This window comes from Xenopus laevis, chromosome 1S (assembly GCF_017654675.1).
Source record: "Xenopus laevis strain J_2021 chromosome 1S, Xenopus_laevis_v10.1, whole genome shotgun sequence".
NCBI lineage: Eukaryota > Metazoa > Chordata > Amphibia > Anura > Pipidae > Xenopus > Xenopus laevis.
The window spans coordinates 192,785,502-192,844,112 of record NC_054372.1 but is presented as its reverse complement, the minus strand read 5'-3'; the positions used below and the strand labels follow the sequence as shown (position 1 = coordinate 192,844,112).

General features: G+C 41.3%; 2 protein-coding genes across 2 annotated transcripts in view; both read left to right on the top strand.

Moving 5' to 3' along the window:
- The window catches only part of LOC121399542 (tubulin monoglycylase TTLL3-like), a 26,446-nt gene extending 14,034 nt beyond the window's left edge, over positions 1 to 12,412 (top strand). Inside the window, exons 7-20 of the mRNA XM_041580632.1 lie at positions 965 to 1,057; positions 1,621 to 1,714; positions 2,225 to 2,307; positions 3,582 to 3,653; positions 4,175 to 4,265; positions 4,758 to 4,807; positions 6,089 to 6,211; positions 6,987 to 7,077; positions 7,393 to 7,470; positions 7,850 to 8,021; positions 8,604 to 8,752; positions 10,071 to 10,314; positions 10,440 to 10,875; positions 12,077 to 12,412. Coding sequence (XP_041436566.1) covers positions 965 to 1,057; positions 1,621 to 1,714; positions 2,225 to 2,307; positions 3,582 to 3,653; positions 4,175 to 4,265; positions 4,758 to 4,807; positions 6,089 to 6,211; positions 6,987 to 7,077; positions 7,393 to 7,470; positions 7,850 to 8,021; positions 8,604 to 8,752; positions 10,071 to 10,314; positions 10,440 to 10,875; positions 12,077 to 12,139 — 1,839 coding nt within the window. The 3' untranslated portion in view covers positions 12,140 to 12,412. The remainder of the gene's footprint in view (positions 1 to 964; positions 1,058 to 1,620; positions 1,715 to 2,224; positions 2,308 to 3,581; positions 3,654 to 4,174; positions 4,266 to 4,757; positions 4,808 to 6,088; positions 6,212 to 6,986; positions 7,078 to 7,392; positions 7,471 to 7,849; positions 8,022 to 8,603; positions 8,753 to 10,070; positions 10,315 to 10,439; positions 10,876 to 12,076) is intronic.
- A 14,533-nt stretch (positions 12,413 to 26,945) lies between these two features.
- mex3c.S (mex-3 RNA binding family member C S homeolog) lies at positions 26,946 to 40,131 on the top strand. The gene is given in 2 exon segments (NM_001097101.1): positions 26,946 to 27,380; positions 37,337 to 40,131. Coding segments are annotated over 2 exon segments (1,482 nt in total). The 5' UTR covers positions 26,946 to 27,091; the 3' UTR covers positions 38,530 to 40,131.
- Positions 40,132 to 58,611: the final 18,480 nt, after the last annotated feature.

Here is a 58,611-nt window from a genome sequence, read left to right as displayed (position 1 = left end):
GCAGAATCTCTGGGTTTCATTACAGGCAGCTGTTAGAATTGATACAATAGTTGCTAATACTCCAGAGATGCTGCTGAGAAATGTATCAACTAAGGGGTTATTTACTAAACATCCGAATGCAAAAATCACAGAAAATTTGTGACTTTTTTTTTTTTTAATAAAATCTGACTTTGGAAAAATCACGAATTTTTCAGAATTTATTAAACCCAGAGGATGGAAAAGTCAAAATCAGAAAATCTGGCATCTCAGACCTGTCCAGTTTGCATATAAGTTAATGGGAGAAGTCCCATTGATGTGCGCTGGGTTTCGAGAAATACCCTGAAGTTTTTGGAGTTTTCAGGTGAAAATTACGAAAAGATTGTAAAAATCAGATGAAAAAGTCTGAAAAATATGTGAAAATCTGATTTTTTTTTTCCCGCAAAGGAAATGTTCAGGAAAATGTAATAATAAATAAACGTTAAAAAAACCTGAGCGGATTTGATTGGAGTTTATAGCAGAAATTATTGAGATAAATTCAGACTCTGATAATGAACCCCCTATATGTTCCAAAATTGTAACAGTTTAGACTCTGCGCCTGTATTACTGAGCTGACAGACTCAAACACCAGAGACAGGAATATTCAACTTTAATCTTAGATTTTGGAAAAACAGTAAAAAATAAATAATGGAAAGTAATTGAAAAAAGTCTTTATTTCTGGGGAACAATCTAAAAACAACTGAATTGAAAAATGTGTTTGGAAGGTGAACAACCCCTTTAACACGTTAATTATAATGCTATAACATACTTACACTAGATTTCTTTTTATTTAACCACATTACTATGGAAGATAATAGTGATTACATCTCCCAGGTAAGATGAAATAAACTGCAATGTACAAAACAAAGATTTAAAACAATTTTTAAGTACTGCTCTACTTAAAATGAAAAAAATGATTAGAGTATTTCTCTCTCTCTCTCTTGAAAAGCAACAAGAAGCACAGAAGACCTGTGAAAGCAACGACCAGGTAAAGGGAATAGAAGCTGTGGAGATGCCAGAGAAACCTGTTGAGATAATCCAGGTAAGCAGGAGAGAAGTGTAAAGCATGAGGTCACTGGTGTATAGAGGCCGGTTCTATTGACATTGGGAAATTGAGCTCTACTGGCACCAAATGTCCAAAAATACCTTTGCATTGTAGGTGATGGGAATCACTGCATCAAAGAGTTTGATTGACATGAAAATGCTCCAACATCTTCATGTGATTCAAATGCTTTGAACATGACCTTCCTGACCTATATATAGTATATCTGTTTGGAGGGTCTATAGATCAATTAAAAAATGTTTTTTAAGGGATAAACATCACATCTGACCACTGATGCTCTCCTCTCCCATCTTACCTACATAGGGCCCTTTGATCATGTCTATGCCCAGGCCCTGGGATCAGCCAAATTTTGCTCAACACCTTATTGGTCAAGTCGGGCACAAATCTACTGTTTTTTAACTTCCTAATTACATTCAAGACTAATTCAGCCTTTTTCTTATAACCGTATAACACCATGACCTCCATGCTAACTATTGAAGATTCATTTCAAAAACTAATATTATACAGATTAATTAACTCATGTGTCTCTTCTCTAAAACCAGGAAACAAATATACCAAGCGCTGAATACCCTGACCCTGCTATCATGGAAAGATTGGCGACAATGGATATTCAGGAGATAATATCCTATTATTTAGGTAAGCTTGTATAAAAAACACTTCAAGAAAAGGTACCAATGGCATGGAGGTTGCCTCCAGCTGTACATAACTCCCAATGGCATAAACACAGTGTATTCTATGATTAATTAGGTTATTTACTAAACTTCGAATGCAAAAAAAAAAAAATTTGTGACTTTTACAAAAGCACAAATTTTTCAGAATTTATTAAAGCCCGAGGATGGAAAAATCCCAATCTTGAAATCCAACATCTCAGATCTGTCAAGGGTAAAAATTTTAAAGAGACAGTACATGATAAATTTAGAAATTATAATTTTCAAATTCTTTTCAAATTCGAATCGAATTTGGACTATTCCCTATTTGAATAATACAAAAATTAGCTTGAAAATTAGAATTTTTTAAATAAGAATTTTAACTTCAACCTTTGATAAATCTGCCCCTAAGCATACACTGTCAGAAATTGCCATTATAATGTTTCCATGCAATGTATTTAACCTCTGGATTCATTTTGTGCCATTTTTTCCCCAATAGAAGATGCCTTCTCCAAGGAAACTACAGACAGTAAAAGAATCATTGATATAAACAGTGACACAGACAGTGATACCGATACTCAGGTAACAGCGAATGCTCTCTGAGGTTATACAATTGATCTACAGTATATTTATCATGCAATTTTAAATGTCTGTAACAAGTCTAGGTTTTATTTCTTCTGTTTCTCTAATCAATTCACTAATCTATCCTAGTACTTTTATTGAGTTTTTCTATATTGTATATTGCCATTGTTCCTATTGGCCATACTGTGACCTGATAGTGGTAGGACAGAAGGAACCCTATGTGGGAGGCTATTTATAAGATAGGTCTTCTACATCTTGACCTGCCAGAGCCACGCCTCCAAAAAGAGTCCATTTGTATTGTTAGATAGATCTTCTACATCTTGACCTATCACATCCACTCTTCCAAAAAGAGTCAATTTATATTATTAAATAGGCCTTCTACATCTTGACCTGCCAAATCCACGCCTCCAAAAAGAGCCCATTTCTATTGTTACATAGGTCTTCTACATCTTGGCCTGCCAGATCCATTTCTCCAAAAATAGCCCATTTCTATTATTAGATAGGTCTTCTACATCTTGACCTTCCAGAGCCACTCCTCCAAAAAAAGTCCATTTCTATTGTTAGATAGGTCTTCTAAACCTTGACCTGTCACATCCACTCTTCCAAAAAGAGTCAATTTATATTATTAGATAGGTCTTCTACATCTTAACCTGCCAGATCCACTCCTCCAAAAAGAGTTCATTTCTATTTTTAGATAGGTCTTCTACATCTTAACCTACCAGATTTACTCTTTCAAAAAGAGTCAATTTCTATTACTAGGTAGTCTTGTATATCTTGACCTACCAGAGCCACTCCTCCAAAAGCGTCTATTTCTATTTTAATAAAAGTCCCATTTAAAAGAGAATAGAGATCATTAAATACCAACCAATGTGGCCAGGATATTAATAAGATAATAATATTCATTTATCCAAACAAATGAATAATCACAGTTGAGTCATTTATGCTAGACCATTTTCAATCCATGAGCCCCGTGATAATCACAGTTAGGAGTAAATTTTTTGCTAGAAAAACCTATGCAAATGAATGAGACAGCAACAAAAAACCAAAGATAAAAAGAAAATGTGTGTGGATTATCTTTCTGGGGACACACTGTGTGTGCCTGTTATTATCATGCAATTTTGAGTGTCTGGAACAATGTTCTAAGTTTACTTTTTTCTGTTTCCAAAGTCTATCCTAGAATTGATATTGTTTTTCCTGTTTTGTGCCATTATTAAATAAATCAAACAGGTGCCACGTGCAATAACTTACCCAAAATCTGTTTTGTGCATCCACAGTTTCGACATATGCCACTGATACTAGCAGAGCGACACATATATTTTAAAGCCCAGTTGGAAAAAGCAATTCGGGTAAGTGATATATTATTACTCTCAATTGGTTGTTTCAGATCCCAGCCTATTGGGAGTAGCAGTTTAACAAAGGCTAAATAAATGCTGATATTGAGCTGGCCTTCAATCCTGCTCTCCATTACGTTATATCAGGGGTCTCAAACTTTCTTTTACCAGTGAGAAACATTTAAATGAAATAAACAAGTTGGGGAGCAATACAAGCATGATAAAAGTTCCTAGGGGTTCCCAATAAGGGCTGTCATTGGTTTATTTGCCTCTATGTGGACTGGCAGACTACAGATGGGTCTGTTTGGTCTTTATGCCTCCAAAAGTTGCTTCCAAGTCAGAAATCCAAAAATGAGCAGCTGATTTTAGGCCACTGGGAGCAACATCAAGGGGCTTGAAAAGCAACATGTCGCTAGATCACTGGTTGAGGATCACTGCATTACATTCTGGGTGATTACTTGACTCCCAACAGAGTGAGGGTTTTTCATGTCTGTTTATAAAAATTAATTCATGTTTTTCTCTTTTAAACCTACCAGGAAAAGAAAATCTTCTGGCTGCTACATTCTCAACACATCGATGAAAGCATGCGTAGGAGAGGATGGATACAGAAAATATCTTTTACATTTGGTAAGTCTGTGTAAGAAGCAGCGGTGATTGAAAACTGGGCATTTCAGGTTTCAAACAATATTATTTCTTTAGTGATATAGTTAATTGCAGCAGTTCCCACTGATACTTACGGCACAGTACCAGTGGCATGAAAGGTGCCTCCAACTGTATCATCAGCCGCTGTTACATACGATAGACTCTCACAAACACACCTTTCAAGTCATCTCGCCTAATGTGATAAATATCAGTCTCTATTGAAGAAACAAGTATTCTGTGTCTCTATGAAGGGGTTTCTTCTTCCTGGTTGCAGTGTACAATGCCCAGTAAGACATACGTTTAAGCAACTGAGCTTGCCGAGTCATCTTAAAAGTGAAACCTTTTGTTTATTGAAGAGACTGTATGATATTCCCTAACACATAGAAGATACATTGTCAGAAGCGGGCGTCATTAGAAAATTCTGTATATTCTATTTAGCCGCTCCATCAATACTGATCTCATTTTTCCCCCTAACAGATGCAGAAGCGAGGGATAGTAGATATCTTGATCCAGACAGCGGATTGGAGGTAAATCCAAAGCTCAATAACTACAAGACAAAGAGCAGAGCAAGCTATAAATGTTTTATTTTATATTGTCAGCCCATTGGTGGATAGTGATACAACACTCAGGGGCAGATTAATCAAGGGTCAAATTTAGACTTCATGGGAGTTTTTAAAAACCCACATAAACTCCCATGAAATTCAGTTTCTGCAATTTGGGTGAATGGGATCGACCCGCAAACTCAAATTCGAATTGAAATCGATTAGAGTTATTTCTGCAAATGACTCCATTTGCTGCAAATTGATTCCAGGACATCCCCCAACTTGAATTCATCCAGTACATGATAAATTTCAAAATTGTAAATTTTTTAAAAACTCGCAAATTTCACTTGAAAATTTTAATTTTCACTTCAACCCTTGATGAATCTTCCTCTCAGTCATTTATAAACTGTAGGACTGTAAATTTTTGTGGGGGGATCTGAAAATAATTTTGTCAACAATCAGGCTAAATTTATGTGCAAAACCATTATAGGAGAATTCAACCCTAATGTTAAAAAAACCCTACCCTACATAGCCCCCCATTCTCCACACAGCCTAAGGGTTACCCCGGGCAAATGCCCCTAAATCTTTACTTACCCCTCGGTGCAGATTCAGGCATCGGCGTTCACGTGTGCCATCTTCTTCTCTTTGGAAATCTTTGGAATGAGACCGGCGGCGTGGTGGCACATGCGCAGTTGGAGCATGCGCATGCGCCAAAACTCACAAAAATTGCAGAAGTGCCGGTCTCATTATGAAGATTACTGAATCGGCTGAAGATGGTGCCAATGAACTTTAAATGCCTGAATCTACACAGAGGGTAAGTAAAGACATAGGGGCATTTGCACAGGGTAACATTTAGGCTCAGGGAATGAGGGAGGGGTCTATGTAGGGCAGGGGCGTAGGGTTTTTTTAATTTTAGGGTTGAGTTCTCCATTAAGCCTGTACAGAGCACTGCCCCTGTTTGCAGGGGTGTAACTAGAGAGGAAGCAGACTCTGCGGCTGCTGGGGGGCCCCAGGAGGTATAGGGGCTCCATTAGGCCCTAATTTGTATACAATTTCAATAAATATTGGTAGTGTTGAGGGTCCAGACAAACATGCTAACAATATGTTTCCAATGTATAGAATATAGCAGCAACAACTAGACCTACTTTTATTACCTGGGGAAAAGAAACAAGTCCTATGACTAAAGAAAAGATTAATATTTTTTAACAAATTTGCTGCGTTTACCTTCTATAAATAATTTTGTGCATTTATGTTTCTGTTTTTCAGCTGAAGCTTTCTTATTCTGTAAAGCCCTCACTGATCTGGTCATACCGCCATTATCCCTACTCTATTGTGGAACAAGATCAGATGATGAACAGCTATACAAACACAGACTGCTTTACAACCAAGGTGAGTACGGGCTGCTCAGGATCACTGCAACGCTCATATCATTATTAGCAATGCATGGATTTTATGGTGATACTGGGTATTGTAATTGCTTGTTATTACTGACGATTTTAATACTATACTCGACAATGGAAAAACATCCATAAAATCTCAATGTAGGGTATAAATTACAGTATGAAATTCAGGGCAGGGGATGAAGCCTATTTCTAGGCTATAAGGTCCCATATATTCTTTGGAGTTTGCCCTCCTACCTACCTACAGTCACATGCAAGTTGATTATGATAAAACTCGGAGAAGTTTATTATTTGTGTCATGGAAAATATGCCACTAAGGGGCTGATTTATAAAGGGTTTGAATTGAAAATTCTAATTTTCTTTTATTGCCAAAACACTCAAACAACAAAATTTGAATTGTGAATTATCCAAACTGGATTTAAGTTTTAGAATTTTGAGATTTATCATACTCTGACCCATTAAGAAGTCGAATTTGACCATTCGCCACCTAAAACCAGCCGAGTTCATGTATAAGTCAATGGGAGACATCCAGGGACCAATTTGGACATGTTAGTAGCCTTCCTGATATTCGAGTTTTTTTGGAGAAAAAAACTTGAATCGAGCTAGTCTAATTCGATGCGATGTCGTCCAAGTTTTAGATATTCGATTTGTTTTTATAAATAACCCCCCAGTTGAATGATGAGTATATTCGAATTTAATTGAGTTTTAAAAACTCACATGAATTTGAAATTTGACTTTTAATAAATGTGCTTTCTCTTTTCTAGTTTGGACTGTGCGTGAATTTAAAGAATGCGGACACATTCTTCCCACGTTGCTATGACCTGTCAGATGAAACAGGGAGAATGTTATTCACTGGTAAGAGCACATTAACATGCACTCAATATTCAGAATGTATATTCCCATTATCTATGGAACCTGGCTTTCTTTGATCCCCAATCACAACCACAAACATCTTTGAGAGTCACTGATAATTTTCGGGGCATTTTCCCAAAGGAACTAGATTCCTATTGCAATTGGCAGTTTCATTTGTCTGACCATGCTCTCTAAAGCAATTATTCCATAAAGTTTTATATCTGATTATAAAGCAAAACATACAGTAGCTGAATTGGTGAGTTATTAGCCCTATTAGAAATAAGAGATGACATTCTTTGTTTCTTTCTCTTTATTTAGATGACTTCATGAAAACTGCAGCGTATAGTATCATAAAATGGGTTGTAAGAAGAAACAGTTCGCCTGTTCAAGCAGAAGGTAAGAAGCTCTGCCTAATTCCTGTGCTGAGCTGCCCATACACCTGGTTCATAATTCTGAAATTACAATTAGTGATGGGCGAATAAATTCGCCTGGCATGAATTCGCTGTGAATTTTCACATTTTGTCATCAATTTCCGATTTTCAAGCTTTTTCGTGAAAATGTCAGATTTTCAAGATTTTTTCGTGAACATGTCAGATTTCCCTATTTTTCCACAAATTTTTTGCAGTTTTGCGAATTTTGCAAATTTTGTGGAAAATTCGAGAATTTTTTTCGGCGAAGCGAAACAGGAGAAATTAGCCCATCACTAATTACAATATAATTTGCTTCCACTTTTTCTCTAACCACCTCTGCTTTTTGTTATCTTTTTTTTTTCTAGAAACTACAAGGAACGGCTGTGTTGCACCTATTTCAGTCAATTTAATTTTAATGGCCTTTAAGGTCTGCAAAATGTTCATGATTCCCTCAGTAAATAAGGACATAGACAAGAAAATTGAAGACATGGATCCCGATTGGACAGAATATTTAGAGGGATACTATCAGCTCATACAGTAAGTTGTGCCAGAATCAACCAATGGAAATGTACACTAGATATGATTGGAAGACGGGTTTTTTATCTATATAATATACAGAAAACAATGACAGTGGGAAAGCATTTTCCTGTTTATTTTTCTATTTTTATTTCTTATAAATCCTGTTGTCCATAAAGACAAGTGCTGTAATCACATTATTGCACCTTTTGGGCCCAGCACTGAACAAACCTGCTCAATCTCAACATTGTGCCGCTTCTTTGTCTGGTGCAAAGTGCAGAGTATAGTCAGGTACATGGGAGATCACTACCTGCTGCTTTGACTTGACTGAATAAGCGAGTCTGCACCAATCAACCCTTCCCACTGAGTGTCTGTTTTTATACGTTCTGACCATTGCCTGTGATCTAATTAATGAGCCCTATTACCTTGATACAGTACAGTGTTTTTAGAACTCCCAGACTGAGACAAGCTATACGGACTCTACCGTTGATCAGTTCTAGATAATAGGTTCATTCCTTCATACTATAGATCAAAACTGTCATGTATAAGGTGGCAGTGATTAAACTCAAACTCACACTAAATGGCAACCATGTATTGTTACAGCGCCGGCGCAGAGATTAAGAATTCCGCCACGTATGCTGAACCTTGCCGCCACGTTTTAGATCAAATTCAGGCAAAACTCCCACAGCTGGATATCGACACAGGAAGAAATATCTGGATCCTGAAACCAGCCGCTCTCTCCAGAGGAAGATGTAAGAAAATATAGTGACTGTGTAATCTTACGGGACAGAAAATAAGTTATTCTTAAGGGTTCCTACTAGGGATTCACCGAATCCAGGATTCAGTTGGGGATACGGCCAGGATTCAGTCTTTTTCAGATGATCCTTGTGCCTGGCCAATCTGAATCGTAATCTGTATATGCAAATTAGGGTGGGGGAAAGGAAATCAAGTGACTTTTTGTCACAAAACATTCCTTTCCCGTACCTAATTTGCATATATTGAAATTAGGATTCAGATTCGGTTCAGTATTTATCCTAATCTTTCACAAAGGATTCAGCCGAATCCCAAATAGTAGATTCAGTCCATTCCTAGTTACTACTTTTACCATTAGTGTTCTTTGGGTCAGACATGATTTATATATTCATTTATGTTATGAACAAGGTCCTGCTCTGTTTTCCTCCCTTTGTTGCACCAGAAAAATGACTTTTTTTGCCTTTTGGGTTATGTAATATCAGGAGCAATGTTTGCTTCCCTTCTTATCACCCATAGCAACCAATCAGCATTTCCTGGTCACCTGTTTAAAAGAAAGCATCTTATTGGTTGCTATTGGTTACTGCTCATTTGCATTGTGTTTTTTATTACATATGGGGGATAGTGATATATTATGGCTTGTGCTTACAGAAGATTGGCTAGCTGTGCATTGTAACCAGTTTACTGTAACAAACAAGATTTCTGTCTATGAAATAAAATGATTGGTAGTGATAGGCGACTTTGTCCCGTTCACTGCAAAATTTTTGAAACAGCAAAAAATTTGCGAGCCACATTGAAGTCAATGGGAGTCAAAATTATTTTGATAGGCATCAATTTTGACTATTCTGACTTTATTTTTGACATGCGGATTTTTTGCTGGCAAATTTTTGCCGTAGTTTATTCGCTGGTCGCAAAACCTTGTAAATGTGCCTCAAATTTGCTCCTGGTGAATTTATTGGCCCATCACTAATGATTGGCCCAGTTTAGCAGGGGAGGTCTTAGTTACAGGAAGGGTTGGCACTTCACTACTGTAATTTGTACAGATATGAAAAATACATTCTCCATATCAAAGTATCTAGTATTTCTGATGCCTAAGTAGACTGTACTTTCTTTCGTGCAGCCATACTAAATGGTAAGAAATGTAGTTGATATTTGCTGTGGTAGACTTGGAATCTCTATATTTCCGCAGTTGTCTTTCTAATGGCTGCTACTTTTTGTAGATGTTTTTTCCTGTTTAATAGAAATATTTGCTAAAAATTACATTGGAACTGACTTACAGAAAGACTGACTCTGACTATACATGTGTTGTTTTTTTTGCAGTTATAATTTGCATTGATCATGTGGACGATATAGTCAAGTTTGTTGAAAGTCATGACAGAGTTTTTGCAGCAAAGCAGTGGGTGATACAGAAGTACATAGAGAGGCCATTTCTCATTTACAACACTAAGTTTGATATGCGCCAGTTTTTCTTAGTAACGGCCTGGAACCCCCTGACAATCTGGTACTATAAGGAAAATTACATTCGTATGTCATCACAACCTTTCAACTTGGAGAATCTGGACAAGTAAGTAGCTGTTGGAATGTCTTTCGCTATTTAGAGAACTCATTGGACAGCAAAGTTAAATTATACCAAGTTAAATTATTTTACAAGCACAAAATATGACAGTTGTGTTGTCTTTGTTGTTGCAGCTCCATACACCTGTGCAACAGAGCCGTCCAGATGCAGTTTAAAAACTGCCCAACCCGACACCCTGAGCTGCCTGAAGACAATGTATGGTCTAATAGAAAACTGCAGGAATACCTATGCATGATTGGAGCAGAAAACGTCTGGGAGGACGTGATGGTGCCAGGGATTAAGAAAATCATATATCAAACTATGCAAGTTTCTCAGAACAAAGTAACGCACAGAAAGAACAGTTTTGATATTTATGGTGCTGATTTCATGTTCAGCGAGAACTTCAATCCGTGGCTCATTGAGATCAATTCCAGGCCAGATATGAGTTCACCCACAGCAGTGACTGGTGTGATCTTTGAAAGTATTTTAGAGGACACCATAAAAGTCATCATTGATCGTAAGAAGGACCCTAACTGCGACATCGGAGCATATGAGCTGATACAGAAACAGGTACATTATTATCAAGGGGTGAATGATAAAAGGTATTCATTATGGGAATATATAATCATAGGGATATATATAAAATGATAATGCGGTCTGTGAAGTGGGCAGTATATTTTATAAATACAATAAATTGCCAGGGGAAGGCCAGCTCAAGGTTACAGTTTAATTTAGTACTTGTTACTGCATGCTACCCTTCTCCTAGGAAGATCCTGCAGATTGGGCTCTATAGAAGCAAAGTTAAGCCACTAGTTATCTCACCCAATCACAATTATTCTTCTGCCTCTGCAGTATCTCCAATACTTTTAACCAGATATGCTGAATACAATATCAGATAAGTCCCATTGAGTCTCAGAATTTGGCTGTCATTTCTCTGTTGAGCTCTGCACTGAATTAAAGCCAAGATAGAACAAACAGTGCCTCATGTGCATCAAATTAAGACTGTAGAACACAGTATGCATTCAGTATTGATATATTATAAGATAAAAAGGGTAAACATACTGGTGAATATTGACTCTGTACATTGTAGCCTTTTGCATTATATCACTATGGACAGGGGTTGTCATTTTTTGTACTCGGCTGGAACTTTCATTTAAATTAATACTTCTTGTTCTTTTGTTTGTAGCCTTAAAATGAATACCTCAGTATTCTGATACTAACAGTGCAAGGAGCTTCAACACCAAATCCTCTCTAATGTATCAATACATATATATTTTTCTATATATATATATATATATATATATATATATATATATATAAAAAAATCTATATATATATCAATCCAGTAAGATCAACTTTGGCATCTCCCAACCAATAATTAGCTTAATGCCGTATTTAGAACATTTGCCTGTTGAAGGTGATTTGGGAACTGAGTTGGGCGGCCAGTGGGAGAAAAGCTCCAGAGCCCAATGCAGTGATATTGCTGGCAGCAGGGAGGGTGGGAGGAGGGCACCCTATGAAGCAGGCTCTTAATAGTAAGGCCTCCAGCATAGGGAAAAAAGCTCTGGCTGCCAGCAATTGCTGAAAGGAGAACTAAACCCCCACTTTAGCCAAAACTCCCCACTGTCCAAAATCACAAAAAATATCCCATAACTCTGTAGTATATTAAAAAAAATATTTTTATTCAAATAACATGTTAAAAAGTTAGGCAAGTGGTATTCCTCTGAATACCATGTATGGTCTGCATATGTTTTTAATATGATTTTTGAAGCTTGAAGGGGGCTTGGTGGTGCAACACTTTTTGGATTTGCCAATTAGACCCAAAAGGCACTGAAAAGACCAGAAGCTGCTGGAAGGACCCGAAGCCGCCGAAAAGACTGGCAGAAAGACCCAAAGCCACCAGAAGAAGCCAAAGCAGCCGAAAAGACCCGAAGCTGGTGAAAAGACCTGAAGCCGCCGGAAGGACCCGAAGCCATGGAGAAGGACAACGATGCACACACATTGGCTGGGCACTTACAAACCTGCACCTGGTCCCCTCTGAGCTGTACCTACACAGTCAGCAGAGGAGAAGTCTTTGATTGGTTTATCCTGACTAAACAGAAATAAAGATCCTTTCAAGCAAAGATGTTGTGTGCTTATTTATGGCCTCAGACCTCTCATAGTCTGTTGGAAGACGTGGGAGGAATGCACACAGTTTTGTGCATCAGGAAAATGGACTCTAATAAGCAGCGGGTGTAGGGTCTCATTATTTATGTAAAGCGTGAGCCAATCTGTGGTCCTTCTGTTGTTAATCTACAACTCTCATGACTCTATTCGACAGCCTTTTTTTGCCATTGGCACTGGCAATGGTTGCCCCAGCTCAGTAGTCTTTAACCTAGCAGTTAAGGGACTATGGTATAAACAGCCCACATTGGGCTCCAGTAAAATTATTTTGGGGGCACCTTTGCACCAAAAGTGTCATGCACCCTTTAAACATAAATTGTGGGGGTGGGGTCTGCCTACCAATGGTAATTGTTTTCACTGTTTTAGCTCAGATGAATATATGACTTTTTTACTGTGGTGTGGGGTGGGCAGGATCTGGGGTGGGTGGGACTTTGGGTCGTACCAGGGGGCCCAGAAAATTATTTGTATTGGGCCCTGTAATTTCTTAAGGTGGCCCTGGCTGTATTCAGCATGACTGTGCCACATACAGCTTCCAGTGTCACATAATAAAATAGCATTGTCAACTCTTTTCTTAAACATCATTGAAAAGCACATTAAATGTACATAGTCATAGGCATTTTACATTGGGTTCCAAAGATAACTAGTACAGTCCACTCCATCATTAGGGGGAGTCTCACAGTTGCGGGGATTCAGGTAGTGCCACATCTGGATTGGCTTCCAGCAATGGCAGCCAGATATTTTCAAACTTCCCTGTGGAATCTCTGGTGATATAATTAAGCTTAATCAGTGAGAGCCTTTTGTTTATTTATTCTTTCCACGGAGGCTACTGTTGGTGGGTTGGAGCTCATCCATCTCATTATTACCATTTTTTCCCTGTAGACTAGTACTGCTCTCATTAAATCTTTGGCTTCATTTACAGTGATCCCCAACCAGTAGCTCGTGAGCAACATGTTACTCACCAACCCCTTGGATGTTGCTCCCAGTGGCCTCAAAGCAGGTGCTTATTTTTGAGTTCCAGGCTTGGAGTCAAATTTTTGGTTGTATAAAAACCAGGTGCACTGCCAAACAGAGCTTCAATGTAGGTTGACAATCTACATAGGGGTTACCAAAGGCCAACTCCCCAACTCCTTTTACTTCTGAATGCGTCTTTTCTGTACAGCAGATGAATAATCAGGGAAAAGCACCAGCTTAGCCCCGTTCCGTGCTGCTCCACACATCTTGTCAGCAAGCAGGATAGATTCTAATAACAATACATAATAATAAAAAAATATATATTTTTGATATTTTGGCTGCTCTAGCTAGCAGAATATCAGTCCCTGGCCAGTGATGGCAGAAGGTCTAGTCTAAAGGCAAGTTTTGAGAAGAATGTTTATTTGCAATTGAGCTAGTTACATAGTTAAGTTGGGTTGAAAAAAGACCAAAGTCCATCAAATTCAACCTCTACAAATGAAACCCAGCACACATACTCACTGAACTATAAATACTGTACCAATATCTATATTTATTGTAGGTTTAAGTATCACTATAGTCTTGGATAACAAGCTCGTCTAAGAAATCATCCAAGCCCCTGTTAAAGGCATTAACAGAATCAGCATCACAACATCATCCAGCAGGGCATTCCCCAACCTCACTGCCCTCACTGTGAAGAACCACCTACTCTGCTTCAAAAAAAAGTTATTTTCTTCTAGTCTGAAGGGGGAGCTCTGGTCCAATGATCTATTTCATGGAAAAATAAATCTCCCACTAGCTGTCTACAATGTCCTCTAATGTAGATATAAAGATTGATCATGTCCCCCTTCAACCTTCTTTTCTCCAGAAAGAACAAACCCAACCTTGACAATCTACCCTAATAAATTAAATCTTAACCAGTTTAGTTGCACTTAGTCTCTGCACTCTCTCCAGCTCATTTATATCCCTCTTAAGGACTGTAGTTCAAAACTGCCCCCATACTCCAGATGAGGCCTCACCAGGGACCTATAAAGAGGCATAATTATGTTTTCATCCCTTGATTTAATGCCCTTTTTTATGCAAGACAGAACTTTATTTGCTTTAGTAGCCACAGAATGACACTGCCCAGAATTAGACAACTTGTTATCTACAAAGACCCCAAGATCCTTCTCATGTAAGGAAACTCCCAACACATTGCCATTTAGTGTATAACTTGCATTTTTATTATTTTTGCCAAAGTGCATAACCTGCATTTATCAACATTGAACCTCATTTTCCAGTTTGCTTCCCAGTTTTCCAGTTTAGACAGATCACTGTGCAAAGTGGCAGCATCCTGCATGGGACCTATAGTTCTGCACAATTTAGTATCATCTGCAAAAATAGAAACAGTACTTTCAATGCCCACCTCCAGGTCATTAATAAACAAGTTAAAAAGCAAGGGACCTAGTACAAAGCCCTGCAGAACTCCACTAACAACACTGGTCCAATTAGAAAATGTCCCTTGGGCTGAAGGCTGAGGGCAGAGTTAGCATGACTGACGGCTGAAAATGGAGGGAGGTGATATGGCTATTCTTATTGTAGTAACCTGCTTGTGTGGCCATTTTGGTTAAGGGCATTCCTCCTGTTTGGCCATTGTCTTATGATTCACTCCTGTTCCTGTTTCCCTCTTCCTGTCTAAGCTGAGAGCAATAATGGGGCAGGTCACACCTACCTGCCATGTTGTAATAAATGTACCAGAAGCAGGGGGGTAACTACAGACGAAGCAGACCTTGTAGCTGCAGGGGGGCAGGAGGTATAGGGACCCCATGAGGCCCTAATTCATATACAGTTTCAATAAATATTGGTAAAACAGGTCAACCTCTAGACATTTTGGGGGCCTGAAAAATAATTTGCTATGGGGCCCAGTAATATCTAGTTACACCACTGAGTCCAGAAGTCCCTGTGCTTGTCTGGATGCTTTGCCTGAACTAACACAACAGAATCATTTAATCCACTACCAGTAGGCCCGAACTGGCAATCTGTGGGTTCTGGCAAATGCCAGAGGGGCTGCTATAAGGTGCCATAGAAAGTCAGTATTTAGTGGGCTGGTGGGGACTGGGTGGGCCTCTATGTGCCTGAAATGCCAGGGCCTATTTTATTTCTCAATCTGGACCTGACTACCAGCCAGTTTATAACACATCAACTTGCAGCCTAACCCATCATGATAATGGGTCTAATATCCCTTCAATGATGTCTGACAAACTCTCAGAGTCAGTTTTGTATATGATTGTTAGGCTCCAACATCTCCTCCTAGCTGTAATCTTGCACCAGTTAGCTCTTAGCAGTCTCTTAATAATGTGCTTAGCTATAATTCAACTATTACATAATAGGTTTTAGCCAGAGACATGGGACCGATCAAGGGTTGACACCCGGCCGGTATTTTACCGACCTAGCCGGTATTACAAATTTACTGGCAATGTAGCTGCCGGTAATTTGTAATACCCTTTACAAAAGCCTTTGCCCTCCAGTAAAAACGTACATTTCCTTTGGCTTCTGCGATGTGGATCCGCCCATTTTTGTGTCGCTGAACGCCGGCCCCACCCCCCTTTGCGTCACGGCCCGCCCCTTTATTATCCACCCCCACCACTGGCCAGTGTTTTGTTTTTTTAAAAGGTGGCAACCCTAGACAGTATGATGTGTAGGTTATATGAGCAGTCACTCCTAAGTACTGTGTGCAAACAAAGGGGTCATTTAGGCAGGGGCAATTTTAGGGGAACATCATTTATTTATATAGAAGCAACAAGCTGCACAATGCTTTACATTTATTTATAACAGGGGTCTTATGATGCCGTCCCCCATACCTGCCCAGTGCTTAACCCTTTCACATGAGAGCGGGGGCACAACACTAGTGCAGAGAGCACAACTGTTCACATGTCACACGCATGTCACATCAGTAATGACGACACCCAGAATTAGAAAAGAGCAATTGGGTCTGATTAGTGTCAGAGCACAAATATAATTGTGCAAATTGTAATGCATTGGAAGCAGTTGTGTCAGACATCTCACCTACATTCTGCATTGTGGTTAAACAAACATGGCAACGGTAGTCATACTGTATGTAGTAAAGTCTATGTAGTATAATGTGTAGCCTTGGTGATTAGGGATAGTGATGGGCGAATAAATTCACCAGACACGAATTCGCTGCACAAGCACATTAATTAGCCGGCAAAAAAATTGTCGCGTGCATAAAAATTATTGAGTGTCAAAATTATTCAGACGCCCATAGACTTTAATGAATTTGGACCAAATAGTTGCACATATAAAAATTGTAGCTCGGTCAAAATTGACACGTATCAAAAAAATTTTTTCGCCGTTTCAAGAATTTGCGCCACAGATTCACCCATCACTAATAAGGGACATTGTATAATTAATACTGTCAAATCTGCGCAGTTTCTTGCCCAGCAGCAATCCAGGTGCATGTCATACAATAATATAATTAGAAAAATAGTGTTTTCCTTAGCGTGAGTTCAGAGTTTTTCAACAAGACTGAGCTGCTGAACTCCATCCACCAGTGGTTCATTCAGCTGTTTTACTGAGCCACATATACCAGATTAATCCATATGGGAAAACTTCACCCATGAGTAGTCTCTGCTCACTCACAAACTGTTACACTGCTTTTGACAAAGCTGCCATAGTGATGAAATGGAAGTTATGTAAACCAAGAAACAGCTTATGAGGTCTACCCATCATACTATACAGACTGTGTGTGAGTCCCCATTGTCTGGAGTGGAGATGTTGCCAAATGAGCAGATCTTGCCCCAGTATGGCCACTGGGTGATGTTCATCTGATCCGATCGTATGTCCACCTTTATTCAGCCACTCCAGACCCTGGTGACTCACACACAGTCTGTATAGTACAATGTGTGGGCCTTATAAGCAGTTTCTTGGTCACATAGTTAGCTATAGTTTAACTTCTACATAACTTCAATTTTATCACTATGGCAGCTTTGTCAAAAGCAGTGTAACAGTTTGTGAGTTAGCAGAGCATATCCATGTGTGAATGTTTCCCATATGGATTAATCTGGTATATGTGGCTCAGTAAAGCAGCTGAGTGACCGACTGGTGGATGGAGTTCAGCAGCAGTCTTGTTGCAAAAATCTGCACTCACACTAAGGAAAATACTATATATGTATTATGAGTGGCTGTTAATAAGACCCAATCATTATACTATACAGAATATATGTGCATATGATCAGTCTAGAGTTGCCCCTTTTTTTCGGCAGAAATGGACAGGGGGCAGGTTGGTGCAGGTGACATCAGGGGCATGACTGATTATGTGGCAATCAGTGATTGTCATTTACTTCAGTGTCCTGTTCGGACTTCCTAATTTAGAAATCTGGACTTTTCACCCGGCAGCTCTTCCAAAAACCGGGATGTCTGGGTGAAATCAGGACAGGTGGCAACCCTAGATCAGTCCCACATCTCTGGCTAAACCACCTTGTAGTAGTTGAACTATAGCTAAGCACATTATTAAGAGACTGCTAAAAGCTAACTGATGCAAGATTACAGCTAGGAGGAGATGATCAAATAGGAACGACCCAAAAATATGAATCGAATTGGAATAGAATTAGAAGGAACTTGAATCGAGTTATTTTCCGGAAAAAAACCTTGAAAGTCAGGAAGCCCATTAACATCTTCAAATGGGTCAACTGACCTCTGCCATTGACTTCTACATGAACTCAGCAAGTTTTAGGTGGCGTACTATCAAATTCGAGTTGTTATCAGGGTCTAGGTATGATAAATCTGGAAGTCAAGTTTGGATTATTCCCAAATTGAATTTGTGAGTTTTGACCAAAAATCCAACTCAAAAATTCAAATTCGAATTTACCATTCGAACCTTAGTAAATCTGCCCCTTAAGCTGGCCAGAGACGCAAAGATCCGATCGTACGAATCAACGTTGCAGACCTTCTTAAATGTGAATAAATTGAATCCCAGCCAATGTCATCTCTGGTGGCCAACTATATAGTCTTTAAACTCATCAACATCTTATTGTTTCTCTCTATCTCTTCCCTCGTTGCACATGTGGCTTGGGTTAAATACCTAAGACAATGCTGCTGGAGGCTATTGAGGGGGGTTCCCCCAGGGATGTTGTTCCTCCTGTTGAGTGTCATTTGTTGCACAATCTCATGCTACCTCTCATGCATCAGCTCAGGTTCCTAGGACTAACCTAAATCCTTTATTCTGTATTCCCTTTCTTAACCACAGGGGCTCCACCCCACACTAGGGTTGCCACCTTTGCTGGTGGCTAAACCTGAACAAACGGGGTGGGGCAGATAGCATTGGGGGTGGAGCAGTGATGTTGGGGTGGGCATGGTGACATCAGAGCCAGGCACAATGATGTTGTGGAGTTATGATCCTGGGTCAGGGTTATTGCATCACTTATATCTAACTGGCTGGATTTCTCTCCAGTTTTAGAAATGTTTTAAATGGGACAGAAACCCTACCTCTATCTATTCTGCCCGACGAGTAAGACTAATCCTTTAACTACAGGTATGGGATCTATTATACATAAATCAGTTATTCAGAAAGCTCTTAAACACAGCAATGCTCATTTAGAAAAAAATATTTCTTATTTTTTAATTGATTTGCTTATTTATGTTTCTGTAATAACAAGAAATTATCTGCAATTGATAATAACTAAGCCATGTCGAGGTGAGTATCTTGGTGTTTAGTTGGTTTTCATTTATTGGCCAGATTATTGTTCGGGTTTCACAAGGCTGAAGGTTAAGAACAGAAAGTTAAGATCCGAACAGGCCTTAGAAAAACTGAACTCTTCTGGTATAAAAACAGGTGGCAACCCTAGCCCACACTCACCTCCTCACCTGGGGCCACAGCTGCCTTCTGAGCTGAGCTATTAAAGGGCCCTTCTGTCTTCAACAAGCCCTACACAATAGTCGTCCTTACATTGCAGAGCCTGGGCTTGAAAAATAACTTCTACAGGCTTCTCAAATGTTCACTCAATGCCAAAAAGGCTTTTCCACCCTCTCTACACACTAATAAGGCCTCAGACCTCCTCCATATTATACACTTCCCAGGGGGAATACCAGTATGTGGCCAAACTGAGGGGTTGCTGCCATCTACTGACTAAATGATAAATTAAACTTCATCATTACTGTGTCTACAAAATACTGTATCTTTCACTGCTTTACAAACACGTAATATAAATTTCTGGCTGCAGTACACAAGGAAAACCGCCACTATGTCAACAATGGAACACAGTGACAAGTAATATATAAATAAACATCTAGGAAGCAAGATTTACCTATAATAAAATATACATTTCCACAAAATGAGTGGCAGTTAGCTATTTAATAATCATGGGCAGATTTCACATTATTGAAAAGACACGTTTTCCACATAATCTTCTTCAGTAGTTGCTGAAGACAATGAAGTTCATGAATTTAAATGAGCTGGACGCAAAGAAGAAGATGTAATAACCCTTATTCAGTCATTAATCACTTCATTATATACGATAAAAATAAAAAACTGTACAATAACACCTCTCCAGAATGAATGCTCACAGCATGCTTCTAATATTGTGAACAGAACCATCTGCTTGTGTGTGTGTATAGGGGATCCGTTATCCAGAAATTATGGGAAGGCCTTCTCTCCTAGACCTCATTTTATTCAAATAAGCCAAATTCTAAAACAGTAGCTTATATTTGATCCCAACTAAGATATAATTAATCCTTATTGGAAGCAAAACCAGCCTATTGGGTTTATTTAATGTTTACATGATTTTCTAGTAGACATAAGGTATGAAGATCCAAATTATGGAAAGATTCATTATCCAGAAAGACCCAGGTCCCGCTCATTCTGGATAACAGGTTCCATAACTCCTTCTTTCTGGGGTAAGACTGAAGCTGGCCTTTTTCGTCCAAAATGACAACCATCTGGACATGTATGTCACCACTGGGGACATTTTTAAAAGACTAACCTGCGACCCTATCAAATCAAATTGCTGATGCAATTTACTGCAAGGGGGGGCATATGGACACGGCCAATGTAGGGGCTGAGTGAGCCAGAATGGGGACAAGCAACAGGGGGATGTTTGATTTTAGAAAAGGAAGGGGCACACGGTGTAGAAAAGAGAGGGACACCATGCCACAGCTTAGAAATGTTGTCCTTCCTGAGATTACCCAGCCAACTTTCAGCACTGTGGGAGCAATGTTCTCTAGGTAGTCCAGGGCCAGAAGGAGACATTCTGGATGTCAAAATGTTTAATAGGACACTGGACACCAAAGTCCTCATGGGCATCCAGTATCAGAACCAAACTCTCAGAGTCCATCATACTCTCTAGGGCAGGGGTCCCCAACCTTTTTTTACTCGTGAGCCACATTTGAATGTAAAAAAGAGTTGGAGAGCAACACAAGCATGAAAAATTCCATGGGGATGTCAATTAAGGGTTGTTGTTGGCTGTTTGGTAGTCCCTTCATGGACTGGTAGCCTACAGGAGGCTCTATTTGGCAGAACACCTGGTTTCTATGCAACCAAAACTTGCCTTGAAGCTGGGAATTCAAAAATAAGCACCTGCTTTGAGGCCACTGGGAGCAACATCCAAGGGGTCGGTGAGCAACATGTTGCTCGCGAGCTACTGGTTGGGGACCACTGCTCTAGGGAGTCCATTCCCTATCATGGAGAACCCTCTTCATGGATCTCTGCAGTTACAAAAAATGCCGGACCTTTCCCCTGCACATACTAATGTACCACTTATGATTACTGGTCTATATGAGATCCCCTCCTAAAAAGCCAATTAGGCTGACAGTAAAACTGTGATCTTTTACAGATGATCAGCTATAGTGGGAAAGCAAGTCTGACCTATGGCATGCATATACATATGAGGCCACCGACCACCTGGATTAGTATAGGGGCACATTACAATGAATCCACCTGCAGGCCAGTCAGTTATAGAAGTGTTAAGACATTAGATCAGACATCAGATCAGTATGTGGCCAGTCATTCATGGCCAGCTTACATTCTGAGAAGTGAGGCTTGCTCATCAGGTTTCAGAAAATGAATTCTCCTATAGAGATACTAAACATTGTTACATTTCACTGTTTTTTTCATTGGTGAAACACTGAGCTCCTAATGTACACAACTACACGTGAAACAGTTCAGCATGTAGTCCACAACACTGACAATCTGCTTATAGACATAAGTGCTTAGAGGTTTCTATATTACCCACATCTTTTATGCCTTTTGCCAGCATTGGTCTGGGGCTTCCACATCAGAGGGGCACCACAACCCCATCCCCAGGGCTTCTGCCCAAGCCACAAGCCTTACCTTCACTCATTGCGGTTGCAATAGAGGCCGGGAGGAGATTACTAGGCAGGCAGGTAGCCGGTCTGGGTCTGCTAGGCTTTTTCCCGGTGTCTCGATGGCCCAGTCCGAGTCTGCCTTGTGAATTCCTTAGTGGTTCCCAGTATCTACATACAGTATAAGGGTGTCTGAATATGTGGATACATATTCAGGGTTACCCTCTCTAGTGCCCAAGAGGTGCTCTAAAAATAAAGGCAGAAGGGTTTGTTGTTTTGTGGGTATTAGGGAAATGTTACTCAGAACATTATTTGTTCCATCTGGCTAAGAGTGCAAGCAGAATGCAGAATGAATGCTCATATACATCCCTCAATATACAAATCCTTATTTAACCTTGTGCCCCCCTCCATCCTGCACTGGCATGTCCCACTAACCAACCTGATCAGTCTGCTGCTTGTTGCCATATTTTAGTCAGTTCTGCAGTTTGTTTCTTTCAAGATCACCCCCCTGTGATTCAGCCAGACGTACTTTTTTCAAGCTGTCTCTTTGTTGCATATTAAGCCCCTTCTGGCTGCTTGTCATTTTCATCAAGTTTATTTATAACGAGCTCCATTGCTCATTAAGACTCGCGCATTCTGTACGGCTTGTTATTCCTACCTTGCGCTAATGGAATGCTGTTTACAAGAGTCTTACTTGTTTAACTTATGTCTTTGTCATCTTTTTTTAATTTGTATGTCAGTCTTTCTCCTGCGTACCCTAAATACAACATAAACCTGTTTAAAAGCTTTCATTTAAATGTGTCCCTGTTTACACTTCTACATTTAACTCTGTCTGTACTTCTTTATACATTATCTAAATTTTCATCCAACAACAAAAACCCTATCGACATGCAAATAACTTCTACAAAACGAGATGCCCCAAAACACCAAATATGAAGTGCAACCCCCTAGGATCAGTGGTGGTTTTGCCTTTTGCTACCACTGAGATGCAAGGCTCAGCCCAATCCTTTCAATACTTTACACCTACTTTTGACCGACCCTGCTGTAAGAACAGGCCTCTTGTGCATTCATTCACGACTACAAATGTGAAGTGGGGTAGAAATTTGGGCAAATAATGGAGGCCAAATGTTAGGATCTTTCCTCGATATGCCCACCTTGAGGTGGACAATATTATGCTGATCACAAGGAAGGGGATACAGGCCTTCGAGGTGAGGACCCCATCAACAAGCCAATACAGTCATCACCCCAAGAAATTTTTTTAAACATGCCTTATCGATTTTGGACAATTATTAGGCTGATATGGATCGGGTAGGCCCATTTCAACACTCATACATGGGAAGCTAAAATATGCACGTGTATGACCACCTTAAGTGTACAGCCATACCCCATGTGCCACTAGACTCTATGGGGTAGATTTACTAAAGGGCGAAGTGGCCGTCACTAGTGAAAATTCGCTAGAAATTCCATCCGCAGGCACATCGGCAATTTACTAACAGGCGTAAAGGATAAATTGCTAGCAAAAGAGACTGTCGCTTGCGCAGTTTTACACCCTATCTCCAGGCGGAATTTCGCTCAAGTAAATGATTGTTACTCCGTAAATCCATGAAAGTGTGAATTTTACCTCTTTCCCCAGAGTTTACTTTGCCATCTTAGACCTGGCAAACTGATAAGATGAAGCTAATTATCAAAAATTTTTGTTTTAACCATTTGAGAGGCATGCCACACTTGTTTTAGGGTGGGCTTGTGTCTATTTATTTTGCTTCCTTGGACATGTGTAATAATAAGTGGCCACTTCAAGCATTTGCACCAACATCTCTAATAAAGATATATATATTCAAATTGACCTAAGAGTAAGAGTACTAACGAAGTTTCGCTATGCAGAAATGAAAATGAAATGCTTGCGCTGAAGAATTTACACTAGTGAAACTTCGCCAGCGTTCTGCTGCAGAGACGCAACTTCGCATTTTAGTGAATTAGAGTAGTGGTAGCAAATTAGCTGATGAAGTGGCATGAAATGTGGCGAAGCCTTCGCAGGTGAAAATTCGCCCATTAGTGAATTTGCCCCATAGTCAGTATTGCCTTTTCTGCAAACTAAACTGACTTTCTCAATCCTCCAATAGTAGCAATTTCAATTATGGATCCGCACACACCAATTTTCTGCAGTTTTCTTTAATTTTTATTCACCACCAATATCAACGTTTCGGGGGGTACAACCTCCCTTCGTCAGGATATCCCCCGAAACGTTGATATTGGTGGTGAATAAAAATTAAAGAAAACTGCAGAAAATTGGTGTGTGCGGATCCATAATTGAAATTGCTTCTATTGGAGGGCCTCGTCAGGCCGGAGGATAACCAGCACCGCTTAAGCAGAAAAAGTGAGTAAAGTTCCAGGTGTGCGGTGTAACCACTTCAATACTATTGACTTTCTCAATCCTCCCCCAAAAATTATAGCCTGTAAATCTGAATTATAAAAATCCAGTAGAACAGGCAAGTACATGATACCCACAAAACTGTTTAAAATCTCAGAGGTTTAAACTGTCAGTTTCAATTGTAAGGAATGTAATCAGGAAATGGAAGGCCACAGGCACAGTTGCTGTAAAACCCAGGTCTGGCAGGCCAAGAAGAATACAGGAGCGGCATATGCGGAGGATTGTGAAACAACCCAAAGATCACCTCCAAAGACCTGATCTTGCTGCAGATGGTGTATCTGTACATCATTCTAAAATTCAGTGCAATTTGAACAGAGAACATCTGTATGGCAGGGTGATGAGAAAGAAGCCCCTTCTGCACTCACACAAACACAGTCGCCGTTGTATGCAAAAGCTCATTTAGACAAGCCACAGTCATTTTGGAACAAAGTGCTTGGACTGATGAGACAAAAATTAGTAAGAACACCGCATTCCAAGAAAAACACCTGCTACCTACTGTCACATTTGGTAGAGGTCCCATCATGCTGTGGGGCTGTGTGGCTAGTTCAGGGACTACTGGGCCCTTGTTAATGTCAATGGTCAAATGAATTCAACCCAATATCAACAAATTCTTCACCATAATGTTCAAGCATCAGTCACAAAGTTGAAGTTACGCAGGGGTAGGGACGCAGAGACAATGACCCCTGAACACACTTGGAAATCTACAAAGACATTTATGCAGAGGGACAAGTACAATATTCTGGAATGGCTGTCACAGTCCCCCGACTTGAATATCATGGATGATTTGAAGCAGACTGTCCATGCTCGGCAGCCATCAAATTTAACTGAACTGGAGAGATTTTGTATGGCCAAATGGTCAGAAACAGCCTCTATAGGAGGCGTCTAGAGGCCAGGCACGTTTCAGGGGCTGCTGCCGCCTGAGGCAGCAGCCCCAATGCCGCCCCCTCCTCCTGCTCCGCTCTTCTAACTACCAGCGTCGGAGCGGGTGGAGGAGGGGCCGCATCGCTAGTGCAGTGAGCGCTATTGCGCTCGCTGCGCTAGAAGAGCCGAATTTCCGTTTTAAAAAATGGAAATTCGGCTCTTAAAGTTACCAGAGGCGGCTTTTTGCCGCCCCTGGTAACTGGCCGCTCCGTGCCGCCTGAGGCAAGATTCTCACCTTGCCTCATGGCCGGAGCGGCCCTGCTAGAGGCTGTTACATTTGCAAAAGGAGCTCAACAAAGTATTGATGTAATATCTCTGTTGGGGTGCCCACATTTATGCACCTGTCTAATTTTGTTATGATGCATATTGCATATTTCATGTTAATCCAATAAACTTTATGTCACTGCTGAAATACTACTGTTTCCATAAGCCATGTTATATATAAGAAGGATGTTGCTACTTTGAAAGCTCAGCCAATGATAAACACAATTATAAAGAATTAAAAGGGGTTCCCAAACTTTTTCATATGACTGTATTTCTGGTGAACTATCTGAAACCAACTGAACTGGAAAAAGTGTTTGAAGGTGAACAACCGTGCCATAGGGGCCATGTTCCTATGGGTTCCTACACTTCATTAGCTGAAAAATAACATATCACCCCCCCCTCCCCCCAGCAGCCTAACAACAAGACAATGGGAAGTTAACAGGATAATTCACATTTTTTTCAAATTCGAATCAAAGTACACAAAAAATAGCTCGAAATTGGATTTTTTTTTTCATTCGAAAATTCACTTCTGCCCCTAAATGTCCGCTCCACCCAGGGTTGCCAGGTTGGCGGATTTCCAGCCAAATTGGGCTACTAATTTAAAGTCCAGGTGGGTTTTGAAAGTACACACTAGCCAATGTACGGATTTGGGCCTTTGGCTTGTTTTTACTTTGGAAACCAGTCAAAGGTTTTTCTTGCCCTAATGGGCCACACCTACGTCTCCCAGTGCAAGTTGGGTAATGTAGTTTTGGTTTAACAATTTGCTAAGTTTACTGTAAGACTACAACACCCAGCATGCAATGGGACTGACTTGTGTAGAATACGGGAGTTACCAGATTTTGGGCTCAGTATTCTCGCATTTTCCAGTGACTTTCCTTAAATTTCGGACAATTTTGGGGCACAAATCTGCTGGCCACCAAAATGTCTAGAGGTGGAATTGTTTTACCAGTTATTTATTGAAATGGTATTTGTATTCAGGCCTCATGGGGCCCCTATACCTCCTGAGCCCCCCTCTGTAGTTATTATGCTCCTTGTGAAGGGGGTGAAGCTTTGCCACTTTGCTTCACGGAAAAATGTGCAAATTGAAAAAGTCGTATTTTCACATATTTTCATTTATTTTTTTAAGACTCTTTTTTTTTCACTGCACACGTCGTGTTATATTGGGCTACTTGTGAAGTGCCTCTTGGCTAGTTTGGGGCTGGTTTTGTAGTTGACTTTGGTTGGTTTAGAAAATTAGACCTGACAACCCTGGGCTCCACCTATAACACTGGTAATGCTTGTCGGTAATAAAGTTATTAATCGCGAGACTCGTTATCCCCTCACGCTGCCCAGAGGAAGAATGAGCTCACTTTTCCCGCCCATATCCTCTTTAGTTATAGCACGGTGACGTCACTCGGCCCCGCCCATTAAATCCCAGACTTCCTCTTCCCAGGCTAGGTGTGCGCCTTCTTTCCTCATAGCCATCTGCTAGCGAAACCAATCTTATTAACAACCAATCAGGGAACGACATTATCCGTTCGCTCATTGCGCCAGCCAATCCTGTGCTTCCTTAGTCTCTGGGCCGGGAAATAGGGGTGTGGCCGCTCGAGTCGGAGGAAACAAAGAGAGTAATAAGGAGAGGAAAAAAAAGGCGAACGGCCGGGCCCTGTGTGTCAGACATTAACGAGGACTTGTGAGTAGCGGGGCTGCGGCAGGATGAGGTTGTGTGTCCGGGGGAAGAGGCGCCACTGACCGGCCGCGCCTCCCTCAGCTCTTTGTGCCGCCACCATGCCGGGAGGAGCCTCCTGGAGAGCCGGGGCTGAGCTGCTGCTGCTGGAGCCCGAGGAGATGAGGCTGAGTCTGGCCGCGCTGAGCCTGGAGGAGGAGGAGGACGAGGAAAGGCCCGGGGAGGAGGTTGCGGAGGAGGCAGCGGCTCTGCTGATGGGCGGTGCGGGGTGTCAGGCCGGGTTCCCCCCGGGGAGTGCGGAGCAGTCGGGCCGCAGGAAGAGCGTCAATACCAATGAACTAGTGCCCGTGCCCAGCTCTGAGCATGTGGCGGAGATTGTGGGGCGGCAGGGTGAGTATGTGAGGAGACAGGGGCTGAATACACATGGCTGCTGCTCTTCTCTCCAATAGGGAGCCGGGAAAGCTGACCAGGCCTTTAAGCCCCGCCCTCCAATGGGCTCCGCATGGGCTGCTAATGGCTGGGGGGCTGTGAGGTACTGGGGGGCTCACACTGGGACTGGTGGCTACTTATAGGGGTGGATAGTGATAAGGGGGTTCCATTAGTGATGGGCGAATACATTCACCAGCCACCAATTCGCTGTGAACTGCCGCGAATAAATCCTCGGCACTGTGATGAAAATTTGCCGCAAAAAATCCGCCCAGTTATTATTCAGATGCCCATTGACTTTAATGCATTTGGACAAAATAGGCGCGCGTAGAAAAATTGGCGCAGGCCCCCTAATTGACGCTCATCAAAATCATTTTGACTCCCATTGACTTTCGCAAATTCTTCACCATTTCGAGGGAAAATCGCGAATTCTTCAGCGAAGCGGGACACATTCGCCCATCACTAGTGTCCCTGGGTTTCCCTGGGGGAGTCGCATGCAAAACTGCCAACTTGAGCGGACTCCAAAGCCTTATCCATATTCCGCCAGTTTCCTAGGATGGCAGTCAGGTCTAATTCTGAAAACTCGTAGAGAGCTTTGGAATCCCAGTAGCAACACTGAATGTTTCTCTTAATTCTGAAAACCAGCCAAAGTCGGCTACAAAACACGCCCAAAACTAGCCAAGAGGCACTTCAAAAGTAGCCCAAAAATAGCGCAATATGTGCAGAGAAAAAAATTCTAAGGAAATTAATGAATTGATGTGAAAATAAGCCTTTTTGAATTTTTTACTGTTTAACTAATTTTCCCATGAAGCAAAATAGGACAGATTCGCCCGTCACCAGGGACGTAACTACAGAGGGGGCCCAGGAGGTATAGGGGCCCAATAAGGCCCTAATTCATATACGTCTATAAATATTGGTAAAAGTGGTCAACCTCTACACATTATTTCTTTAAAGGTTTTTATTTTTCGTTTTGCAACAATAACAAACAAACAATAAACATTGATGGTTCCTTGTACATGTCTAGTCATCTCAGCGTAGTTTATACACAGTTGGAGGTTTCCGTACACGTTGAGTCTTAAATCCCCAGGTAATTCCTTAGTTTCCTTCAGTGGCCTGGGCTCTGAACCTATTGTCCAAATGAATTCTAGTGATACGGGTTTCTACACCCTGTTCGTCCAGCATCCCTGGGGGTAAGAGGTCCTCCGTAGCGTTCAGCCAGTCTCACCACACCATACCAAGTTATATTTTTAGGGGCAACCCCTGTCAGCATAAGTAATTTGTATTACTGGGAGTGTTGAATTGAGTGTAGGGGGCTGGGGGGACATCCCGTTCAGAAGGATACATTTCCTGGCATAAAACAGCAGGGTGCTAAAGAGAATTCTCATGGCGGCCCTTGGTGTAACCTCCTCAACTACACCCAGGAGACATACCTTAGGAGTTATTACTTTAGCAATGACATTTTTTCCTGGGTGTATGTGAGAACTTGAGACCAGAACTCTTGGATTCGCGGGCAGGACCAGATAAGATGTAGGTAATTTGCCTCTGGGGCATTACACTTGGGACATTGAGGTGAGTCCCGTCTGTTCATAGGAAACTATTGAAGTAGGGCTAGGTGGAGTCTCTGTAGCAGCTTGAATTGGATCAGTCTGTCTCAGGTGGAGACTAAGTAGTCATAGGCCCAATCTGTTGCCTCTTCCCAGTCATCTTCTTCCAGATCTCTGGAGATGTCTTTACACCAGGTTACGCATGCAGCGTTAAATGGGGGGTTTATAGTGGGTAGGTGGGAGTAAAGTGTGGTAACCAGCTTCTTGGTGGAGGTGGCTCTAAGGGTTGATTCTATACTACTAGTTGTGAGTGTTATGTTTCCTTGGAATTGAGTTCTTACTGCCTGCCTCAGTTGGAAGTGTGAGAACCAGGGGAGAACCTCTTGGGTGTGAATATGTTTTATTTAGTTCCTGGGAATTTGACTTCTTTCTTTAAGCAGGTCTCCCAGCGTTCGTAAACCCCATTGAGGCCAGATTTAGTAGTCTATGATGTGTTGTAGGTGTGGGAGAAAGGACCCCCCCCCCCCATAATAGTAGGTACATTGTTTTTATATTGCAAATTTTGAGTTCCGTCACCCATGCTTTTTACGGTGAACCTCAAGACATTTTGGTGGCCAGCAGATTTTTGCCCCAAAATTGTCCGAAATTAAGGAAAGTCACCGGAAAGAGAGACGGGGGTATAGTGCCCAAAATCTGGTAACTCCCATCTTCTACACAAGTCGGCCCAATTGCATGCTGGATATTGCAGTCTTACATTAAAGTTGGCAAGTTGATAAACAAAAACTACATTACCCAACATGCATTGGGAGACGCAGGCTTGGTACATCAGGGTAAGAAAAAACTTTGGCTGGTTTCCTAATTACAAACCAGCTAAAGGCCCAAAAAGTAGCGCAAATCCGTACCTTGGCTAGTTCGTACTTTCAAAACACGCCTGGGCTTTAAATTAGTAGGCCAATTTGGATGGATGGAGTGCATACAACCGCCCGCAAGGAGACCGTCATATTATGGGTGTGAGGTGCTAATAATGAGTTAAATGCACAATACTCCCCTCATATCCCTGGAAGTTATAGGGAGCTGCTATTCCTAATGAAAAAAAGGCTCTGCTACTGTAAGTGGCACCTACCCTCTTGGTTATGCCTGAGGCCGGCAGCACTGTGCCCCAGTAGTTCGTTTCCAGGTTGACTAGTGGCAGATGATGGTCCCTGGGTGCAAATCTGGGGGATAAGGGCATAAAACAACCCCTGGCCACCCACATGCACTCACAACTACTAATGGAGACAGAGAAAGTTAAACTGCCCACGTTTAATTGATGTTGACCATAGACAGCAGCTCCTTTTCACTTCCTAAAGTTCTGATTGTTCTGGCTCTCAGTCCAGAGAAACAGAACAAGCCAATGTGGCCTTACACCTGTATTGCCGCTTGTACGGTATCGCCTTTAAATTAAAGGGATCCTGTAATCGGAAAACATGTTTATTTCAAAACGCATCAGTTATTAGTGCTACTCCAGCAGAATTTTGCACTGTCATCCATTTCTCAAAAGAGCAAACAGATTTTTTTATATTCAATTTTGAAATCTGACATGGGGCTAGACATTTTGTCAATTTCCCAGCTGCCCCTGGTCATGTGACTTGTGCCTGCACTTTAGGAGAGAGAGGCTTTCTGGCAGGCTGCTGTTTTTCCTTTCCTCAATGTAACTGAATGTGTCTCAGTGGGACATGGGTTTTTACTATTGAGTGTTGTTCTTAGATCTACCAGGCAGCTGTTATCTTGTGTTAGGGAGCTGCTATCTGGTTACCTTCCTATTGTTCTTTTGTTGGGCTGCTGGGGTGGGGGGTAGGGAGGGGGTGATATCACTCCAACTTGCAGTACAGCAGTAAAGAGTGACTAAAGTTTAGCAGAGCACAAGTCACATGACTGGGGGCAGCTGGGAAACTGACAATATGTCTAGCCCCATGTCAGATTTCAAAATTGAATCTAAAAAAATCTGTTTGCTCTTTTGAGAAATTGATTTCAGTGCAGAATTCTGCTGGAGCAGCATTATTCACTGATTCATTTTAAAAAAATGTTTTTTCCCATGACCGTATCCCTTTAACTTTTAGTTTGATATAGAGAGGGATACTCTGAGACAACTTGCAATTGGTTTTCATTATTTTTCAGTTATTTCGCTTTTTATTCAGCAGCTTTCCAGTTTCCAATTTCAGTAGTCTGGTTGCTAAGGTGCAAATTCCTCTAGCAACCATACACTGATTTGGATAAGAGCCTGGAATATAAATTGGAGAGGCCTGAATAGATAGTCCAGTACTAAAAAGTAACAATAACAATGCATTTGCAGTTTTACAGAGCAAATGTTTTTTTAAATGTGGTCAGTGACCCCCATTGGAAAGCTGGAAAGAGTCAGAAGAAAAAGACAAATAAAAATTATAAAAAAATAAATAATTAGGGATGCACCGAATCCAATATTTTGGATTTGGCCGAACGCCCGAATCTTTCGATCGGACCGAACCGAATCCTAATTTGCATATGCAAATTAGGGGTGGGAAGGGGAAAACATTTTTTACTTCCTTGTTTTGTGACAAACAGTCACGCGATTTCCCTCCCGCCCCTAATTCGCATATGTAAATTAGGATTTGTTTTGGCCAGCCAGAAGGATCTGGCCGAATCCCGAACCAAATCCTGGATTCAGTGCATCCCTATAAATAATGAAGGCCAATTGAAATGTTGCTTAGAATTGGCCATTCTATAACATACTAACCACCCCTTTAAGCCTGCAGCTCCGTTGGTCACACATTGGGCAGTATATGGCGTCTTCACAGTGGGAAAGGCCTTTATATTTCCTACTAGGTGGAGTGAGCAGACAGAAAAGGCTAAATATGTTACATTTGTGAGAGGAACCTAGCAGAATAATCCATAGGGTTCATATGTATATATCCGTATTTAAGAATAATCGAACCCCCTTTTGTTTTTACAAACTACAGCTGCCGTATTCCCCCCATAAATTTAGAAGCACAGGTTGCAAATTGCTAGTTCACAGGAAAAGATTGCGTAAAGTAAAAGACTTTGCTATAACGTTGTGTGGGTGGTTCGAAAAACAATTTGGGTCTCTCTGGACTAAAAGTGGCAATACACGGGCAGAAAATTAAAACTGCTGATATGGGTCCTTTAGACCAATTCGGCATCTTATCTGCCTGTGTATGGGGGCTTCCCATGGGTTTCCCGATCAATCCGTGGCCAAAAATCAGCGAGATATTGATCAGGGAGGTTTGCTTTTTTCTATGTAATAGAGGACTGAATCGGCTAGTTGATGCGGTCCTTGTCCTGTCGTTGCCCATTTCCTTCGTTATAATCCAATTGTTTGCCCCTAGGGCCGACTGATCGGATTAACCCGTTATCGCCCCGCCTTTAGGGGAAAAGATCCGCTCGTTTGGTAGCTTGTACTTGATCCCAACTAAGATATAACGAATCCTTATTGGAAGCAAAACCAGCCTATTGGGTTTATTTCATGATTTTCTAGTAGACTTAAGGCATGATCCAAATTACGGAAAGATCCGGAAAGCCCCAGGTCCTGAGCATTCTGCATAACAGGTCCCATACCTTTACTAACGGTGCTCGGAGTAAGGCCTGAAGTGAGCGGTGCCACCATAAACAATAGTGGCCCCCTGCACAATGTACTAAACAAACGAGCGAGTCCCTGTCTGTACAAAATGTGCACAAAGTAGAGAGGTTGTGGGTCGGCGAATGCCTCTAGCACTGACTTTGATAATCGGCCACAAACGAGCCCCTAGAGAGACTAAACAACACTAACGCCTGAAGTGAGAGCACCCCCCCCCCCCTTTTGGCCACGTGAGCGGGCTACTTACACGGCACGTTGTTTCCTGCATTCATTTTGTTAATGACCTTAGAAATCAACTCGCTTGTGTTTGGGGAAATATCAAGATCTTAAAATCCCATGCATAATGCATGCTGGAGTGAGATGTGTTGCACGTGATGCGATCTGTCACCAACGGGAAACCAAATATGCAGCAGCGCATTGATTTCTTTCCCAAGTATGTGCAATAATAAGATAATGGTGCAAAGGTGGCTGGGTATAAATGCAGAGCTGACAAAACAAAGGCTTGTCGTTTCCACTCAGGTTTGTAATGGAGAAGGCGACAATGGCCTTTATAGACCTTTATGCCTCTTTTGTTATTTATTTCAAAAGGTTTTGCCCTGTTACACCCACACTGTGATGCCTTGGCCTCTGGGAGGGGTTGGAATCGCTTCACTTTGGCCCATTGTGTACAGAGTGAAGTTGTTCACATGTAATCAGTCCTTTGTTTTTTTTATTTTTAGTTTTTATTTCTCTGTCCGACATGAGCCACCATAGACTTCTAATGGAATTGGCCTTTATTTACAGGTATGGGATCCATTATCCGGAAACCCATTATCCAGAAGGTTTCAGATTACTGAGAGGGTCTCCCATAGACTCCATTACATTTAAATAATTACGATTTTTTTTTTAAAAAAGTGTACATTTTTCTCTCTAATAATAAAACAGTAGCTTGTAATTGATTCCAACTAAGAAATAATTAATCCTTATTGGAAGCAAAACCAGCCTATTGGGTTTATTTAATGTTTACACGATTTTCTAGTAGACTTAAAAGACCAGTAACATCAATTATATTTAAAAAAAAAGTTGAAAAATAAACACAAGGACAAATTAAACGTTGAAATCGCTTAGTCTCTATTAAGAAATAACTTGCCAAAACTCCGCTTGCGCTCCACTTCAGAAAAGGCAATCCAACGTGCGGGGCTAGATTTCTCCTCCCTGTTTTCCTTATAGGAGATAGCCAGGGAGGAGAAATCAAGCGCCGTATAATGGATCATCGCCGTGTCACCTTTTCTGAAGAGGAGCGCAAGCTGAGTTTCGGTAAGTTATTTCTTAATCAAGACTTAGCATTTAAAAGTTTAATATGTCTTTGTGGGTTTTTTTCGTTCTATACTAACAAAAAAAATTTTTTTATACAAAAAAAATTTGTTACTGATCCTTTAAGGTATGAAGATACAAATTACAGAATGATCCGTTAACCAGAAAACCCCATGTTCTGAGCATTCTGGATAACCGTTAACCTGTATATACCATAATGGGGTAACTATTGCGGATGAAACTAATCCATAATTCGGTTTGGTATTGGGCCTTTTACAGCAGAATTTGGAATTGCCGAATCCGAGTGTGTCGCCGTACTGAATCCTTAACATCAGGTGACATTTCATCACACAAACCAGGCAGTTGAGTGGTTTTTTTACCCCCTTTAGGCCCATTCTAACCCTAATGTGCATAGGTTATTATTATTGATTAGATTTTAGAGTCTCGAGTCCTTCATAAAAGATTTTGTGCATCATTTTATCTATACTGACTCCGTTTTGGGTTTTTGTCTTTGTTTTGTTTTTAGCTCACTATTTTAAAGAACCTGCAAAAGTTCTGTTTTTTATTTTCTGTTTTTAGTTTTAAAAATTGTTCATTCTTTGTATGTTTTAGGAATGTGCCAAACCTACCATCTTCTTCGCTAAATCGCTTACAGGCAGTGGAGTAAATAGAAGAATCATGCCTTGATACTTGGTAAACAAGTAAAACCTCAGCCATAAAGTGGGGGAAGGAATGAGAGATACACAAGTGTGAGAGCACTAAATAGAACAGAATTGCCCCCACCCCTTGGAGCTCATTCAAGAAGCAGTCGTACCTGTAGTTAATACTGTATTGATTTAGGCACAAAGCATGACAACAGGACATCACTTACTTGTAGAGTTGCCACCCGGCCTAGCCGGTAAAATACCTGCCAAGGCTGGGGCCGGTATTACAAATTTACCGGCAATGTAACTGCCGGTAAATTTGTAATACCCTTAAAAAGACCCCCTCGGCCCGCCCCCAATCCCCTGTAAACGTACCTTTTCTTTTGCCTCTTCTTGCGTCCGTGGCGTGGCCCGCCCCTTTTGACGTCACGTCCCACCCCTTTTGACGCCACGTCCCGCCCCTTTGAGGCCCCGCCCCCCGCCAGCCAGTAATTTTTTTTTATAAAAGGTGGCAACCCTACTTACCTACTTACTTGATGTTATCAGAGCTGCTGTGGAACCAATTGTAAAGTGCAAAGCTACACTACTTTGTACAATATTACACATTAGTATCTCTCCACTCTCGAGTGGATTGTTTTTTAGGACCTGGTGTAGGAATGCACCATGCAAGTGGGCAGGAAAAGGGGTTCTGTTTTTTTCCTTGGGTTGAGAGTAATTGCAATTTATAGACCATGTAATTCACACCATAGAAAGCAATGAAATCTATTTTTGATGGGTTATGGTGGCCATAGACTTAACAATTGCGGCCTTTCTTGTGACCATTGTTTGTTTTCAGTACAGACACTTAAGGTGGCCATACACTATAAGATCTGCTCATTTGGTGAGGGAGCCAAACGAGCGGATCTTTCCCCGATATGCCCATTAACGGCAGGGCGATAATAGGTTAATCCAAACGATCGGATTACACTGAAGAGTATGGGCGTCGACGGGTAGAAGGACTGCATCAACTATCTCATGCGGTCCTTGATTGCGGGAAAAATCGAAACTGCCAGATGGATATGAGGCCAATTTTTGGCCCGTCGGAAGCCCCCACATAAGGGCAGATAAGATGCCAAATTGGTCTAAAGGGCCAATATCGCCGTCTTTAATCTGCCCGTCCGTGTATGGACACCTTTTAGAGCTGAATCATCAGATACACAGGTAGAAACAATAGCATTCTACTTGTATCTGACGATGCCTCAGTAAACCCTGGCCAGTGTTCATCAAAGTTTTTTGATCTGGCCAATTGATGAGCCAACCTATATCCAAGTCTTTTGCCGATATTGGTAAGCTTGTATCCCGCAATACAAGCACCCAATACATTACAAATCTTCATTTTGTACGATAATATCTGCGGGTCTATGGCTTCCTTTAGGATCAGCTTCAAGCCACAGAGCAATGATTTTACATTTTTATGTTTATTTCTTACTGGATATTTGACAGTTTTATTGCATTCATTGCATATTTCACGTGTTGCAGAGTTTTAATGAAGTGCTGTATTTTTGAGGCACAGATCAGTTTTCACATTTTTTTTAACAGTTATTCAAGTTATATCATGCAATGGAAAGCATGTGCAAGTATGTGTGTTCTAAAGTGCCATCTATGCAAGATCTGCATTTTAGAACATTGAGAGGATTCTTCCTTGAGATAAAATAAACAACACACTCAAATGAGCTGATCTGTAAAGTGTAAAGGCACAAAGGATTATCAGGATTCCTTTGGGGTGGTGGACCTATAACTTTGGCTTCCCATTATGCCCTGTCAGCAAACACCCATTGCTGGTATGGTGGGATATTTAATCCAGCTCGATGGGTATCTGGCTTTACTTGTTAGGGTAAGGGCACACGGGCAGATTCAGGGAGATTAGTTGCCCCGGCGACAAATATCCTCTTCTTCAGGGCGACAAACTGCCTTCACGCTGAAAAATCGCCATCGGGATGGCACTCGCGGCATTTCATTTTCCGAAGTTGGCTCACGAGGAAACTTTGGGCGTCTTCTGAAAAAGAAGCACTGCGAGTGCCATCCCGCTGGCGATTTTTCATTCTAGCTGGCGGGAAGGCAGTTCGGGGAGATTGTCGCCCGAAGAAGAGGAGGTTTGTCGCCGGATGCACTAATCTCCTCGAATCTGCCCGTGTGCCCTTACCCTTCGACAAGAGCCACAGGTTAAATGCCTGCTTTGGAGTAGTGGTTCCCAAACTGTTGATCTCAGAGCCTTTGTAGGGGAAATCAAGACAGATTCTTAGAGGCCAATTAGAGCAAGATCTAAAAATAGCCATTTATGTTACAAATACAATCTTTCCTAGGATTTCGTTTCCTATTATATTATCTGTGCGTCTATGGCCACTTTAACACTTAAGGGGGCTGTCAAATGTTGAAGCTCCCTTTAGAGGTCTAAGTTGGATTCCACTGCCCTTTCACTTCTAGTGTCCTTAAGTCACACCTACACCTACACATTCCCATTGGACTGTAAGGATGTCTAGTTATGGAACTGCCAAATCCAAAATAGTGGATTCAGTGCATCTCTAGTATTTAATGTAAAAATGATATATGTGGCTGTGGGCTCCAAAGAAAGGCTGTTTGCCTTGACGCCCTATATAGCATATTACTGTATTATTTTATGCTGACGTTCTGCAGATATTTAAAAGATTTCGTTCTTACACAACCCAGTTTTCTCCATGGTTTGTTAGCGGGATATGCAGTTTAACTATTCTACAGCTTAAATTGTTAAGTAGCATCTTAGCATTTTCAAGGAATGTATTTTAACATTTTTTTTTTTTGTTCTATACGCAGGTTGCAAAATCAAAGCTCTGAGGGCCAAGACAAACACTTACATAAAGACACCGGTCCGCGGGGAAGAGCCAGTATTTGTGGTTACTGGAAGAAAAGAGGATGTAGCCATGGCTAAAAGGGAAATCCTTTCAGCTGCCGAACACTTTTCTATGATAAGAGCATCTCGCAACAAAAATGCCCCCTCTGTGGGCACCGTACAGTGTGCCCCAAACATACCAGGTCAAACTACAGTTCAGGTCAGGGTACCTTATCGGGTCGTCGGCCTTGTTGTTGGTCCAAAGGGAGCTACAATTAAACGTATACAGCAACAGACACACACTTATATAGTCACTCCAAGCCGTGATAAAGAGCCAGTCTTCGAAGTAACAGGGATGCCAGAGAATGTAGATCGCGCACGTGAAGAAATCGAAATGCACATAGCCATGCGCACTGGCAATTTCATAGAGTTGAATGAAGAAAATGATTTCCACTATAACGGTACCGACGTGAGTTTTGAAACTGGAAACCTGGCTTCTGCGTGGCTAAGTGCGCATCCAACTGCTCCCGGACGGAGCAGAATGAACAGAATCTCCAACTACAGAAATGATAGCTCTAGTTCTCTGGGTAGTGGCTCCACTGAATCCTTTTTTGGAAATAGTAGATTGGCTGATTTTAGTCCTTCAAGTCCCTTCAGCACAGGCACTTTCTGGTTTGGAGAAACCATGCCCGCTGTGGGATCAGAAGATCTAAGTGATGCATCTGCTTTGGACTCAATACCGTCATCTTCTGAAACCATCTGGGCGCCCTTTGAAACAGGAAATCCCCCCTCTGCTTACGGTGGTGATGCCAGCACAAAATCTCGGCGTAGAGGAAGTCTGTCTCCAACCTTTCCTGAGAGTCTGGAATATTCCCTAACAAAAAGTGACCTTTCAAGCACAAGCGAGGCCGGTCATCCTATCTACATCCCTGCGTTCTCCAACGGCAGCAACAGCTACTCTTCTTCCAACGGCGGATCCACCTCAAGTTCGCCGCCTGAGACGAGACGGAAGCACGATTGCGTTATCTGCTTTGACAATGAGGTTATTGCTGCCCTTGTTCCGTGTGGCCACAACCTTTTCTGCATGGACTGTGCCAACAAGATCTGTGAGAAAGATTTACCGTTGTGTCCTGTGTGCCAGTCTAAGGTCAATCAGGCAATCCAGATACACTCCTAATTGTGCAGACATACACATACCCACACTAGTGTATGGAGGAGACCAGACGTTAGGCTACAGTTGTAAATTTGCTGCTACCCCCACTATAATTGAGGGTGGATATCAGCTGTTGGATAAGGAGGCTGGTTTAGAGGAGGCTTCTTGGTGTTTAGTATATGGTAAATTATGATTTACAGATCTAGTTTACATTCTTAGTATAGAATGTTATGTTTACAGAGAGCAAACGTCAAACAAACAACAGTTTTTTAAGAGATATTTCACTGCCTTTTTATATTCCTTTATCACAAAGGATAATAATAATAATACGACAATAGGTACACTTCTAATCAATCTAATGCAACATTATTGACTATATTGCTTAGTTATGTTGCTATTCTGGCGTACGAGCAGGTCACTGATCTTAACTGCAAAACTACCATGGGGTACCCAGCTCTTGTAAACACAAAACTACCAACTGTAGTGTGAGTTCAAATGATACGGTTATAAGTACGATAATCGTGGGCCTTCAAATGCACAAGCTCTGGCTAATATAGCGGATTTGACATTCCATTGTTTAGTCTGATGAAGTTTATCGTTAAGATTTTACAAAATTTAAATTAATTGTAAATGTGAATTTTATGAGCCACCCACGACTCGAACACTACTTTTAATTTGGGCAAGGGATAGACTAGGTTCAGAGGCTTTGCACCCATGAAACTTACAGTAGAGCGTAGAAGATCTGAGGGCTGGGCATTTCTAAGTCCCTGGTCTATCGCTGTTCGGCATTGGCTCCCCACTGATGTTTTATTTCAGCCTGTGGATTTCTTTCGTTTACGTCTTTCAGTACGTTTTAAAGTGCTTGCATCAAATATGCAGAATGGGATCTCCCGCTCCCTCTGGATTTTCTAGTAATATTTTTGAAACGTTTTTTTTTTCAAGGTAATTTTATTTTCCACGGTAACACAAATTGAAGTTGTAAAGTCTGTGTACTGACGAGTAAATATATATAGATATATATAAAAAAAATCTTTATTTTTATTTCCACTTGAAGTTACATTTCGTAAAAAAAAAAGTTTACAAAAGACTTGTTTTTTTTTTTTGTTTTTTTTCAGTATATGAATTGCCTTGATGGCACATTATAATGTAATGCAAACCTTTACTGCTAATTGCTTGTAGACTAGTTATGTCAGTATTGAACCTTTTAACCTGTAGCTGCCGTTGTAGCAAGTACGCACGAATGTTCGCCAAGCATGTATTTTATATTATCTCGCATTGTACACGGCAACTAACAAAGCCAAGAAACTAACCTATTATATTAGCTGCGTGTACTATTTATATATAAATATATATATACCACAGAAGCTAGGATGATGATATACAGTATCAACATAGTTTAGTATTTGCTAACTTTACTACATTTTTGTTATGTATATGTAGGAACATAATAGGGAATATAAATTCAGTATGAGTAAAGGTTTAAAAAAAAAACATATATTTTATGATAAAGGGCCTTTAACTTATTATGGCCAAAGCACTGATATTATATATTTGCTGTAAAGAGAATTATAAGAGTTTTATTTTTCGGATATTAAAAGTTAATAAAGACTTGTTTCCATTAACTTATATTTGAGATAACTGTTCCGTGTTGTTTTTTGTACCAATGTTGGGGATTTGTCATATGCTTGCGCATACAATAAGGCAGGTTTGATGTTTACAAAATGTGTATAATCAATTGGAATTCATTTGGTTTTATTTTGGGTCTCTCTTGTCACTCCAAAGTGAAATTTCAAGCGGCTCCTGAATTTAGCATTTAAGGAAGAGGAAATTAATATATAAGTAGGGATGCACCAAATCCACCTTTTTGGGATTTTATTCAATGTGGATTTGGTTGAACCCCTATTTGCATAGTCAAATTGGCATTACATACTGAAAAAATTGCCCTGCTGATGTTCTTCCAAACCACCATATTTATTTTTGCCAAATTCAAATTCGTTGCTAATACCAAGTCTTGATATCTGGAACATATTCTGCAAAAAGATCATAGGTGTATTTTTATATACTTTACTATATTTTACCTTTTTTTGGCTAATGGTGAAGAATTCTTGGCATTTTTTGCACCATGCTTTTTGTCTAGTGTAGAAGTGCCTTTAAATTATGCCTTAGGGTGGCCATACATGGGCAGATGAAAGCTGCCGATATCAGTCCTTTAGGCTTAATTCAGCATCTTATATACCGTGTGTGGGAGCTTCTGATGGGTCTGCCCGAACGATGGGCCAAAAATCACCCAGATAATTGCGGGCAGGTTTGATTTTTCCTGCAATTGACGACCGCATCGGTTAGTTGATGTGGCCCTACGACCCGTTGGCGCCCATTTCCTTCATGTAATCCGATCATTTGGCCCTAGGACCAAACATTCGGATAAAACCAAAATTGCCCTGCCATTGGTGGGCATATCGGGGAAAGATTGCTCGTTTGGTGACCTCGCCAAAAGAGCGAATCTTATATGTATGGCCACCTTTACTGCCTCTCAGTTGAACTGGAAATTCCCAAAAGAACTATAGAGAAGAATCTGCCAAGCACTGCTACTTGTATTTCTCGTTCTGTGCAATGGTATGGAGTAATGTTGACAAAACCCAAATCTTCCATGTGTGCAACATTACTAATGTTCCATTCTACTGCAGAGTAAAGTGTTGGTAAAGGAGGACCAAATTCTTAAAACAAAAATGGCTAGAAATGCCATAATTTAGATACTGAACTTACTTCACCAGCTGCAGATCCTTCCCTTCTGTGGGGGACATTGGACTGGTATAGTACCTCAAAACATACAGTAATGTGCAATATTTCTGCCATAGTTTTTTTTGTAAAAATTAAAGGGATTCTGTCATGATATCTTTATGGTGTAGTTTTTATTTATAAACTACACTGTTTACACTTCAAATAATTCACTCCACCATGTAAAATTTAATTCCTAACCCAACAAGTGCATTTTTTGTTCTAATATTGGTGGGTATGCACCATCTCGGGTCATTTTGCCTGGTCATGTGCTTTCAGAAAGAGCCAGCACTTTAGGATGGAACTGCTTTCTGGCAGGCTGTTGTTTCTCCTACTCAATGTAACTGAATGTGTCACATTAGTACCTGGATTTTTACTGTTCTTATATCTACCAAGAAGCTGTTATCTGGTTTACTTCCTATTGTTCTGCTGATGGTCTGGTGGGGGGGGGTAATATCACCCCAACTTGCAGTGCAGCAGTAAAGAGTTACTGTCACATGATTGGGGGCACCTGGGAAACTGACAATATGTCTAGCCTCATATCAGATTTCACAATTAAATATAAAAAAAATTTGCTCTTTCGAAAAATGGATTCAGTGCAATGTGCACTATTAATTTGATATATTTTGGGGACAGTACCCCATTAGGTACAATGTAATTGTCCCTATTGCATGCATTCAGCACTTATTAGGATCAGGAACTAGGGGAGAACCTAAAACTTATTGGGTTGGGTTCAAACTCATGATCCCAGTGCTGCGAGGCACCAGTTTTCAGCACTACATGGTTTTCCATTAATCCACAAATTCACCAAAGTGTGAATTTTACAGAATGTTGCCCCTTTCGCCAGAGTCTCCTTCACCAGCTTAGACCTGCCGAATTGATAAGATGAAGCTACATCCTCCTCAATCTTATGTCAGTGACATCATATCCTGTATGCCGAAAAGCCATAAAAAAAAAAACTGGCATTTTTTCATATTTTAATGCGGATTGCCTTTAAAGGAGAAGGAAAGGCTTGGTGCACTTGGGGGTGCCAAATGTTAGGCACCCCCAAGTGATTGTATTGACTTACCTGTAACCCCGGGCCGGTTCTCCTATCAGCAGAAAACTGCACCGACCCGGGGTTAAACCAGTGAGCACCACGGAGCAATCCATTTCCATCTTCTTCTGTTTTCAAATTTCCCAGGGCAAGCGCATGCGCAATTAGCTTTTCACTCTAATGCACATGCGCAGCCGCAGGTAAATCAATACAATCACTCGGGGGGCCTAACATTTGGCACCAAGCCTTTCCTTCTCCTTTAAAGGCAATCCCGCTTTAAAATATGAAAAAATGCCAGGGGTTTTAAGAACAATGGGATGGTTTCGCTAGGAAGAAACAAACGTTAGCGAAAGTTCGCGCTGACGAATTAACACCTAAGAAACTTCGCCAGCATTCAGCTGCTGAGACACAACTTTGCATTTTAGTGAATTAGCATAGTGTTTGCAAATTTGCGCCTGGGAAGCGGAGCAAAGTGTGGCGGAGCCCTTGCATGCAAAAATCCGCCCTTTAGTGAACTTGCCGCTATGTTTGTTAATAAGGTATATTTTATTTTAATCTATACAGTATATAAGGAGAATCGTTGAATACTGAGCCTGAAATGTTTCTATTTTGGTGCCATTTTTCTGTTGTCATGGCATCATCGGCTGCCCCTGTATAGATTTTCCATACGCGTTCTTCTGATCATCGTGCAAGTGTATTAGTCATCACAAGCCGACCCATGAATTGATGTTCTTGCTGTAAACACACATGGCCTTGTTATAGGTAAGCGGCAGAGATTGCCTTGTTAGGCTGATGGGATATTTTCCCTGCTGCTGGTACAAAAGGCCCCAGTCTGTGCAAAATGTGCAAGGGTTCACCATTTTCCATTGGATGATAGTGATGGGCAAATCGTCCCTAGGCATAACCTATTTCAGAGAGCATTTCTCCATTCTGATTGCAGTTAGAATATTTTTTGTGACTTATTTAAAACGATATGGGTTGGTACTAGTGCTGTGTGGGGCTGTACCCACCTACGGCTCACTCACCTGTCAAGTTGGCACAGTCACAGTTGCTCTTCCAGCTGTCTGCTTTCCTCTTATTTACACCGGTATAGGACCTGTCATCCAGAATGGATTTCTGGATAATGGATCCCATACCTGTATGTCTGCCAGCTCTGGTGAGGTCAGATATGGGCGGGTAGGGTTCTGGTATATACAGTTCGGTCCTTAAATATTTGGACAGAGACACCTTTTTTCTAATTTTGGTTCTGTACATGACCATAATGAATTTTAAATGAAACAACTCAGATGCAGTTGAACTGCAGACTTTCAGCTTTATTTCAGTGGGTTGAACAAAAAGATTGCATAAAAATATGAGGAACTAAAGCCTTTTTTTAACACCGTCACTAAAGCTGAAAGTCTGCAGTTCAACTGCATCTGAGTTGTTTCATTTAAAATTCATTGTGGTGATGTACAGGACCAAAATTAGAAAAAAAATTCTCTCTCTCCAAATGTTTATGGACCTAACTGTAAGTAATAATGGCGCTTTGGTCTGGGAGACGGCTATCGAGGTGCTCATTATTATTGGTACAGCCGAATTGGCATCCACTGACATACTATAATGTTTATTCATTGTGGCTTAGGCAGTTGGGACTGCAATTGTGACCAGGCATAATCTGCTCAACTGTGCTCATATAGTCCAAACTAACATGAGATTTCAGCAGGACTAAAGCTGGCCATAGACACAAAAATCCTATTCTGCCCCTGACAGCAATTGTACGAAATTTATGTCCTACAAAAGCTAGTGATAGTCTCCCTCTGAAAATCGTCAATACACGCAGAGATATTACCCGCAGCCGACAGAAATCTTTTAACCTGTCGACCAAACGACCAATCTACTCCGAATGTTGGGACTCTCCACATATGGTCCAAAAATCATAGGAATCCTCGATTCGTACCATCGGATCTTTGCGTATATGGCCAGCTAGCTTGCCATAGACGCAGCTGGCCATAGACACAAAGATCTGATGGTACGAATCGAGGATTCGATTCCATAGACGCAAAGATCTGATCGTACGAATCGAGGATTTGTACAATTTTCAGACCGTGTGTGGAGAGTCCCGACATTTTTCGTCTGGCGGAGATCGGTCGTTTGGTAGATCGGACAGGTTAAAAGATTTCTGTCGGCTGCGGGTAATATCTCTGTATGTGTTGCCGATCGATTTGTCGGACATAACTTTCGTACGATTGCTGTCAGGGGCAGAACATTGGCTGATCTGTTCTTTTGTTCTTTATTTGATCGGAATGGTTAGTGGCAGGTCGGGAGATGGGAAAGTCCGATCGTACGATGATTCGTACTTTGGGATCTTTGCGTCTATGGCCAGCTTTATTCACTAATCTGACCGGCCAGTGTTTGTCTTTAAAGAAGAACTAACCCCTAAAAATTTATGTGGCTAAATATGCAATATTTTATATAGTGAACTTATTGCACGAGGCTAAAGTTTGAGCTTGTCAATAGCAGCAATGATCCAGGACTTCAAACTTGTCACAGGGGGTCACCATCTTGGAAAGTGTCTGTGACACTCACATGCTCAGTGGGCTCTGATTGGCTGTTGAGAAGCTAAGCTTAGGGCTCGTCACTAATTATCCAGCAGAAAATGAGCTTCCCTGGCTGTAATATAAGCTGATGCTACAGGTTTGCTGATTATTCAATTCTGATGCTAATTGCACTGGTTTCTGTGCTGCCATGTAGTAATTATGTGTATTAATTACTAATCAGCCTTATATTGTGACATTTCTATTCTATGTGTACTGTATATTGTGAGTGTGTCCCTAAGCTCAGTAAGTGACAGCAGCACAGAGCATGTGCAGTGAATCAGCAGAAAAGAAGATGGGGAGCTACTGGGGCATCTTTGGAGACACAGATCTTTACTGCTAAAGGGCTGTGGTTGCCTTGGGCTGGTAAAGAAGCCCAAAACATCATGTACAACATTCCTAGCTTCTTTACTTAAGCTTTAGTTCTCCTTTAAAACTATGTGTAAAGGAGCCCTTATGAGCTATAAAAAGCCTCTTCCTATGCTGATTATTATTCCTTGTTTATACAGTACTGAGACATTTACATAGCAGAAAAGCAATGAGACGACTCCCGCTAGTATACCTGCCAATCTACCAAGGCATAATAGTGTGCACACTAATGATTATCTGTTTATATAAGGAACAAAGTAATGGAGGAAAATTCAGCTTTCAAATCAAATTCCTCCATAAAGAGGGTAGGCCCAGCGTGGCTTATAAAAAGGTTATAGTGTATCAGCCAACTATTGCTTTCCTATAATATCTAGAAAAGCAGCCAAGCTTTTATGCACAATGGGCGAGCCAACCGGGCACCCTGCCAGAGCTTGGGATCCTCTAGAAAAACCGTTTCTTTTTGACAGGTAAAACAGGTTCCCCAGTGCCCGATGCAATCCATGATATCAACTTAGATCGCTATACGGGGCGAGAAGGGAATGGAGCTCAGAGGAAAAAACTTTATTACAATTCAGGCAACAACTATATGAATTTAAACTGGTGAAACAAGCACCAATATGGCCTGGCAGTTGACGGATTTCCACGGTACTGCTCTACGATTGGTGTATCTGTTGTGAGCATCGTGGGAGACCATCTGAACAGATATTTCTGTGATCCCATCACTGTAGTTGGTTTGTCTAGTCTAGACCAATAACCCAGTCTGCTGATACTTTAACTCTGGGGGCTCATTTTGGGTGAAAAGGACAATCTACCTGAAACTGCACAGTTTACTTCCTTGAGGAGGATTTTAGAGTTTTCTTGTAGCAGATTTTTTTTTCACCATTCAATAACTATAGGCCTGTGTGCAGTTTTGGAAGATACAGAAAAATTGGATTTAAGGCACTAAAATGGATGCAAAATCATGAGGGCAATGATGCCGTTCATACTTGCAGTAAGCAGCAATGTACCTCCCAACCTGCTTTGATAAATCGTGCACCTATTGACACTACGAACCCATGGCAGTACTTTTTGGGTACAAAAAGTTTAGGCCCTCACACACCCTACCTTCTTTGGCTAAACAAAGATGCCTGGTGCTCACTGGTGGAGGTCCGGCCGCCTCCCAATAGTACTGCAAACTAAAAATTCCAATGGCACACAGTCCTTAAGAGGGATATAAATGAGCTGGAGAGAGTGCAGAGACTAAGTGCAACTAAACTGGTTAGAGGGAGGGAAGAGTTAAATTATGAGGGGAGACTGTCAAGGTTGGGGTTATTTTCTCTGGAAAAAAGGCGCTTGTGAGGGGACATGATTAGACTTTACAAGTACATTAGAGGACATTATAGACAAATAGCAGGGGACCTTTTTACCCATAAAGTGGATCACCATACCAGAGGCCTCCCCTTTAGACTAGAAGAAAAGAACTTTCATTTGAAGCAACGTAGGGGGTTCTTCACAGTGAGGACAGTGAGGTTGTGGAATGCACTGCCGGGTGATGTTGTGATGCTGATTCAGTTAATGACTATAAGAGGGACTTGGATGATTTTTTGGACAGACATAATATCAAAGGCTATTGTGATACTAAGCTCTATAGTTAGTATAGGTATGGGTATATAGAATTTTAATTAAAAGTAGGGAGGGGTGTGTGTATGGATGCTGGGTTTTCATTTGGAGGGGTTGAACTTGATGGACTTTGTCTTTTTTCAACCCAATTTAACTATGTAACTACTATGCAACACCTTAAAGGGATACTGTCATGGGAAAAAAATTTTTTTCAAAATGAATCAGTTAATAGTGCTGTTCCAGCAGAATTCTGCGCTGAAATCCATTTCTCAAATGAGCAAACAGATTTTTTTATATTTGATTTTAAAATCTGACATGGGGCTAGACATTTTGTCAATTTCCCAGCTGCCCCAAGTCATGTGACGTGTGCCTGCACTTCAGGAGAGAAATGCTTTCTGGCAGGCTGCTGTTTTTCCTTCTCAATGTAACTGAATGTGTCTCAGTGGGACATGGGTTTTTACTATTGAGTGCTGTTCTTAGATCTACCAGGCAGCTTTTATCTTGTGTTAGGGAGCTGTTATCTGGTTACCTTCCCATTGTTCTTTTGTTTGGCTGCTGGGGGGGAAAAGGGAGGGGGGTGATATCACTCCAACTTGCAGTACAGCAGTAAAGAGTGATTGAAGTTTATCAGAGCACAAGTCACATGACCAGGGGCAGCTGGGAAATTGACAATATGTCTAGCCCCATGTCAGATTTCAAAATTTAATATAAAAAAATCTGTTTGCTCTTTTGAGAAATGGATTTCAGTTCAGAATTCTGCTGGAGCAGCACTATTAACTGATTCATTTTGAAATTTTTTTTTTTTCCCATGACAGTATCCCTTTAAGTGTTTATTGCGGAGTGCAATGCAGCGTTTCGGGGCGGGCCCCTTTGTCAAGCATGCACCTCACGCCGCAATAAACACTAAAAGGTGTTGCATAAGTCCTGTGTGCCATTGGAATTTTTTGTTTGCAGTACTTTTTGGGTTGCATCAATAGCGACAACAGGATTGTGCCAAGTGAGCCGCATGCCGATGCCGTTATTAATGCTGCTCACTATGGAGAGCCGGCAGTGATGACCCCGCTGAACAAAAATGTGCACGGAAATGAGCTGTGTAGTCTCCTCCAGATTTTTTCAATCTGTATGTCTTGACTGCAGCCGGAACAAGTGGAACCGTCTATCTCTGTCATTCTAACTAACCTCAAATGTATTTACGGGTAAGCTGGGTTAATATTCACTGGTCTTTTATGGTTTGTTTGATCTACTTTGCTCCAAGGTTAATTATTGCAAATGACCCTAGAAACCAAAAAGCATAGTGATACTTAAGATATAAATATATTTGCAGGGTATGTTTCCCAAAGGAGAAGTGATGGAGACATTAGTTGGGGGCTCTTGGCAGCCATCACTTCTAAACATGCTTCCATCATGTAATAGACTGTGAGCATTGATAACACTGAAATTGTCAGTAAAACTTCAACTCTCAGCAGTTCTTCTCTCGAAAGGCAAAGAAAAAAACACATCAGCGCCGCCGCTGACAAATGGGCCGGAGCTGTTCCTCTGATTATAGAAGCAGGAGGATCATTCTACCCGCGGATTCTAGGATTTATTCTTGTCTCTACGATGACTTATTAATAGCAAGAGTTTCTGAAAACAAAAGGCATCTTTCACGTGGCGCTGTGTTGTGCTCGTCATTGACTCGTGTTCCCAGTAATATAGATGGATAATGTCGAAAGGTTTAATTTTTCCTGACAAAGTCAAGGGAAAATAAACCTTGTTTATAAATAAACCTTGTGCAGTTTCCCTCATCTAGGTGTAAAATCGTATGCCAGAAATCACAGGAGTACCTGGAACTCCCATTAAGTTGCAACTGAGTACTCTAAAGGCCTCCTTTAGACCAATTCCGCACCTTATCTGCCTGTGTATGAGGCCCACCAACGGGCTTCCCCAACGCCGGATTTCTTTGCTGGCCGCCCCCTAGGCTGCGCGGTCCGACCAGATGGCTGTGCAGTCCTAGCGCCCGCCTACACTTCCCCTTCCCAGCATGCCGGCGAAGCTGGTGTAATTGAATGGGAACACACACGTCCCCATAATGCGGCTGGGCGGCATGCCGCCCCTATTTTTTGCCGCCCTAGGCCCAGGCTTATGTGGCCTTGCCACAAATCCAGGCCTGGGCTTCCCTGGCCAAAAACCAGCCAGATGATGATTGGGCAGATTTGATTTTCCCCTAGGGCTGATGACTGCATCGTTGTTGATGTGGTTCTCATCCTGGCAGCGCCTATTCCCCTCATCGTTGTTGTTACGGTTCTCATCCTGACGGCACCCATTTTGTCTACGCTAGAACAAGTAATCTATTAGAGGCCCATTTATCAAAGGTGGAATTTAGATTTCATGAGAAATTTTTTAATTCAAATATACTCCACAGGGAGGTTAAGAAAAAATTTGAATGTCTAATATTCGAATGGATAAAAGGGGAGACAGCTGATGTAGAACGTAGCCCCATAGAGAACATTCCTTTGTTATATCACCCCTAAGGCAGGGGGTTCTTTTATATTGCGAGCAATCCACCCAGCTCCTAAACAATAAAGCCCAGCTTGCGTTGTGCGGTATAAATGAGACTCTTCATATTCTCTCTATCATAATAAGGCTGTCAGTCCTGCAGGGGTCCCTAATGACACGTTGCTAGGAACACCAATTAGCCCCGGTTATGTCTCCTTACTCAGCGAATTATCTCCTTTAACTGCAATCCTGAGTAACTCCCTGCAAGCTGTGATTTAGTTGGAGGATGGAGATGACTGTGAAAGATAACCTGCAGGAGGCTGCAGTGGTAGCAAATTAGCTAAATGCACTAGGTATTATACTATGTGCAGTGCCTAGTACTACTCTACCCCCAAGTAGAAGGGGCCTCAATCTAAAACATAGCCATTTAAATAGACCATGTGTGACAACCCCATGATCTGCCGTATCCACATCCATTTTGCCCAATATCTCATTCAGTGACAATCACTGTCCTTTTTATGATGCAATGACTCAGGATTATGTATCACTCTGGACATCCACTTGGAAAGGATTGTAGTAATAGACGGCACCAATCATTGGTTTGTTTTCTTAAATGCCTTTATTGGGACATAGGCTCTGACCCCAAACACCCGGCAACGTTTCAGACCTCTCACGGTGGTGGCTTGAGAAAAGACCGTGAGAGGTCTGAAACATTGCCGGGTGTTTGGGGTCAGAGCCTATGTCCCAATAAAGGCATTTTAAGAAAACAAACCAATGATTGGTGCCGTCTATTACTACAATTTGAATTGATGAAAGGATTGAGGTTGGAAACCGTTGGACGTGCATCACATTAAAGTATTTTGGAGGTGAGGCTGCTGACTGTGAAAATTGTGAAATCCACTTGGAAAGGGGCAGTGTAAGAACTCCCACCTCTGTGACACTATCTATACAAACTCCACTGGCACACTTACTGCACCAACTCCACCGGCACACTATCACCAACTCCACTGGGACACTATTTACACCAACTCCACTGGGACACTATTTACACCAACTCCACTGGGACACTGTCTACACCAACTCCACTTGCACATTAACTGCACCAACTCCACTGGGACACGACACCAACCCAATTCCACTGGGACACTATCTTCACCAACTCCACTGGGACAGTGTCTACAACAACTCCACTGAAACATTAACTGCACCAACTCCACTGGGACATTAACTGCACCAACTCCACTGGGACACTATCTACACCAACTACGCTGGGACACTGTATACACCAGCTCCACTTGGACAGTGTCTACACCAACTCCACTGTGACACTGTCTACACCAACTCCACTGATACATTAACTGCACCAACTCCACTGGGACACAACACCAACCCAACTCCACTGTGACACTGTCTACACCAACTCCACTAGGACATTAACTGCACCAACTCCACTGGGACACTAACTGCACCAACTCCACTCAACTCTACACTGGCAATGATTCATGGGGATACACACTGATAAATTCAGTGACATAACTTCACTTTCCTGTGCATCCATGCAAAAAAATGTTGGGGTCCCCTTCCAGGTCATGTTACTGCAACCCCCTTGGCAGGAGAGAGAGTGCAGGGGATGTTGGTCCTTTCTAGGCTGCCCTGTCCCTCATGTGTTTGCAGGATCTGGTGATCAGTACTTGGATATGTTTCCAAGCATACGGATATGAATCAATTCATTAGAATTTGTACACCAAAATGTTCCTAATAAGCCCCTACGTGAGGAGGCTCAGCATGTTGCATCCCAATGACACCGGTGCTGCCGATGACAATTTCCATGCACAGCCAGAATTATTCCTTATTGACTCCTTGTCTGCTTCATGGGTTAAGGAAAAGGCATAATGAGTGATTCAAGGGATCCTTAGAAACATCAACATCCACAGCCAAACCTGCCGACAAACAAGCCGCGAGCTTAAAATATCAAAACCATTTCCCAGTTGTGCAGCGATCAATATCCGTGTAACCCTGTATAGCCAGTGGCTCTGTTTGAAACTTCTATTTTATAACTTCTATTTTGCTGCCATTGTGCCGCTGCACACATTTCCACATATCATCATCATCATCATTTATTTATATAGCGCTGTCAAGATACGCAGTGCTTTACATATAAGAATGTATCGACTCGCCTCCCGCCAGATGCACTTGTGACTGTTTAAACTTGTAAAACTTCCAATTTATTTACGAAGCTTTGCTGGTAAAGATTACGTGGGAATTGAAAGTGGATTTCAGATTTCCTGCTAATACGGCCCTTGGCAGAACAAGAAAGTATTCTAAGTGCTTTTGTAATTGACATTCATTTTTTTTTTCATTCCAAGATATTAAAGGATACATGTATTGTTAATTTAATTAATTTTGTTACAACGTGGGATGCACCGAATCCAGGATTCGGTTCGGGATTCGGCCTATTTCAGCAGGATTCGAATCCTTCTGCCCAGCTGAACCGAATCCTAATTTGCATATGCAAATTAGGGACAGGGAGGGAAATCGCATGACTTAGTCACAAAACAAGGAAGTAAAAAATGTTTTCCCATTCCCACCCCTAATTAGCATATGCAAATTAGGGTTCGGATTCGGTTCGGTATTCAGCCGAATCTTTCGCGAAGGATTCGGGGGTTTGGCCGAATCCAAAATAGTGGATTCGGTGCATCCCTAGTTACAACAGCACCACCTGCTGGTCAGTTTCCCACCAGTCTGACCACCAAGTAGTCAAGGAAGTTGTCAGGAGAAAGAAAGAGGCTGCTCTGATGTTCTTCTGCTTAGGAAAGATTTGAGAAAGGTTTCTAATTTTATTCCTAAGCAGAAGAACATCAGAGCAGCCTCTTTCTTTCTCCTGACAACCAGCAGATGGCGCTGTTGTAACTAAATTAATTTAATTACAGCACATATCTTGGAATGAAAAAAAATGAATGTCAATTACAAAAATGCTTAGAGTAGCACTCTCATCAATTTTACATTCACTTATTTTAAAGGTTTACTTATCCTTTAAATTTTCCAGATTGTGATTGGCTATTTCCTTTTCTATACCGCTGCTGGTAGATAGGTGAATGAAAGGAAACTTGGCAAACAACAGAGGTGCCGGATGCAGTATATATACGTCGGCTTTCCCTTTTATATTTAGTGCAGAAACTTTAAAGTTTGGTGATACCTTTTATTGGCTAACTGAATAAATAAAAATGGCAAGCTTTCAGAGCACCCAAGCCCATTCGTCGGGCAAAATACCTTCTATATTTAGTGTACAAGTGGAATTATTATGTGGAGAGCTAGCCCCACCTTGTGGCAGAATATATGTAAAGGCAGAGAACAGAGGCTGCAGATTATTTATAATAAACATTTTTTTCTTTTCTTGTAAAAAGAATCACAATGCACTGGTGATAACTGATGGCATCACTACAGGTGTGGGACCTTTTATCCAGAATGCATGTGAGTTTTTCCGGAGAATTGTTCAGCCGCCAATAAGGATTAATTATATCTCAGTTGGGATCAAATAAAAGCCTCTGTTTTATTATTACAGAGAAACATGAAATTATTAATTTTTTAAATGTGAATTAATTAATTAATTGAAGTCTATGGCACACCTCCCAACTGTCTCGTTTTTCACGGGACATTCCCGATTTTGGCAGCTCAACCTGCAGTCCCGGATTGTTACTGAAATGTCCAGACTTTTTCTTTTATCTCCTGCATTGAAAATCCGGAAAAAGATTTTAAAGTTTATGAAACTTAATTGGCTTTTGGCAGAGAGCCTAGAATATGTGGCAAATGCACTTAGATATATTTGTAACAATTTAAGATTAAAATTAGCAAATAAACAATTGTTAAAATTTAAGATAAGCAGGTCTCTTGGGGAAACTGTGATTTGCAGCTTAAAGGATATGTAAAGGCAAAAACATAAAATCCCATTTTTACTTTCTTCAAAAAAAAAAGCAACCTATCTCCAATATACTTTAATTAAAAAATGTGCACAGTTTTTATAAGAAACCTGACTGTATGCAGTGAAATTCTCCCTTCATTTACTGCTGTGGATAGGAATTGTCAGACGGTCCCTAACTGCTCTGCAGGGAAACAATCATACGTATGAACAGCAGGGGGAGCCCCCGCCTTACTTCCCAGCCATGCAGAACTCAAGCAGCTTTGTTTGTTTCCCTGTAGAGCAGTCGGCGACTGTGTAGAGATTTGTATTGGATTTTATTTTTGCCTTTACATCCCCTTTACTGTTTCCAACTCCAGCTGCAGGGACAAAGATCATGGAGCCAGATTTAAACAGATAAACTGGGATTCTATTTGGAGGGTTATTTTGCTGCAGCCACTGGTTCTGCAGAGTTGGAGAAAGTTTGTATTAAACAATCCAAAAACTATAAAATCCACATTAGATTACATGACAACACAGGACCCAGTGCAGTCTGTATATTCTGATTATTAATCAGTCTTGCTGTATCGGCTTCTGGCAGATATTATTTGACTTGTGCTGTTTTGATCATTTATGATGATCCCTAAGCAGCCCAGACCACACTGAGCATGTGCACAGTCTTGGTCTTGCAAAGATGTATAACAAAGTTACAAGATGGTGACCAACTGTAGCCAACTTTGAAAGCATAAATCATTTGTTTGATTAGGCTTGTGATGCAGTAAGTTCATGTTTATGTTTAGTATACAAAATACAGCATTTCTAGCCTTATTCTATTTTAGACTTTAGTTTCCCTTTAAGCTGTGAGTCCGTTTCTCCAAGAGATCTGCTTATCTTAAATAGTTACAATTGTTTCTTTTCTTATCTTAAATTGTTACAAATGTATGAAAGTGCAGCTGCTCAATGTTCTTGGCTGTCGGCCGAAAAGTCTCTTATTTTAATTAAGATTTGGAAACTTTGTATCTTTTTCTGGCATCAGTGCAGGAAATCAAAGAGAAACTTGTGACATTTCAGTAAGAAACCCGGGACCATAGGCCACAGGACCACGGGACAGTTGGGAGGTATGCCTGCAACCCACATTTTTACCTGCTTGGACCAACTACTAATAATAATGTGGGGCCTGGCCTTGTACCTACTGTATGTACAGTAAGGGGCACATTTACTAAGCTCGAGTGAAGGATTAGAATAAAAAATACTTCGAATTTCGAAGTATTTATTTTGCTACTTTTTTTTACTTCGACCATCGAATTGGCTACTTCGACTACGACTTCAAATCTAAAAATCGTTGGACTATTCGACCTTTCGATAGTTGAAGTACTAAAAAAAAACTTCGACCACCTACTTCGCCACCTAAAACCTACCGAGCACCAATGTTAGCGTATGGGGAAGGTCCCCATAGGCTTTCCTGGCAATTTCTGGAAATTAAAATCCTTCGAATCGTTCGATTAGAACGATTTCATCTTTTCGATCTAACGATTTTTCCTTCTATCGTTCGTTCGAACGAATTGCGGTAAATCCTTCGACTTCGATATTCGAAGTCGAAGGATTTAACTTCGATGGTCGAATATCGAGGGTTAATTAACCCCCGATATTCGACCCATAGTAAATGTGCCCCCAAGTGTCTGTAGCTGTGGGAGAAGGGAAGAACAGGGCCCAGCAATAAACCCAATGTCAGAGCAGGTAAGAGACGCAAGGGCAACTAAATCCTCTTTATTTGTTTTCTTGCAAGATGTAAAAAAAAATGTATAAAAAGAAAAAAAAGCAAACATATAAAAATGAAATGAAACGTGAAGCTGTAAAGCACCAGGAGATGGCAGATTAGATAAAGCAAAGCATTTTTATCTTCTATCATATTCTCTGCTGATGGATTCTACACTTTCCCACTGTCACGGCGCATAACTTATGGAAAGGAATACGGAACACTTGCTAGAAAGGAATGAGAAACATAACTCTCTCCCTGTAGCATAATGCGGCTGTGCTCACATTCTAAACTCCTGTCACTCTCCCGTTAAACTACAACTCTCAGCACTACCAGAGGGCTCACCTGAGCAGACCTTTGCTTTGGGTCAGCAGTGGCCTCTGCCTGGCAAACCAATGACATATTATTGCTCTCATGTGATATTTAACCTGTGGCTGGATCTGTCAGTGCAAATTGGCTCAGGGCTATATATTTCTTTTGTGGCATGCAGTCACAGTCCCGATTTTGACAGCTCCACCCGCAGTCCCGGATTGTTACTGAAACAATCTTTCTCTTTGATATCCTGCACTGAACAGCCAGAAAAAGATACAATGTTTCTAAAATGTAAATGGCTTTTGGCAGAGAGCCCAGAATACATTCACTTCAATATATGTGTAACTATTTAGGATAAGCAAAGAAACAATTGTAACATTTTAAGATAAGCAGGTCTCTGGGGTAAACTGTGACTCACAGCTTAAAGGGCAATTCAATTTCATTATCAAAACTGTCATAACATTAAAACCACAGAAATGTGTTCAAACTTTCATAACCTGCCAAATTGTATAAAATTAACATGGTGTGTTAAGGGGGTGTGGCCACAAAAATGGACGTGGCGCGGCAAATCTCTTTGTTCCTCTTTCTATTTCCTAAATGTTGGAAGGTATGTACTGACGTGCAGTATATGGATTTGTTATAAGACATAAGTGACATGCTGAATGTAGGTTTTTATTAAAGGGCAGCACACATGATCAGTGGTGATTGGAGAATAAATTCGGCAGGTGCAAATTCGTGGCGAAATACGCATTTCACTGCCGGCGAAAAGAATTTGGGGGCACGCATAAAAATTTTCGCACATCAAAATTATTCGGACGCCAATTGACTTTAATGATTTGGACCAAATAGGCGCGCGTATAAAAATTTCGAATCTGACCGAATCTAATCCAAATCCTTATATATCATATTTCTGTTACCCTTCACTGCCCTAGTTTGCATATGCAAGTGACATGCAGGACAGAGATTATTATTAGAGTGTAGTGTAAAATAGTATATGAGAGAAGGACTTTAATTACTCTAATCAGGCCCGCGACCCCCCCACATGAAGGTCTGACTGCTGTGATTCCTTATCTTGTGTAAGCTTTAAGGTATCAGTACTGAGATTTATTGGCCCCTGCATTGTTTACATGTCAAATTCAGACTATAAACTCCTGTATTGTTCACACCTGTGACACCTCTGTTGTTCACATCCTAAAGTCTTGTACTGTTCACACCTCAGACCCAGACTGAAACTCATAAAAACTTCTGGAGGGGCACCAGCACTGTGTCACTGTATGTAGCTCAGTATGAACTGTCCATCTTATAGTCCTGATAGGTTCCTGTCTCCTACTTTATTCTACCTGCCCTTTGCTCCCTGTGTTTGCCATACTCTGCCTGCCCTATGCTCCTTGTGTGTGTCATACTCTGCCTGCCTGTAATAAAATCTTACCCTGGTGGTCTAGTGGGGGGACGGCAGGGACGCCTGCCACCCCCTCAGCGGCAGGGCCAAATGGGCCAGGCGCCCCAGGCAAGTGGTCAGCTGCGTCGCCCCCTTCACTGTGCGTGCGCGTATGTGACCGCGCGCATACTTAAGCGCACACATGCATGCTGGAAGCAGTCTCACAGCGCACGCCACCCTGCTGTAAGATAGGCGCATGCGCACATAGAACAGGACGCACGCAACCCTGATGCCAGATAGGTGCATGAGCGCATGCGTACACGGAACAGAACGGCAGACTGGACAGGGGTAGGCAGCACTTAAAGGTACGTGCCAGGTGCCCCCCAAGCTTTGCGCCCTAGGCACATGCCTACTCTGCCTACCCCTAGTTCCGGCCCTGCTCGAACTGCTTCCTTGCAGGCGCCTGTCTGTTAGGACATGCGCGTGCACCTCTTCCTGGTTTTTCTGCGCATGCGGGCTGCTGTGAGTGCGCAGTGGCGCGAAATTCAAACTGTATTTAAAGGGACTTCAGTTTGTATTCAGTGCCCGTGATAGGTTTTGCTCCTGGTGCTTTATACCTTGTGCTGAAAAGCTTCTTGTCTGTGTTTGACCCTGCCTGGCTGTTTGACTACTCTGATCTCAGACCCAGACTCACTACAGTGCCTGGATCATCCCCCAGAGGAATGGGAGATAAAAACATATTAGGGTGGTTGCTGAACCCTGGAAGTCAGCCTCTTTGGGTAGTTCAGAAACCAGTGAATTCTGCATCAGAATTTAATAGCCAGCACTGTAGCATCAGCTTGTGTGACAGATACATTTCATTGTCTCCTTGATCATTTGCAACAACCCCTAAGTTTAACTTTTCAACAGCTGCCCTGAGCTCACTGAGCATGTGCAGTGCCACCGACACTCCTAACAGAATCCAAGATGGGGAGCTCCTGGGCACAACTTTGTAGGCCTGGATCATTACTGTTATAGAGATGCTGAACCTCAAGACATTGCATGTTTACGTTGTATTTTTAAAAAAGCTCAGTCGGGCGTAAATACGCCGCTGAAACCACACGCTACCGTCAACATGCGTTTTTCAGCACGTAGGTTTCGTTTCCCAACATGCACTTCTCATTGTTCTCCTTCCCCATAATTCCGCTGGCTGAAAAAAGAAAATAGAAAAGCTATTTAGAAATAGAAAAACTATTTACATGCAAAATGGAGCAGGAATGATCGTCACAATGATTTATATCACCAGCCATAAAAACGTATATGCGTCATTTATCTCACATGAATTTGGACGCCATATTTAAAATATGCTGCGTATTTACGTAAATGTGGTTTCAGACTTGCAGATCCCATAGAGTCTATGGATTTGGTAGTTTCTTGATGTATTGGCGTTTCTGCTAAAAAAACGGCAATACTGTTGTCCCGTGGCAGATTTCAGCTTGCAAGCGCCCTGTGAGAATTGCCATAGTGCGTTTTCCATTAGTTTCAGTAGTAGTGCAGATTATGCGTATTTACGCCCGACTGAGCTTTTTTAAAAACGCAACGTAAAAACACCACGTCTGGCCTTGTCCTCAGGCTGATGCAGTAAGTGGAGTATATAAAATATGGCATTTCTACTAATATTTGTTAGTTCTCCTTTAAAGGAAATCAAATCAAACAAAAAGAACAACTCCGCTATTCTATAGTGCCTTAAAGGCAAAAGACAAAAAAATAAAATCCCATTTTTACTTTCTTTAATGAAAAAGAAACCTATCTCCAATATACTTTAATTAAAAAATGTGTACCGTTTTTAGAAGAAACCTGACTGTATGCGGTGAAATTCTCCCTTCATTTACTGCTGTGGATAGGAATTGTCAGACGGTCCCTAACTGCTGAGCAGGGAAACAATCATACTTATGAACA